The 72,089-nt window shown below is 39.8% G+C and overlaps 2 protein-coding genes across 2 annotated transcripts; both read right to left on the bottom strand.

Annotated features, from left to right (window-relative positions):
• Positions 1 to 30,071: 30,071 nt before the first annotated feature.
• UHMK1 (U2AF homology motif kinase 1) lies at positions 30,072 to 49,416 on the bottom strand. The gene is made up of 8 exons (XM_063298568.1): positions 48,915 to 49,416; positions 46,824 to 47,116; positions 45,339 to 45,530; positions 44,010 to 44,104; positions 39,937 to 40,013; positions 38,692 to 38,790; positions 33,810 to 33,898; positions 30,072 to 32,836 (listed from the first exon to the last, which is right to left on the bottom strand). Exons 1-8 carry the CDS (start codon positions 49,162 to 49,164, stop codon positions 32,690 to 32,692), a joined length of 1,242 nt encoding a protein of 413 aa, XP_063154638.1. The 5' UTR covers positions 49,165 to 49,416; the 3' UTR covers positions 30,072 to 32,689.
• Positions 49,417 to 57,741: 8,325 nt separating this feature from the next.
• On the bottom strand, positions 57,742 to 60,961 carry C3H1orf226 (chromosome 3 C1orf226 homolog). The gene is made up of 3 exons (XM_063299899.1): positions 60,810 to 60,961; positions 60,332 to 60,490; positions 57,742 to 58,228 (listed from the first exon to the last, which is right to left on the bottom strand). The coding sequence occupies exons 1-3, from the start codon at positions 60,959 to 60,961 to the stop codon at positions 57,760 to 57,762; spliced, it is 780 nt and encodes a 259-aa protein (XP_063155969.1). The 3' UTR covers positions 57,742 to 57,759.
• Positions 60,962 to 72,089: the final 11,128 nt, after the last annotated feature.

Genomic DNA, 72,089 nt, shown 5'->3' with positions numbered 1-72,089 from the left:
AATTAAAAATAAACTCAGTCTATATAAAGATAATTATACACATTAGTAACATGAAAGAGCTACCTGAATATAATTTTGTTTGCCTTCTAGCAGAAGGATAACCAGGCCTTCTTGGTGAGAAGTTCCAAAGGTGAGGAACATCCTAGGAGCTCTAAACATGCCATAAGTATTGGAAGATCAAATTGTTTCTTTTGAACTTCCTTAAGGCAAAGGAAGTTCATATCTATGCTGGAATCCTGAGTCTTCAGGGGAAGCATAACCCTATCCTCTTCATCATCAACTCCTGTTGATTTCCCTGAGCCAATTCACTACCCACTACAAACAGAATTGGGGGGTGGGGGTTGAAAAAAAGAGATAGAATTAGGTGTCAACACATTTGACATCAGTACAAATTAAATGTCATCAGACTTGTCATCAGGTGTCATCAGCATCTGCTGGCCAGTTTGACCTGGCAGGGTTGGCACAATTGAACAATGCCACTTGTCGGGACCCCAGAAGCACACCTCCTCTATAGCAGTGCCTGGCCTCTCGAATGAGGTTCCTCCTGAGAGTCAAATGGGTCCCCACCTTACTGGTATTTCGAAGGGCCATCTTCGCCCAGACTTTTGTTGAGGACAACTGATACCCCTTTTTTCCTTTTCCTTGTTCCCATCCGGGTTTGTTTCTCTGCCATTTTGTTTTGTGCTATTTTTGTATTTTTGTATTGTTTTTTGTTTTTAAATGCTTTAAACAACTGTAAACCACATAGAGACACTGGGTGTCGGGCAGCATATAAATTGAATACAGCAGCAGCAGCAGCAGCAGCAGCAGCAGCAGAAGCAGCAGCAGCAGCATATTGGTAGTAGCAGTCAATTCCTGACAAACATTTCCATCAATTTCAACTATATCTTCAACAGAATGTAGGCAAAGTGAAACCCTGATTAAATATGCCATGTTTTCCAGAAAAATATTTTCCTACCATTTTCCATCAAGGATAGTTCCGCACTGTCAATTTATCATGGAAATTCAAATCAAATTTGAATTTCTTATCCAACAATGTCCAAATATGTACAATTGCCTTAAGTGTTGGAAATATCACAACATTCCTCCTATAGTTGGAGCCAAGTGCTTGCCAGTGTTCAAGGGTGCCAGTTAATAACTTTCCAGTGGAGCCCACAAAGGAACATATTCAGTATTGTTTTCATTTGAATGTATTACTGATGTTAACAAATAGTCCCAAAGGTATAGTTTAAAACCTGGAAAACTGAATCCACTATTATCACATAAAGAGAGCCTATTTGGTGTAATGGTAGAGACCAGGAGACCGCGAGTCCTAATCCCACCTTAGGCATGAAACCAGCTGTATGACCTTGGGCCAGTCCCTCCCACTCAGTCCTAGGGTAATGATATATTATAATACCACCTCCCTCTGGTTTAAATTTTCTGAGATAAATGGGCAATGAATGAATGTAGATTGAATCCACAAGTGTGATTACAATGAAAAAATATGTTGAGGTGGGAATGAACAAAGATTGGATTGCAAAACAAACATATGAAGGAAGAATAAATGAGCTGAATGAAAGGGTAAGACCAACATACTCATAATTGGATGGAGTTGATGAGATGGAAGCAAGGATGGCTTGCAAGAAAAGAAAAGAAAAGATAATGGAGTTAGTATGAATTAGCTTTCGCTATGTTTCTTTTTCTTTTGTCCTGCCTTTAATTTCTTTTCTTGCTACTTTGTATTCTTGTTTTGTCCTTTGTGAAACACTATTAAGCCTGAAAGGGAATTGTGTGATTGACATTAATGTATGTATTCCTGTACAACTGTGGCTCCCTATACCACAATGTTGGCTGAGTTTGTAGTTGAATCAGTTTATTTCTTGCTCAGCTATGGTGTAACCCAAATTAATTTTAAAAGGTCTTTTTGCAATGTGGAAACTCTGCAGAGCTTGTTTAACTATATAGTTATAGAGAGTGGGAATTTCAATGGAAGACTTGCAGGAACTCTTTTTTGACGCTTTTCCTGGTCTGCTGGAGAGACAGCAGTCATGTTCTTAGATGTTCTCAAGGAGAACATCTTACAATCAGTAAGACTGAAGATGATCAGCTGGTCTGCTTCAAAGTGCTTTGAAGGATTCGGGATTGGAAATGGTACTATGTGGAAGTGCCTGATATAGATAAGCAGGGAAAAATGGAGAAATGGATCCCTGAATTTGGTGTGAAGCCAGGGCTCTTCAAAAGACAAACTAAAACCAGTGATCCTATCAGCACCCCTGTCAGCACCTCTTGTTCTCCTATAAATGTTTGACAAATAGGGAATACCACAGGTCACCTTCCTGGCTTCATTCGGGCTTCCATCTGAGGAGGTGAGGATTAATGAATACACTTCAAGCTGCTGTAAGCCTTACTTCTCAACCCTTCAAGCACCAATATGGAAATAAATAACTTGTATTGGTATCAACATTTGCAGGGCACTTTTTAGAATTATTAAAATATTCACAAAAATTTGCCACTCCTAATAGCTGTACTAAGCTCAGCAGCAATGCTCCTTCTGGTAGTGGGGGCTGTGTTGTGGGTTTTCTCCCCATTTCTTTAATATGTATTCTGAAAGGATACAAGAAATGGGTAACACAAGCAAGAAACAGAATTATTCCTTTTTGTTATCAAGACTGGAATAATATACTAATAATAAAACATTTTACCAATTCTCTTAAATATCATGTTCAAAGTAAATTTGATCTTCTTCCACTGAAATTCCTACTCTCCCTAAGTATACTGTAATTATATTCTGCATCCATTTAATCATACAGTCTTTGACTTCCTTGGATTTTGAGCCATACTTCACTTGCAATTTATAAATCATGCCTAAAAATGATCAATATTATGTGTGGTAAGATTTTCAAATCTGATCAGACCTGATGCACCTTAAGCCCTTCAGAGCAGATAGTACTCTCCTTCCCCTCCAGCAAATGGTTGCGCTCTATGAGGCCACTGAATCTTGGGCTTGTGGGCTATGTGGTGCTGTGGGTTATACTTTAGATTTATATGATGTCTTCTTTCATTTTTAAACCATTTTCTAGACCAGTTTGGTCTAGTGGTTAAGGCACCGGGCTAGAAACCAGGAGACTGGGAGTTCTAGTCCTGCCTTAGGCATGAAAGCTGGCTGGGTGACCTTGGGCCAGTCACTCTCTCTCAGCCCACCTCACCTCACAGGGTTGCTGTTGTGGGGAAAATAGGAGGAGGAAGGAGTATTAGGCATGCTTGCCGCCTTGAATTATTTATAAAAGCAGGATAGAAAATAAATTAAATAAATAAATAAATAAAATAACTCTTTATGCTGATTGCTGTTTTTTTGCTTAGCACACACTACTGGGCCAGCTTTGCAGCTGAGATTAGGAGAATTAAGTATATCATAGACTAGATTTGTAGATTAGACCTAAATGATGATGACTGATCTATAGGAGTTTGGAATGCAGCTAAAAGAGCAGACAGCTGCAAGGATGTGTAAAGACTGAAGAATCAGTCTTATACCTAAACTGCTTGTTTCCTGTGCCTCTCATTGCTATTCCTGAACTGCTTCAGAAATTTGAGCCTGGATTATGTGGTTTGGCAACAGGGTCAGGTTGGTGCTCAGTTTGGACTACAGACACCATTGGTCATTCCCCTGCTTTTTGCCCTCCTTATTGATGCAGGGAAGGGAATTGTTGCTGGCTAGTTCATGTGTGGGGGTCAACTGCTCACCCCCCCTGATGCTTTTCCTATGCCTTTCTAGATCTTTGCACAGAGGGATGTACCCGCCCCTTCCCTCATTCTTTCACTTGATCTTAATTCAAAGATGAGAATGGTTGATCCTCTTCTTTTTTTGTTTATTGAACTATTGTATCTACCAGGACACATGGACCACAAGAAGAAGAGATGCGTCTTTCCCTTACTATACTTCTCCATTTCCCCATTCAGCTGTCCCAATGCCTGCAAGACTCTGGTATGCCTCTGCAGTCTATCTCCCACTTCTGCTACTGACAGGAGACAGGATTCATCAGGAGTGGGGTGCTGAATAGTGTGATATAGCATCCCACTTGCATTGCAACACCTATACATTTTTTTAAATTGCAAAGCCTGGGGAAAATGGAATTATTAGAGAACTGAGGACGATATTATGGTGAAACAGAAGAGCAAAGGAAGCAGGCCACCCACTATGGGCAGAAACCAAAAGAGTGCCCACTGTGGCTTGTAAGAGTTGAATGGGACAATGAGCTTTTTGAGTGGGTGGGAAAACAAGGAACGAGGAAAGATCATTGACTTACAGGCCATTGTTGGCTCAATCAAATTATTATTATTATTATTATTAATATTATTATTATTATTATTTAGCAGCTGCTGACCAACTGAGAACATAGCAGCCCAAAAGCCCAGGATTAAATGGTCTCACAGGGTTCAACCAGCCACTGGAGGATTTAAGAGAGGTGAGGTTAGAAAACAATATTTTGAAGCACATCTGGAGAACATGGCCATGAGTTGCATTTTGGGAGCTGGATGGAGGACTCAGGAAGCACTGGATAGCCCATACTGACAGGGGGGCAAGCAGAAAATATGGATTTACTTTTAGGTAGGTTTCTGTTGAGATAGACCCTTGCTTGCTAGAGACAGACAAGAACTGACTTATCTCTGTTACACAGCAATATATATCCAAACAAATAAGACTTTTGGTAACAATATTTTAAAAGGACCACTTATTCTGTAGTTAAACCAAAATACATTATTCAACAGGGGCAATGTAGGGAAATACTATTAAACACCTAACTAAAAGATCAATAGAGAGCCAGTTTGGTGTAGTAGTTAAGGTATCAGGCTAGAAACCAGGAGACCGGAAGTTCTAGTCCTCCCTTAGGCACAAAGCCAGCTGTGTGACCTTGGGCCAATAACCCTCTCTTGGGTAATGGCAAACCATTTCTGAAAACCTTGCCAAGGAAACTGCAGGGACTTGTCCAGGCAGTATCCAAGAATCAGACATGACTGAACAGATTTTAAAAAAAAGATTAATATGTATCACTGTTATTTGCAGTTCATATTAAATCATTTTTTTATCATGGGTTTGTGCCCAAATTATGTGTGTCTTCCATTTGAATCTGCAGAATAGCTGCATGCCAGATTGAGGTTTTTTTTTTCACATATAGTTTCATAATCCTTTTGTGTGCGCTTTGGGGAATGCCTTAGAGTAGGTATGTACTAATGGATATTTCAGTGTATCCCTAGATGTTACTGTTATTGGTCCAAACACAAAAGCCAGCCATGCAGATGAAATGCTGTTTGGGCATCTTGAGAAAGCTGAAGAATAAGGATCAGGAAGGCATTTGATATAATGAAAACAATATTTTGTGAATGTTTAATGAAAAAAAAAAAGAACTGCCACATGGTTCTAGGCATTGCCATGCCTCTTTGCTGGAAAACATCTGTTCCCTTGAGAGCTGGCTGAATAGGCCCAGCCAAGCAGTTCCAGTGCTCTGGCATGACACATAAGGATCCAGATCATTTCTCTGGCAATCTGGGCTGTCACATTCTCACCCATGCTTGTGAATCCCACCTACAGTGTACACTAAGGGCAATACTCTGAGGCAAGATTGGGAAGAAAAATGCATCCAAGTGGGGAAAGTGAAGTTGACTCAAAAAGGAAGGAGAAAAGGTAGGGAAAGTATGCTGCTTTCTGAAAGTACAATAGCTCTTTGAAAGCTATTGTGGTTTATGAAGCAAGATCAGATTCAAATTCCATTGCTATCTCATTTTGTGGCAAATCAAGATCTTTGGTTCTCAGTTTCTCCGTTTAAAATGGAAAACTGGCATGGGGCACTGGCTCAACCCTTGACAGAGAGAGAAGCCTACCCTTGCAGATCTGTGGGAACATATAATTTATATAGATATGCAATGCTCTTTGTTTTATTTTCTGCTGCCAATGTGCTTCTTTGACAGTCTAGCTGTTATTATCACCATGGTATAACTTTCTAGAATTGGGGAGGAATTTCCTGCTAAAGAGGAATCAAGGTAAGACATTCCAGGCCGATGAAACTGGCACTGACCATTCAGGAAAGAAAACAAGTGAATTCTGAAAGGGAGAGAGGACTGTGGATCCCTAAAGAGCAGAGGATACAACTGTGCCCTTTAAGACAGACATAAGGTAGTTAGTGGCTGTTATTATGAGGAAGCGAAATCAGTGTATCCTGGATTAAAATAAATGGAGGAACAAATTAAGCAATACCATTGCTGATGCCTATTTTACACATCTGATTGAAGGAATGAAGATGATGGCTTCCAAAAGTAAACTGTAGATCTTTTAAAGAGGCATGATGTCATAGTAAAAGAAGACCTTAATTGCTCTAATATGTGTTGGGAAATCCTTGACACCTAATTCCATCAGAGGATGAAGAAAAGGACACGGTCAAGTATCTCTGACTTCATTCTAATCTAATCAAGTCTTTTCCCTATGACCCAATTAAAGTACCATCTGTCCACCCTTCAACCAGAAAACTAAACTGGCATAAAAGTGGCTGTCCTCACTTCCAATCACTATCCTTCTTCTATAGCTCCTGATCATACTTGCTGCCAGATAACAGTATCATGATTTCAGATTCAAGAACAAATTAAGCAAAACTTGCAGGGAGCTGAAAATGCCACAGCAGACATAGCTATGTTCTCTTTTTTCCACAGAAGAAAAAAAACGGGGCCAGAAGACAGTGACCTGGACCCCAGGTTAGAGGTATTGCACGGCTCCAGTCAAAGATTACCAAGAGGTGAGAGGTTCATTCTGCCCCTATGGATCACATGACTGTGCTGCCACCAACATGAGCAGGAAGTCTGGTGGATTGTCCGCACTCTTAAACTGCAACCTGGTTGCTATCAGCTTAAGAGGAAAATAATACTTCAACACTGATCAAATAATGTAAGCATGCCTTGTGCATGGCTGAGGATGAGATGAAGGCAACATCCTGGGGTCACGGTAGAATAAAAATGCTGTCCAGTGTTGTTGTACTGTGATAAGTTGCAAGTGTAGAAAGGCCTTTACAGGTGGTCCTTGTTTAACAACCAAGTTCAGTGACCATTCAAATTTACGACAGTGCTGAATGAGCGGTAGTTATGACCTATCCTCATACTTACATCAGTTGCAGTGTCCCCACAGTCTTGTCATTGTGATGTGGGCGCTCGGTGCCTGGGTTGCAATTATGACATCGCACCATCTCGCAGTCACATGATCACCATTTGTGACCTTCTTTGCTGGCTTCCTACAAGCAAAGTCAATGGGGAAGTCGGCAGGTTGCAAATTGTGACCATGTGATATCCTCACTTAACGACCCATGGTGATTCACTTAACAATGGCAACCAGGAATGCTGGAATTTCTGTCACTAAGCAGCGTGGTGACGTTGCACTTTATGACCACGTCACTTAGTGATGGAAATTCCAGTCCCAATTGCCATTGTTAACCAAGGACTACCTGTAATTTTGGAAGTAGATGTAGGAGAAACTTTGGGGGAAAGTGGCCACATAATGCTGGGTTTCTTGATTGAAGGGAAACTAAATCTGAACATACTCTGAAAAGACATATCTAGGACTTTTGAAAACTGGATTTTAATTAACTCAGAACAATGATAACTAGGATCTCATCTCATGAGAAGCTGGTTGAAAAAGTTCAGTATGGATGGGAGTTCCCAAAAATGAAATACTAAAAGCACAATTCTTCCAGTGATGAAAAAAAATGGAGGACAGCAAAAATAAAATAATAAAATTAAATTAAAATTAAAATATAAAATATTATAAAGTAAAACAAAACAAAATAAAATAAAATAAAACAAAAAATAATGCCAATATGGCTAGAGAAAAAGCTTGGCAAAGATATGAAAATAAAAAAAGGCTCATACAGGAAATAGAAAGGGACAAGGTACAGAAGAAGATAGCAAGCAGGCCCCTTGGAACTATAGGGCTAGTATCAGAAAAGCAAATGCTCAGAATGAGCTGAGATTAGCAAAGGACGCAAAGAAGAACAAAAGAAACTTAATTAGATATAGTCAAAAGGAAAAGAAGCGAATCAGTATACCAGCTGCTTGGTGACAAGGACAAAATGCTAACAGGTAACAAAGAAATTACAGAGCTTTTATTTTGGTTTGCTCTCCTCCAACTGAAAGCTCTGTTTTCCATCAGGAAATTGTGACAAGCAGGATAAATGGGCAGGACTGATGCTTGAAATGGATGGCTAAATGGTGAGGGAATACCTCTTTATGTTGAATGAGTTTAAATCTCCAAACTCCAGATGAATTGCATCCCAGAGTACTAAGAAGATATATAATGGCCTGGCCAAACCTTTATTGGTGAAATGCCAAATGTCTAGAGGGAAGCAAATGTTTTCCCTATCTTCAAACAGGAGGAAAAGGAGTCTAACATTGATGCCTAAGAAGATTCTTGAACTGTTCAAAAGAGCTCAATCTATAAGTACCTTGAAAACCATGTGGTAATTACCTGAACAGTCTTCCCAGGCTAAACTTTCCTCATTTTTGGATTGGGTAACTTTGTTAACAGATAGGGGGACTGCTGCGAATATAATTTATCTTGACTTCGGCACATATTGATTGTAAGTAATTAAGTGTGGGTGGGCGGCATAAAAATTAAGTGGATACCTAGCTGATCCACAATTCATACTCAAATAGTTCTCATCAATAATTCTTCCTCAGAGTGGAAAGAGGTACTCAGTAAGATGTCATAAGGATCACTTCCGAGTTCTCTATTCTTCAGTATCTAATGATTTAGATGAAAAGATGAAGGAACTGCTCTATTGAGATTTGATAAAAACAATGCAGAGTTCTTCACTTCAAAAAGTCATAGGAATAGGATGGAGGAATCCTGTCTTAATAACAGCAAGATGATTAAGAGCAAGCTTTTTTGTAGAGCTTTAAATTAAAGCCTGTTGCTAGAAGGTGATGCCAGAAAATTATGGCTTCATCAGTTGTATTATTTTATATATATGTTTTGTTTATTTTATATTTTAGCTGGAATGTTGTAAACCACTGGAGTCTTGTTGGAGTGCAGCCCTCTGTAAGAATAGTAAATAAATACATATTCAGTGATTTGAAAAATATGTTGAAATAGCAGTTGTATGAACCAACAGTGTAATGTAGCAGCAAAAAAGGCAAATGCAATTTGGGGCTGCATCAAGAGAAGTATAATTTCCAAAACATGGAAAGTAATCTTTCCATTTTTTAATCTTGATTTGATCAGAATCCACCTCAGGAATTAGTGGATTCTGACCCAATCAGCACAAAATTATTGCCAGATGTGAGCATTTCTCTTGAATAAGGATTAAAATAAGTTGGAACAGGTTCAGAGAAGAGCAACAAGCATGATCAGTCAAATGAAAAGAGATGGAAGGAAACTGGTATGTTCAACTCTGATAAAATATCAAAGGGGTGTGACGGGGATGTGATGGTTGTGTTCAAATTCCTGAAAGGATGTCAGATAGAAGACGACCAATATCTATTTCTCTCATCTATAGTCAAAGACATGGAATAATGGATTTAGGTTACAGAAAGGCAGATTCCAAGTGAATGTTAGAAACAAAACATCCTAACAGGAAGAGCCAACTGTTCTCTCTTTCATTGGATGTGCTCAGGTGGAGGCTAGACAGCCATCTGTCTGGAATGCTTTAAGTTGGATGTCTACATGGAGGAGGTGGTTGGACAATCACCTAAACAGTTCCTTCATTTCTTTAAAACTTTGATTCTAAGTAAAAGTCAGAGGAAAGAGCTTTGGGAGTATTGGAAAAGTGCATCATACAACTGGCTGATATATCAATTACTTTTCTTCTTATTATTATTCAAGAATTCATTCATACCTAGGTGGATGACCTTGAAGGGGTTTCTCATAAATCAATGTGAGATTTATGAGAGATTCGTGGCTATAGTAGAAAATCCCCACCCTGCCCCACCCATCCCATAGACACAAAGAAAGTGGTTGGCCAGATTTTACTGAACATATCCTGACGTATTTGAGTGAAAAGTAATTCATTTGTCTTTAAACACATATTGAGTTATGTCCTGCAAGACAGAGACCTTAGCAAAAGCATCATCCCTTCACCAAACTCAGCATGGCATCTCTAGAGTGTTAACTTGCAATAGCATAACACAGCACATACAGTACAATTTCTGATGAATGATGCCAAATTTCAGCCAAAAGGCATCTTATGAGTGAAGGCAATCCTTGCAGCAAGCAACATCCAGTTCATTTAGCAAGGTGACTGCTTCCCAGACTATGGTCAGTTTGAGTCATACTGCAAGGAAATAACAGTCTTCCATCTGGAGCTTACCCTGACATGACATGCGGAGATAATCAGGAATGCTCCTGAGAAATTCTTCTTGTTTTGGTTCCATAACCTGCCAAATAAGATATTTCCCTCTGTTGGGCAAAACACATATAGTTCAAGTCAAGATTAGTAACTTTCTTATATTTAATTCTTTGAAGAAAAAACCACATGAAGGTGAAAGCAAAATTCAAGTTACAGTTCCATTTTGTTTTTTGTTTTTTTGAGGCACGTGGAATTAGTAATCTTCCCTCTATTTTAAAGCAGAGCCCGTAAATTTCTGCCATGTGAAACCAATGAGGAATAGCAGATCTTACAACATTTTTAGATCAATATTTTTATTGATAATACTCATAAGTATTCTTACGGTTGTTTGAATAGATTTATTTGTGATAGGTTTATTAATAATTATGTCATATTATTTGTTCAATAGCTCATCCTGATAATATACACATTGAGGGACAGAATAATTCAAGTTTCATTTTCTTCATATATTCTGACCTTTTAAAAAAACAGACTTTTTTGTTCACTGTCCATCAGTCATATTTACTATGTAGCATACAGTCCACACACTTTTTCACTAATGACCTAGTTATTAATGCAAGCTATGGTGGGGGTTTATTTGTGTGTATGTGTGTGCCTTCAAGTCAGTGTTGACCCCTGGCAACTGCCTGAACAAGTCCCTGCAGTTTTCTTGGCAAGATTTCGGAAGTGGTTTGCCCTTGCCTGCTTCCTAGGGCTGAGAGAGAGTGACTGGCCCAAGGTCACCCAGCCGGCTTCGAACCTAAGCCAGGACCAGAACTCACAGTCTCCCAGTTTCCAGCCTGATGCCTTCACCACTACACCAAACTGGCTCTTTGAGCTACAGTATGATTATTAGATGCTTTGGTTGTCTCATCAATACAATTGATGACCCTTTGCATGAAATACATGCATTGTTATTGTGAGTTACTCATTTTATACTTACTCTGTCACTGGTCTGTCTCTCTTACTGCAAAAGAAACAGAATTTGGCAAAAGGTTTAAGAGTTTAATGTGATGGTAAATGTTTGAAAGCAACCAATATCCAAGATTGCTCCTCCCAAGTTTAGTTACATTGGAAGGTGGAAACCTCTCTTTATTGAGGCCAATGGAGGCTTCCCTGCTGACACAAACAGTTGTGTAGGGCAGGGAAAAGTAGTGGTTAAACCATCCACTTTCTGGGGTCTCAAAGCTGGTTAGGCTTCCCACAGATGTATTTACACTTTTTAAATCATGTATTGTATATTAATTGTGTTTATACAAATTAACATCTCATCTCATCTGGCTGCGAATGTACAATAGCCAAAATATGCTAAGAGAAAGCAATTCTGACTTATCCCATCCAGCACTAATTGGAGCCATTATAAAACATAAAATTCTTGGTACAGCTAACTTTCAAAGTTCTGGTTTTATTTACATATTCCAACCAACACCAATTTAGTGTAATCACCAGCTATTGTTTAGGTGTTTCTTACACAGTAAGCATTTTGTTTCTTTGTAAATGCCAAATTCCCCTAAGATTTGGTATTATTATGAATAGGCATCTCTGTGTTCTTCCACAAGCAGCATACCTGCATGAAACCATATGATAGCATTTGTAAAATTGGTACCACAATCTATATAATAAATTTTTTGTAACAGAAACAGATCTCAAACTTTAAAAGCCCCTCAAAATATCTAAACAGCTCTTTAAAAGCCCGGGGCAATATCACAGTTTTGCCTACTTGCTCTTCACAACTGGGGTGCTACCCCTGAGAAGGCCACTTTGAATCTCACTGGGGAAGCCACTGACTGGAGAAGGTCCTCAGAGCTACTCCATAAGGTTGCATATCCATAGCAAAAGTTACCAGGACAATTCCAGCAAGGATCAATAAAAACAAACTGAGATCAGAAGGATAGCTGCCCTGATGCTGATGCACCGATGCACTGATGCTTGAGAATCAATTCATCTTGACAGCAGCAAGAACTAATTTGAGGGTTTAGGATGGAACGTTTAAAGTGAGACTTGGGCTCCAGCAATGTCTCCAGCCAGCACAAATAGCTTGAGGAAACTAGGAAGAGCACATGTGGAACTAATTACTTATGTCGACTCTTTGACAAAGAACATTTCTGCAGACTTTTCATGGGGGCTTCATTTTCAGGAAGTGCCTGTAATTACTGTGCAAGTCCAAAGTGGCCTGCTTTGGGGTTGCCTGTTCCAAGAGAGAAAAAACACCCTTTTTAAAAAATCTGAACGGCTGAAAAATAAAAGGAAGCTCCACTAAAAGAATCCGAAGTTTATATGGTTATTTCCCTTAATGATTGTTTCACCAAAGAGGACTTTTTTTTCTTTCAAAGTTACATTGATTCACTCCAAACTGAACTTGCTGCAGCAAAAGTATACTTCTTGAGTTTTTACAGCCTTTCCATAGAGGGGCCCATTTCCTGCTCAGCTGAAGAAAAAAACCTGGCCTCAAGATGAAATGACTGCTTAACATTACACTAAAACATCTGGTACCATTTTATACACAGACCCATGTCTGAGAGAAGGCAATTCCAGCGGTCTCACCAGCGGCACAGTGCATACCCAAACCTCCCTGGGGTGACATCATCCCATATATGGATGCTCAGGCCCAGCCCTCCCCCCTTCTCCTGGTCCTAAATTCATTGCCAGATCCACAGTCTACTGCAAATGTGCCACGTCAAGGCTAGAAACTGTAGCCCTTCAGTGCTTTTTGAGGAGTGCGGAGAACAGACCCTGACGCAAGAAAGGAACTTTTTAACCCACAGGCGAAGGAGGATTAATGTAACCCTAACCCCAACCTGCTCCGTCGCCCCAGTGTTCAGACTACCTGTTCAGGACAATGCTGTTGTACAGTAGTCTGCACATTGGTTAGACTGGGCAAGGGAACGCAGCGGTGCCGACGCCAGAGGAGGCCTGGGAGAAGACCGGGATGGCTTCTTTCAACTCTGGGACCCAGAGCTTGACTTCACAGGTTTTGCATGCTAGGAAGTAGGGGCTCTGTCCAGGCACACGGGAAAAGGAGGACTGTTCAGTTCTGCATGGAAGACGTTCGGGTAAGGCCTCTGTACTTCGGATGAGCTTCTGACCTACCAGGAAAGAGTAAGGGAAAAAAGAGGGGACCTTCCTTACCCTGTTCTGGCAGGCAAGAATAGAGGAGCTCTCCTAGCTCATGTGCAAGAGAAACAAAGGTAGAGCTTAATCCTGCAAGGCGCATACTAAAACCCAGAGAATTATTGCCACCAATGTACTTAGAAGTACAACTGAAACAGTGCCGTTTCGAAATTTTCAATTGCTAATACTCTTTATGCATTCCTTGTAAACGATTACCCATAACTAATATTGGAAATGTATGTTTCGAGTTTTACTGATACTCTTTGGTATTTAGATATTTCAGACTTTAAAGTGGAATTTCAGAGTATTATTTCTGTTTGTATGAAAGAAAAGTTTAGCCCCGGCCACATTAAAAAGAAAAGTTGTTTACAAGAGGTCTGTACACTTCCATTCTGATCCATGGGAAATATTTAACTATAAGCAGCGAAATCTAAGTCCACTATCCCTTCTCCCTAACAGAGATGCTCACATTTCAAAGATGCTGTGAGTGTTCAAACTGTTCTATGCAAGCAGACTTCTAGATGCAGGCACACAGATCATAACTGAGTGCAAAGCAAGTATTAGCACATGGCTGAGATGGCAGGCAGAATCCATTCAGAAGTGGCGTAGTGGATCAAGCCTCCATGCATGGGATGCTCTCTGGTTTTCCACAAACAGCCAGGTTTCTGGTTAGGCTGCAGAGCTAATGCAGCCCTCCTCTGCCCTCCTCTCCCCCCTCCACTCCAGCCATATGTCCTGCACAATAGCTGTTCCACATGGAGGCAAGAAAACACCCTAAGAAAAATTGTTTAGAATGAGGGTGCCAGATTAAAAACATTTTTGTCTTTTAAAAAAATGGTCATACCCAGTTTATTATCATGCAAAACAATAACTACACGGAAGTGCTGCTGAGAAGCCTTTGGCTAACAAGATGGAATTCGTACTGACTTAGACAATGGAACTTGAGACAGAGAATTTGGTTCCTCTGAACGTCGGTGCCTTGGTGACAGCAGCTCAGTGTTAATTAAGAGGTCTAAGCTGGAGAGGATACAGGCTATGTTCTTGGGCCATGAATCTCACTGATAAAATTGGAATTTGTAAATAGATGCAAACATTTCCTTTGGTGAGTTTCCAAGCTATCTGAAGAACTGGGAAGGGGGGGGAGCATTCAGTACTGAATGAAGTCTTCAGAAAAAGTATACAGAAAATGTCTATGTTGTAATTTGATACCATCTTAACTTCATAGGCCGTTTCTCTAGACTTGCTATTTGTTACAGGGGGGGATTCCCTATTTCCATCTCATAATTTAATACATTTTAAAATTAATTCTCTATAAGGATTTTTATGTGATAATTTCAAGCAAAGTATATCTGCCATGATTAAAAATGTAGTACAGGACTTCCTAAGAACAAGTAACTTTCCTTGGTAAAACCTATATAGTTTCAAAATTCTATGCTTCATTGTGTGTAAATATTTAAAATGTCTTGTTATTCCTAACACAAGACTGTAGATGTTGTACAGCTTAACACACCCTCCTTGTGTCTCCTTCCTGGGGAAAATCCTAGCCTGCCCCCCACCCTCACCCCCAGCAGATAGAAAAGATGCTCTGCTCCAAGGCAGTTTTTCTCCTGGAGTGAAGAGCAACCGAAGAGCATTTCCAGTGCAGGCAAAGAGAATGAGCCCACTCTTCACTCATGCCACAATCCCGATCAGGCAGTTTCACAGCTGAACTTTGTACAGGAAAAACAAAATGCATTGATACAGACAAATTATTAATTGATGTGTTATCTCCTTGGACACCATTGCTTTTTTCATCAAGTTTACTACTGACTTGCCTGCCTTTAATTTTATGATTCATTGTCACTGGTTCTGATTTCTAATACTGGATATTACCTACTGTATGAAGTCTGATCTTGCACATTTTTCTGGATCTACTCCCAAAAAATCATTTATGTATTCTATATAAGTTTTTATGATAACAAATGCAATCATCTGGAGATTTTAATTTTTATTGCATGTAGTAAACAGCAAACAAGCATTAAAAACCAAAGATATATAGTATTTTTTTTAAAAAAAATCAGTGATTCAGTAGGACAACATATACATTTTAATATTTTTTAAAATCATTCGTTTGATTACTGGATTAATTTTCTGATGAGTTTCTAGATTTGAAAATTTTAATAGTTTACTGGAAAAATGCAAATGCAGTGCTTTGATTCAAGGAAAAAGAAGGTCCCTCCCCCCCAAGATAACTGCAACAATTATAAGTAAGGAAGAATGTTGTGGAATTTTCCTTGTGTGTGTGTGTCTGTGTGTAATTTTAAGCAAGTAACACTTCTATTCTAAAACTCATTGTGTGTGACAAAAACAGAAGTAAAACCACCAGGATCCACTATGTAGGAAAAGCAGTATGCAAAATCCAGTTTCCTTTCATACCTCTCGTTATCGGGAACCCCCAGAAAGTCCTTTTTCTCAAAAGTGCGGACAAAGAGGATGAACAAGCAAAAATCAGGGAGAGGGAAAAAAATCTCCCATATAAACGAGAAAGTGACTTTAGGATTCATGATAGGAGTCACAATTGTTTTGAGTTTTAAACGGATTTGAAATCATTATTTAGAGTAACAATATTTTATAGGAACTAAGAAGTACGAAGATTCAAGAACGCTTAGTGAGTGCTTTATAAACACTTGTTAGATGTGGTTTCTGAGAAATGAAATTTGTAGATGGATGGCTAGAAAATCAAGGTTTCCCCTGAGCAGTGAAAGTGCAGTTTGTAAAGATTATTTGTATAAGCAGGAAAGCAGAGCATTAGCTGCTGGAAAATTCAAACTGAAACTAAGGCTTAGGGTCCCAGCACCAGTTCATCATTTATTGCTACTGAACAATAGTCTGATGTAGGAAAAAACACCCCCCCAGCCCCTAAAAAATTATCAGCCATAATGTAGTTCTTTAAAATGAACATATTAAACAGTCTGGCTCTCTGTGTGTCTCTCTGTCTTCTATAAATGCTATTTCATCATATAGAATAAATGAGAGGAATAGGTGAAACTGTTGGAGGAAAGTTACTATTGCTTTGGAATGAAGTGGTTAGGGCACTATTTTCCTAATTAGATAATAATATATAGATCAGATAAATAATTTGGTGACCTACATAATGATCTTAAGTACACATCTAAATCAACCATAAAATTTGCTCCATTCTTTTCTTGTGTCAGAGCAATGATTCAACCTTTTCACCCAGTTCAGTATTTAGGATATTTCACTGAGTTATGTTTGCAGAACACGCAAGTACCCTTATCCTGTAGAAGTTCTACAAAAGTGAACAAAATTCAGTTTGTAAGAATTAGGAAGCATGCAAGTAATGATAAATAAGTAGCATTACTCAAAAAGATTTATGAACTACAATATTTGACATACCTAAAAAAGTTTTTCAAGCTTGCATATTACATAAATTTGAAATTTCTATTTATGTGTTAATTAGCAAATAATTTATTTACTTGAAACAAACACAAACTGAGTGCAAAAAGAATAGTTCATAGGAATTTGGTGAAGCATATTTTTCATTAAATCTATATAACTGAAACCTACATACTAATGTAGATAACTCTACTTTCCAGAAAGATGTAGAATTATCTGCAAACATAGGAAATAAAACATTAAGAAATAAGCTTTTTTAATGTAAACATGTATTTTCCAGAACAGTTCTACAAATTAAATCTAGGTGAATATGATCTACCAATGAAGTGCCTAGGTAACATCTGACCATCAGCTATCTATTTTTTAAAATGAACTGAATTGGGGCAATTTTATGATAGTATTATGCTCAGTTCAGTTCGAAGTCTTAATTATTAACAATGTTTCATAAAACATTTATGTAGTATTATCAAACCATGCTAGAACATATCAAGAGCTATATATAACAATATAATTATAAAATTATATTTAATTTTAACATAAATCTTTGTATGGAACACACACACACACACACATATCTCACAATAGGACCAAGAAATCAAATGGTGACTTCAATTTTTGTGTAACTCTGCCAGGATACAAAGAACAATTTTTAATTCTAAAATCAAATTTATTTTAAAACTTATTCTAAAACTTGGGGGGGTGTTGTTATTTCTGTTTAGTTTGTAATAAGTCTAGTGCTGAGAGCTGAAAGTGTTAACCTTTCTTTGCATGTAACATATTATGTGAGGGAAGTGGAATGTGAAATCTGTGAACTTTTAAGTTATGAAACTAATAACAATCAGACAGACAATTTAGGAAATGGTTTCTTCCGTATGCAAGACATCTTTTAGTTTCATTTTTATGTATGTAGATTTGGTAGACTTTCTCAGAATCTGCACATTTTGTATGAATGCATCTTTCCTCTTACTAGCAAGTATTTTACTGTTTTAAAGAGCAACACCCCATGATCACAGAAGGATGCACATGCTGTGCTTGAACCAAGGCTGCAGACTTCTGAAATGGATTCAAAAATTATTCTTTGGAAAGACGTTTAGGGTGCATGTTTTCTTACGGTCTCATATTGTATGCATGGCAGGAATTAAAAAAAAACAACCCTGTAAAAGACATATTCTGAATAAAGCAAACCTCTTCTCTGTTTGATAGCTCTCTAATGTGTTAAAGTTTACTTTTGTAATGTGTCATTCCCTGCAACGAAGTCCATGCTCTTAATCCCAGAGTTCCCTGTTGGAGCCGCTGGGCTGGCTGGACAGAGTTGTCATGTGTCTGCCTGTCTACACTTGCTGTGCAGAACATCCTCTCACCTGTACAGCAGGCACAGACAGGCAGTCACATGACAATCCAGCCTGAAAGACCACCAGCCAGTAACAGAGCCGCTCTGACCAGAGCATCTTCATCACATCACTTCTGGATCTCAGTACGTTGGTTCAAGCATTAAAACCATGTATACAGTTGATTACTAGTCTGTACAAAATTCTGAAGAAAGTCAGAGATGAACAGTACCTACAAAACTACAATAAAACCAACTGCTGAAATCTTTTTTTACTGTGCTTTCTATAGTCCTCTTTTCCTAGTGACTTTTTGAGCAGCTCATGCTGAAATGCAGCACCCTCTGTTTCGTGGCACCACTGCAAAAGAAGATGGATGTCACCATCTCTAGTTATGTCAAAATATGAAGCAAAGCAACAAAATTCTGTTGTTCTTTGCATTCATCAATCAGGAAACAACTTTAGAGGACACAAATTTTAAATTCATACATGCCCACCCTTTAAATAATTTAATTTAATTTAATTTAATTTAATACTTAGATATTGCCTGTAAAGCAGTGAGAATGAAATCCACTACCTTTTCAGGTTTCTCTTAGTTTGTAAAATGCATGCACACACACACAAACAGGCATGTGGGAATGCAGCCAAAAGCATGATTAAGATTTATCTAGAGGACCTAAAACCCAGGTCTTTTTCTCTAGCATTTCAGTTGTGTTAGAAGTAGAATGGCGTGCTAATTGCATGTTGATGTGATGTTCGGAAAGGATGATTTTGATGCAGATCTCTCTGATTTTATTACACAACCTACAACAATCACAAGGAAACAATATTACAGTGCATTTTTTAAGTATCTGGGGATATGTCACCAAAAGGCCTTGGTCCTGTGGGGGGGGGGGTGTGTGTGCACATGCATAAGTGCATCAGACCAGAGTATGGGGATGAAGAAATGAATAAAATGAATAAGGACCCAGAGCATCTAAAGAGCAGGAAATGCTGTGGAATATTTTGAGGGTACTGGGGAGACACATACTAACAAATTGATGCTTGTAAAACACCTATTTCGCCAGCCTGGAATATAAATCAGTATGCCTGCTTACCAGAGCAAAGGAAGTTTATAGATATAAACAGCAGATAATGAAATGCTGTTATATAATTACTCTCCCTTACCCCAAGGCAGTTAGGGTAGTTCACTTTTCCTGGCTGCTATGATAGCTACGAGGCTGGCATAACAGATCCTTGGCCCAATGTATCTATTGGGTATCCTCTGGATATAGTTTTCTCGGTGAGCAGAAAGACGGTGACTTGAAAGACAGGAAGTTAACATTAATTCCATCCTCTGAGTTAGGTCATATTCTGTGAAGATTTAATTTCTGTCCATTTGCTCTCTTTGCAAGTGGGAGTGGGATTGCTAAAATGGTCTGCCCCTGGAGGCTGAATGGAGAATTCCCATGGATTTTCCTCTTTGTAAGACTAATGCTTCTGTCACTGCCCAACCACCCAGTGGCTTCTATGTCTGGTGAGTGTGTCACCCTCTTCCGGAGGAAGCAGCATTCTCCCCAAAGCAGGGCATTCAAGCTATGGTCCTCCAAGCCTTGGCTGAAGCCATTTAAGCTTTCAAAAACTTGCCCCCAACTACAGATTTTTAACCTGACATAAGAAAAAGTATTAAATATTTGGAGAGTGATTGTATTAGTTGCATTTAATTACTTTAAATTAAATTAAATTAAAATCAAATCAAATCAAATCAAATCAAATTTTGTTCTAAATCACACTTGGGAGTACACTTCTGAGCATATCAGTCAAAAGGCTGAGTGGAGCTCTAGGCTTAAGGCTGCACTCCCCTCCCTAAAAGCATCACCTTTGTAGTTCGAGGGTGCTTTGGGCTCCCCTGTTATAACTAGAGATACAGGGTGGCATAAGAATAAGGGAGGTGCCCCTATTCAGTTCAGGCCAATGAATTACTTACTTACTTAACATTATTACTTATTTAAAGCTTTTTTAATCTCTTAAACCATAGGCTTCCAGAACGACGAAGCAGTCTCTTCACTCAGCCTCACAATCTGCCAGCTGTAATGGTTTCCAAATAGACATAGCCTTACAACAGTTACTGTATTCACACAGCCTCCTGTTTGGGTTGTCCCAATATATGTGGAGCTGCACTGGGAACCAGTCAGCTAATTGAGAATGGTGATACCTGTCATAATAGCATTTTGTTATCTGTATAGGTTGCCAATCCCAGGTCCAATTGCAAATACTCATTTTCAACTCTGAATGTTATGCAGACTAGGTCACATTACTTTCTTTCATTTTGCCAGTTGGGTCCAAAAGATCTCATCTGAAGCCCTCTTCCAAATGCCCTTGCCAGATGAGGTCTGCCGGTAACCAGTACCCTGTTTATAGTAGCAGAACCGTGGTGGAATATTCTCACTGAGAAGGTCACCTGGTGCCTCTGTTTGGCTTTGGGTTTTTGCCAGTTGATAATCTTATTCTGTCAGTTGTTTAAAGAACTGTTTTCATATCTTTAGATCAGCCTTCTCCAGATGTATTGGGCTGTATCTTCTATCTGGACATCAAGACAGCACCAGATTGTATAATATTATTTTAGTTCTTCACATTGTTTTAGGATACTTTTACTACTTTACTTATTTTGATCATTTCTTGCAAGCTTTATAATTACATACTTTTGTTGTGTCTCTACACCGCCCAGAAAACTGCATTTACTGGGAATTCTAAAAGTATAGTTAACAAACTTAGCACTTTGTGTGCAGAAGGTATACTTACACAGGGAAAACTAGATCAGTGTTTAGATGTAAATGAGACACAAAAGTTTTAATGCTCAGTAAACAATTAGGAGAATTCTAAGAATTCATATACTATCTTGGCCCCATGGAACTTAAAGATTAATCTTGTGTTAATCATTTATACTGTCCTGATTACCAGGAAACACACTGAGACAATGACTTGGTCTCTAATATTTATTAGTAGTACTTAACAAGAATCCTAACAAACTGAGGAAGCGTGGGAAAACCCAGCCATATAACCCCCAAAGGTTAAGGCGGTCCCGATCTGTGTCTCTTTGAATGGCTGAACAGTTCCTCAGTGCTACGCATGCGCTTGACAGTCTGGGTGGGAGCCCCCTGCTCGCCATCCTTACTCATGACATATACATCATAAATTTGTAAGTACAATTTTAAGCTTAAAGACTTCAACAAAGAAGACCAAGTGCCCAAGAGGGGCACGCTTTACAGTGAAGGGACTAAGCTCTGAAACCCCAAAGATCTTCCCCCCTAAAGAAATTCAGCCCCTTTCTCTTCTGCTCTCCCTATAACACCTTCTGTCCATGTATCTTTTACACCATTTCCTTCAAAACATTCTTCACGGGGCTCTTTCTCATATCCTGATAAGCATGACAGATCACAACCTCAGGCCTTTATAGGTTGTCAATCTCCGGTTCAATCAATAGTGTCGATGACACAGCCTAGGGCTGGGTTCTGATCTGCTCCTATTGGCCACATGAGGCTGTTGTGGGCCAGCCCCATCTCCTCTGATCCCGGAGCACTGTTGTCAAGGGCTGTTCTGCTTGTGACATGGGGAGAGTTCAGTTCTTTCAAAACAAGTTCTATTCCTCATACAAATGAGCAAGCCATCCCCACTTCTGTCACCTAGGTGAAGGAACTGGAAATGCAAGGTAGTATTTTAATCAAGGGCCAAAGCATAATAATAGAGAACAGGATCGCGGAAGTGAACATCTGGCCAGGTTAGATGGTGCCACCATTAATGTGAATTTTACAGAACAATGGACAGATGGAAACAGAGCAGCCTGCTGAAAACAGGGCCAGGTAGTTCTTTAGGTAGAACTAAATGCAAGAGAGATTGAACATTATTTCTGTATATAGGGCTTGTTCATGAATCACAGCAGTTACAGACGTTCTTAGGTATGGCATTTCCCTCTCCCTGTCCTTCTCCGTCTCCATCTCCATCATCTCCATCTCCATCTCCATCTCCATTTCCATCTTGGATTTCTTGTGAGTTTGCCAAAATGGTTCAGCCCTACCTGTTGAGTGAAGCCTGATGGATTCTGAGGCACTGGCTTCAAGGGGTAGCAAGAGAAGTAGGGCAAGAGGCATTTAGCTGCTGCTAGTTCTCTGATCCCATGAGTAATGGGTAAAGAGCTGTCCAACCCCCAGCAATGTCTCTTGCTGAAATGGGGGTGAAGAGGATCATCCTGTTCAGTGGGCAGACACACATCCTATGGTCTAGCCATCTCTCCAAACTTGACTCCTTAGGAGAACAATTGGTAGATGCTTTTTCCACTGGCAGGTTATGCCATGGAAATCCACCAACTGCTTTCCTTAAATTATCTCCCATTAAATCTGTGAGGACAGCACCAGTTGCTGGCCTTGTTCCTGAAGCAGAAGATACCTCAGCAATGAGCATAGTGCAAAGTATATCTACATAAATTTGGGCTACTCTACAAACTGGAGGAAAGCAGCTGTGAGGAAGAACCTATCGTTCCTTCACTTATGGAAAGTGTCCAGAAGCAATGTTCGGCCATCTCCACTTCATCTTTCTACAATCCAAACTCTCTTCACCTATTCATAGGTATTGCAGGGAGGGCAAATGACAAAATATACATCATGGTCCACAGTCCACCCTTTATTTCAATTGCATCCTTTTCATTTTGAGTTGAAATGGAGGTAGTCTGCTTGATTTTAGTGAACTGAGATACTTTGTTATATTTATTTGCTCATCAATTTCCCCCCAAATTCTGTCCATGTTACAGTAGTTTTAGTCTGACATTGTTTGCATTTTGTAAGGATGGTGTGGTTGACTTTGTCACCATGTTTATACTTTGGAACCAAGATGGCAGATTTTGACAGCAAATACTGATTGTTTAAGAATGAATCCTTTTGCAAAATCTGCTTCTTGCTTTCTCTACCCTGCACCCTGTTCTACCCACTGTGTCCTGTATCCCCTTGCCTAATGTTCCATTTCTATTGGCGCATAACCTTCATTCAACATTCTGTGACTGTTTATGTATTATCTTCCTGCCTTTGAAGGGAGACTTATATATCACTTTCCCTTGTAACCTCTGTGGCTTACACAAATGCCATTACTCTATGGCAATTTAAAAATATCTCTCTATATTTACAGTATATTTATGAACACCCATCAACAAAGACTGGTCAGAAAATTAAGCTGTTAATCATAAGTATTAATTCACATCATATCTGTATGTTGAAGAGTTCAAACAGTATGATCTACAGTTCTATTTTTGCAATAATCATCTTCTTAACAACTTGCCTTCAGTACTCCATCACAGTAATTAACTGAATGCAGACGATATTCTGTCCTTAACCATCACAGTCCCAAGAAGGGATCTGGTATTTATAGGAGCAAAATCTTCCAGGGACATACACACAGCCTCTCATATACAGATATATATGCATATATTGTATATACACAGCCTCTCTACTTCTCTAACTGCTACACTGGTATAAATAATTCCATAAGTATTAAATTACTGAATCTCATTGCAGTACAGTGGTAAAGGGGGTCAATATTGTTCTCATACTTGAGGTTAGAGTCTGAGTTAGAACACAACGTGCTTTAAAAAAAATCTAACTTCACAATTAATAACCCAATAACCCAAACAGAAAATACTTTTAAAGCATAAAATGATAAAATGAAATCTCTCTCACGTGGCAGTTGTTTTAAAGATATGATAAAGCAGGCCATGAAGCAGAAAGAAATTAAAATGCTGACAAGTTCTATGTAGGAAACAGAAAAAAATATAAATCCTGAAAAGACCCGTGCTATTCAAAGGCTCTCCTCCTGTCCCCCATTCTCTCCGTCCAGTTAGCACACGCCCTCTTCAAATCCTCAAACGCTACAAACACTCACAGCCCTCACAACTCTCACCCACTGCCCAGAGTGAGACTAGTTCTCCACCCCACTGTGCCGTTTCAGTGGGAACTTCACTTAGTTTAGGGAAGACACTTTATCTAGCAGGCATTGCAAGATGGCATATCTTTGCTCCTTGACTTAAATTAAGATTTTGATACCAAAACAAGATTTTAAAAATTGATAAAAAGAATTTTCTTTAAAACTGGAATTGATTTAACAAGTCAAGAGAACAAAAATTAGACATTGGCTTGTTAAGAACAGAGTAAGGAAGGATAAAATACAGAAAAGCAAAAAGGGCTAAAATGTTCCAATTTTGACATTTTCCCATAGATTTGTCTGAAATGTATTCAGAGAATTACCTAGCTTCCAAACTGTGTTAAAAGTTAAAACTTTTAGCTTTATAGTGGCAGAAAGTAATCTGAACCTCCATCTTGATACAGGCACTCTTATTTCCACAGTAAATTAATCAGAGACATATCCCAAAATGTGCCATGTGTAAAAAAAAATGAAATATTATTGGATGTTCACATTCTGTGAAATCCAGTTTGTTAAATCATCAATGCCATGAATTCAAACAGGGCAACAAAATGGATATTTCTTGACTACGAATTTCTCAATTTAAAGCCTTCTGGAGCATATTCCCTAATCTTGGAAGAATCCTTCTCACTGGAGCATGGAGGCAGGGCAGACCAGGCTTGCAATTTAGGAAGAGGTGCCAGCCAGCCCTCCTAGATGGGACTGGCAATGCCATGAATCTTCCTGGTCAAACTACAAATCAAGCTACATTTATGGTTTTTAACCCATTAGTACAGTAAAAGATGGAAAAGGTGACAGAAAACAGATATGGACAAGTAGAAAATCTCTTTCTCAGATGTGCAGTACTGTCAGAATCTCTGGTTGAGCTTTTTCTATTTCCAGAAGAAAACAGCTGGTTATGAATACTTGGGTGCAAACCATTCATTTCATTCTCTAAAAACACATTGAAACCTTCAGAACTGGGACAGTTTTGCTGAAGGCCAGAATGGGTTCATCCATTTCTCCCTTTGAACTGCCCTCAAAACTCCAAACCCTTCAGTAGGTCCCCAAAATGTTGGCGCCACCCAATTCAATGACATCATTGTTTCTTTACATGATACACTTAACTGGGTCAAGGGGGGACCTGCCTAAAGAATGGGAGAGGGTAAACAGTTGCTCTTGGGTTAAACTATATTGAATGAACAGGAATACCCCTACTTTGTGGGGTTCCGTAGGGTTCGGTTCCCTCCTCTCCTCTTTAACATTTACATGAAACCACTGGGCGAGATCATCCGTCACCATGGGGTGAGGTATCATCAATATGCGGATGATACTCAATTATATATCTCCATCCCAAGTGAAGTAAGTGAGGCCGTGACCACCCTCTCCAAGTGTCTGGGGGCTGTGGGAGCCTGGATGGGGAACAACAAGCTTCAGCTGAACCCTGGTAAGACAGAGTGGCTGTGGATTAATGGCCCCTTGGCTTCCAGGAATTTGTCATCTTTAGTTCTGGATGGGGTTGCACTGCCCCAGACAGATCCAGTGCATAACTTGGGGGTCCTCCTGGACTCACAACTCCTGCTCGAAGAGCAGGTGGTAGTCGTGGCCAAGAGGGCCTTTGCACAACTTTGTGTTGTGTGCCAGTTACACCCCTTCTTGGAACAAGAGGCCCTCTGAACAGTCACTCATGCCCTGGTTATCTCCCATATAGACTACTGTAATGCGCTTTACATGGGGCTATCCTTGAAGAGTATCCAGAAGCTACAGCTGGTCCAGAATGCAGCCACACGGGTTTTTAGGTGCCCCAAGGGCAGCATGCATAACACCTTTGCTGCGCGAGCTGCACTGGGTGCCAGTTTGCTTCCGGGTCCAATTCAAGGTGTTGGTTATGACCTTTAAAGCCCTACATGGCACGAGGCCAGGCTACCTGAGGTACTGTCTCATCCCCATTACATCAACCCGTCCCACCCGGGCATGCTGCGGATCCCATCTGCTAAAGAGTTCCATCTGGCAGGGTTGTGGAAGCATGCCTTCTCTGCAATAGCACCTGCCCTTTGGAACATTCTCCCCCCGGAGTTGAGGCAGATCCCCTCACTCCTGGATGTCTGTAAAAAATTAAAAACCTGGCTTTGTCAACATGCCTGGGGTGGGAAACAGAATAGTTCCTCTTGGGAATGGTTAGCTCCATAGAATTGCCCTGTTTCGCTTGCAGACAGAGAGAATACCTTAGCCATCTGGATTTTATTATAGTTTAACATATTTATATTTTATTGTTATTGATATTATTGTATATTACTTATATTATATTATGGTTAAGTGTTTTAATTGTGAACCACCCAGAGTCCCTCCTTGTGGGGGAGATGGGCAGTGATAAATTTGATAAACAAATAAATAAACAAACAAACACAAGAGTTAATACAGAGGTGGCCTCTTGTCCAGCTGCTAAAAGAAAGATAACATTCTAGAAAGGCTATGGGAAAATGGGGCTGCTCTAAGATCTCTGTCTCTGGGTTCTTTTATATTCCTTCCCCCAACCATCTTGGAGAATGGGAAGGAAAGAGTGGGTATGTTCCCCCAACTCCATTCACAATAGTGCCAGCCCAGATTGGATCATCACAGATTCTAGCAAAAAGGGTGATGGTGGAGTTGTTAAAAAAAAGCAAGGAAGTGATAGCCTCCTTTATGGCAGCTGCAAGTATGTTGAAAGTAGCTGTTTCAGTCATGTGCTACTGACATTCAGAGGTTTGTTCATCCCAGGGAAGTAGATGACTTGATCAGCCCTGTTGTGATGTGAACAGAGCCCATGTTGTCACACACTCTGTGATGCTCACGAGCAGGCTCCACTAGGCTTGGCTCTTAAGTCTCTGGACACTTAATCCCTTATTTGAGAATTGGCTTACTCAGCAAAAGACTCTCAGGCATGATTTGGGTAGATTCATTGCAGACAAAAATGAAGCATTGACACACAGATTTTGTCTACTGAAGTCAAACCCTTTATATGCTGTAGGTCTCTGTTCCAGGGTTTTCAGCTCAGAGTTCTCACTCGAGGCACAAATAATCAGGCTCAAATTATCCTACTTCAGATACGTTATGTGAAGACCCAGCTCTCTAGAGAAGTATCTAATGCTGGGAAAGGTGGAAGGAAAGAACAGCTCTAGATCCTAGTTGACATAGAATAGCTTGAGCAAAGTTATACCGAGCTTTGGTTGCATTTGTGTCGTCTCCAAAAATGAGCCAAAACTGACTGATTTGGGATGAAACTGAAGTGAGAGATGCTGAAACATTTGAATGGGATTTTGAGATTTGAATGGGAATGATAGTGATATGGTGCAGAGTGGAGTTGGACAAATAACTGCCCAGAGTCCCCTTTTCGGGAGAGATGGGCAGTGATAGAAATTTGAAATATAAATAAATAAATAAATAAATAAATAAATAAATAAATAAAAATAATTTAAAAAAATATTAGAAATGCTAGCGATCAAGAAAATATTAATGAAAGGAAGTCATAAATGTGTGAATGCTGAAAAATGGTAAGGCTGAAGGAGTAGATGGTGTAACTGGAGAAATGTTAATGTATGGGTGTGATTTGCTGAGGGAAGAGCTATGCAATTTATTTAACACAGTAACTGTATCCCTGCCTGATAATTGGAAGAATGTTGGAAAAGATAGCAAGAGTGAATGCAAAAACTACATGGGAATTAGTTTGTAAAGCACTTTTGGGAAGGTATTTGCAAGCATTCTGACTGAAATGGTGTGAAAGGTGACAGTGATGGAAATCTGGAAAGTGTGGGCCTTTACACTGGGAAGAGGATATGCAAACCAGAGTTTTGCTCTTCAACAGATAGTTGAAAACTGTTTGAATGTGGAAGAATTCATTATTTTTGTGTTGATTAGAGGAAGTGAATGTGGTAGAATTATGGATTTTTTTGTCATTATGGACTTTAAAGTCAGTTGCTGAATGCAGTAAGAGCAGTATATGTTAGAAGTGAAGCATGCATAGGACTAAGTATGCTTAGTTCAACACTGAGCAGGAAGTAAGAAAAGGATCTGAAATGATCCACCGGTTGTTTAATATATTAATAGGTAAATCCCATGGAGATTAAATCCTATGAAGAACAGTTAAAGGAACTAGGTGTGTTTAGCCTGGGAAGGCTAAAAGGAAACATGATAGCAGTCTTCAAATATTGAGGGGTTGTCACAGGGAAAAAAAGTGTAGATTTGTTCTCCATAGCTCTTGTGGGTAGGTCAAGAATCAATGGGTGGAAGCAGGAGATCCACACTTGAACAGAAGAATTTGCTGGTTGTCAGAGCCATTAAACTAGTATAATTGTGGGTGCTCTATCACTGTAGGTTTTTTTGTTTGTTTAACAAGGGCAGGATAGCCATTTGACTGAAATGGTAGAATTCCTACTCTGGGCGGGGATTGGATTAGAAGATCTCCAACTTCCCTTCCAATCCTATGATTCTATGAAATTCTTGTATTGTATATATCTATTGGATAGGAGTGAGTGTACCTTTGTATGCTGATGATGTTGTGTTGTTGGCTGAGAACTTAAATGATTTGCATCCAAGGTTTATATGATACAAGAAGCATGGACCTGAAGATTAATGCATCAAAGATCAAGGTAATCATTATATACAATATATACATATATATATATAATATATATATACACACAGTACACCATATATACTCAGATAAGCTTTTAGGTGTCAAAAGGCACCTAAAAATCAGGTTTGGCTTATCCATGGATGGGCTTATCCATGAGTATATTCAGTTATACTTTTTAAAAGTACCTGTATTTGCCATATATATTCACATATAAGCCCATCCACAGATAAGCCAACCCTTGAATTTTTAATCAAAATACCATGAAAAATGCAGGTTGGCTTATCTATGGGTGGTACATTTTTCATGGTATTTTGGATAAAAATTCAAGGGTTGGCTTATCCACAAGTATATATGTATGTATGTGTGTGTGTGTATAGTATCTATATCCTATTAAAACACTTGTGTGTGATACTTTGTAACCTTTAACTGGATGAAATGGTGCATCATAGGACAACAATTTTGGAACAAAGTTACCTCAAACAGGCTAACTTGTGTGTCCAAAATCTGGGACCCACAGATTCCATACTATGGAATAGAAATTTGGCAAATTTTATCAAACATTTTATGTCATAATATAAAATGTCATAAAACATTCCTGTGGTCAGTTCCTGATGTTTGACTGTGCTATACAGTTCAACACTGGCTCTTTTCAGTGCAGATACATCTCTCCCTGAATTTTTAAGAACTCTTCCAATGAAGGCAGTACATTAGAAGCTCTGCCATTGTTGAAAGCATTGAGGAATCTGGTAAGGAAATCTCTCTGAAACAATTAACCTTGATCAAATATAGAAAATGTGACCTGTATTAGCCGTGACCATACTATTAATTTATTAGTAGGCACAACTGGTCTGGCAGGCCTGGGTGATTTATTTATTTGATTGATCGATCGATCGATTTATATTACCGCCCCTCTCCCCCAATGCTTCCTCCTGAAAAGCAACAGCGGCCCTTCCTATAAGAAAGTGCTATTCCAAGGTCTAGATATGTCTTTGGGTTTCTGAAGAACACACTTAGATGGGCCATTATTCCTACCTTGCACATCACAAATATAAGCTGGGATACCTATGGCCTACCTAGTAGTTATGGGATGCCTAAGGGTTACCTACTAGTTGTGGGAGGTAATTCAAAGTTGGTCACTGAAAGTCATCAAAACACAATTACATAACATTTCCCGAAGCCAGCAGGCATGCTTATCACATGAAGTTCCAGCTTTCTCCTGTTTCAGTCACACAGTTTCAAGCAATATTGAGGGAGACAGTTGAAGATGTTCATCTCTGTTGAAGAAGCTACATTTCTATCTGTAAGAGCCCAGTGACATCTACTTCCTTCTCATGACAGAGTCTGGAATGATGGTACCACAGTAGCAATGCTGGAACACATTCTTTTTATTCTTTATTCAAAAATGAATTTTTGCAAGCCAAACTGCTCAACAGTGGTGCACAGAGCAGTAGATCTTAAATAATATGAACAGAACAGTTGATTACAGAACAGTTTGCAAAGGAAATGGGTAAAAACACTGAAACAATCAAATACAGTGAGACAGGCACTACTACTTTCTTTCTTAGAGCAAACAGACTGAAGTTAACCAACAACACAGTTCTGTGTGGTCTAGTGACAAGTGCAAAATTGTATACAGTATTCATCTGCAAAGTGAGTCACTATCCTGGCATACCGGTATGATTTTCATGTTTTAGTGCAGTTACAACCTTTGGCTTGAAATGGTCTCTAAACATTTAATCACTAGGCTATCAGGGCAACAGTTCTATGCTGGGTCATTGTTAAATCCAAGGCCAGGACAAACTTTGGAAGAGGAGAAATCAGATGAGGTTTGAATGAGCTGATCCAAAATAGGGAGAATTCAAAAAACATAACAAGATGTCAGAATATATAACTAATAGCCATTCATTTTTGCAGGTGTATTTTCATTTTTTTGTCACACAGAATCATAAGTTAAGGCTATGTCTCAATACAAGTCCATGATTACATTGCATTAATGTAGAATGTGAGATCTTATGAACAAATTAGTGCTTTCTGCATCTCAAACTTCTTAATTTCTTTTCTTGAAAAGGTGCAATTTTGGAATTACATTCTAGGTTTCTAGTAGGCAAACATTTCCTCTCTGTTGCACAAATTGCCAACTTCTGAACTGCAGTTAATTTTTTTTTTAATCTACTGAGGACGACAGGATGCAGAATCTTAGTATCATGGCATCATTAGAAGGGGCAGGATTCCTGCTCATTATTTTATTGACTTTTTATGTTCTTCTGTATTTTTTAAAACTTGTATAGATGCAGTAAACCGCTTAGACCCTTATACACCTATTTCCTCTAACTTCCCAGTGAAAATTGTGGGAGACTGTGTCATCACAGTCTTGCTACATTTCAGTAGCAAGTAGTAGAGGGGAGTTCTGGGGCTAGAAAAAGGAAGTTCAAAAACTTTGTGGAATATTCACTCCTATTATTTTACTTCTTGTAAAGACAAATGAGCCTCTGTTGGTGATTGCAAGAGTGACTGCAAGAAGAAATCTCTGCATCTATGAGAAAAATCCAGTTATGCATGCTTGCAAACATTATCAAAACTTGTGAGTACAAGCTTCTGAATACAAGTATTTTAAAAATAAAAAGGTAGAGGGAAGATTTACATTTTAAATGAACTGTCCCTTTTTTACTTTCATGTCCTTTCCCAAACCACTTGTGAGACACAGCGTGAGAAGTTCTAAGCAACACCCAGATACATACACACAAAACTTGGGGGCATGGGGGGGGCAGAACTAGCCATAGTGATACAAATTAGAAATGAAGCACAGCACATGTTCACTCCCACGGGCACAAGTCAAGGAAGACGGGAAAAGTATGTAACATGATAACATAAAATCAGAAGCCCTGAGATGGAAGGACCAATTGTCAAACTTTAAAAGTGCCAAGCATTTTTACCAAGGTAAGTCTTCTTTTCTATCAAAATATCTTTGAATTGGCTCAGGAAAGCAACCCCGCCCAGGAAGAATCAGTGACATGTTACATCAGTATATGAAGAATGGAATTCTATGCATCAACCTGCCTAGGTAACACTGATGAAGCTGGGAAGCGCTGTTGATATTAAAACTCCCTGTTAAGAGACTTTTAGCTGCAAGAAATTCCTGGCAACCCCTCCCAAATTATGGATATTTTCGCTATGAGTCTTCCTTCTGGTCACAAAAACTACATAGCTCTGTCTGTCATATATTTAGTGCAGGATGTACAAATCAGGTTTGCCTTTAAAATAAGGCCTTTTCCCAATAAAGTATTTTGGCAATAAGCTCTAGTATTCTGTTAACTGAAATGTGCCTTAACATAGCAGTCTAGCCTTATTCCCCATAGAAAGGGTTGTGCACATTAGAAGATGCAGCTGGGGCTATATGTGCAAGCAAGACTGTCACTGGCTCTAGCTTGCCTATGGCTTCCAAGCACAACTGAATTAAGTCCACCCATCCCCTGCTGCAAGGGGGATTGTCTTCTAATGAGAAGATAGCACTATAGCAAACGCCAGGGATTCTGCAGAGGACCTTATATGCTCGGGTCTGGTACATAAAGGCATAGACAGCTGGCTATGATTTGTAACCTTAATTCTCTCCAGCAGGAAAAGCACTGCTTTTCTCCCAGGGTTTGTAGCATGGGGGGGGGGGGGGGGCTCCAGGGATGCTGTATCAACAGCAACAAACACACCATCAATCAGTGCTTGGAGGCTCTGAGTTCACAGTTACAACTATCAGCTGAAACTCGGTTTCTGTCAGATTGAACTCTTCTTTGCTTTAATTTCAGCGCTCATTCTCTAGAGTTTTAGTTGCCACAGAAAAATAAAAAAAGAGACAGAAGCAAATTCACATGTAGTAAAAGAAAACCTTTGTGCAGCTCATAGAAAGGAAATGAAAGAGGATTCAGATAGATTCCAACTCTGGAAAACATTCTGGCAAAGTGACATAGTTTTTTATATGTGCATCTTCCAGACTAAAGCACAGTTTGGTAAAGATATCCCCGCCGATAGGCACTCAGTGGATAAAACGTAGCCACAACAAACTTGCCATTGAATCTCTTCCCAGTCAGTGCTCTTTGGGCAGCTTTGGAATCACCAGCATTGGCATACTCCACAAAAACCTGGAAAGAAACAAAGACAATGTTCATTTGTGCATAAGTTTACAGACTGAGCTCTGGCAACAGACTAGAGTAAGCTGAGAGCAAGAGAAATAGGAAGGGTGAATTGGAGACACAATAAATGATGTGGCACCAATCTATCTCTTTTCTGGTCTCACCAGTTCTCCTTCTGGAACAGATTAGCCATCTTAGTCTTTAGCAGCAATTTAACCAACAGAAGACTGAAGTGATCATGGCCCTTTTTTTCTGGTAAGATGGCACATAAAGGGTGGATGATGCAAGCCATAGCTCTTAGCTGCCATCTTGATGTTCCTATGTCTCTTAAGGTACCTTCTGCTGCTAAGTTGCGTTCAGCTACACACACTATCAAATATGTTAAATATGGTAAGATTCTAATACAAATTCATGCTGCTTTAACCTATTAAGATTAAATAAGCTATTATTGGTAATTTTTTAAAAACAGGATTCATGCCCCCAGTTATGGGAGAACTATTAATAGGTGCAGAAATTATCCCTTGCTGTGTCTCCATACAAGTTCTGGTTCTCATCTTTGTATAATTAAAATCTATTTTTTACTTGTTAGAAAAAGGATGTAGGTAGCAGCAGAGAGCAACTTTCAACACAGTGAACTTGTAATATTCTAGGAATCTGGAATTCCAGGATAAAATAAAATGGTGTATGCTGAGATGTACAAAACCCTGATGTTTAAAATCAGTGTATTCAGGAGAGTGAACAAGCCAAGGTTAACAAACATTTCTGCAGATGTTGAAGCCATCCCAAAAACCTATTGGAGGAAACAATTATGGTTATCTACACTTTTGTTTTTTTCTTTCTGGATTTTCCCTATTATGAAAAAGTACTGATAAAAGAGAGGTAAACTGTCGGCTGATAAATAAAGGATCACAGCATCAGTTGGATGCCCCACCAAAAACATACAACTAAAATATATACCTTTATCCACTCTCCAGGTACTTACATGTCCTTTTCCTGGATTTTCCTTTGGAACAAACAAGGAAACTATTTGTCCATATTTGGAACATTCTTCTCTTATGTCATCCACTACATCTGCAGAAAAAAAGACAACTGAAATTGAAAGTCAAAGAGCTGTGCCTTTTAACTGGACACTGAAATCCCATTTACAAAACAGCTATACTAAATACGTTAAACAATATTGTTGCTGATCACCACAGGAAGGGCAAAACTAATTAATACATAAAATTACCATATTTTATATAGTAATATACAAAGCTAATAAGGTGATATATGAATCAATACCAGGCTTCATGACCATTTTTTTTTCTGTTAGCCAGGATGTGATGCTGAGAATATGCCAAGAGGCTTTCCTTGTCACTGAGCAAGGACATCCTGCCATGTTCTTCTTTTTCTCAGAATGAAAGAGAAAGATCTATAGAAGTGAAGGAAAGGTGGTGTCTCTTTTTTGGATTCAGATCTTTCCCAGTAAATAACGGACACACATGGAAAAGCCAGATGTCAGGCTTGCATGTTGTATTTATATCTTGATAAGAATGCAAGAATGTATCACTAACCGCAAGATCCAAACGGATAGCACATGCACGGGGTGAACTGCATATACAGGTATATCTGAGACCCTGCAGAGTCAGAAATTCTAACAAATGGTATCTAAAGGATCTTGCTGCTGCTGTCAAAACACCTAAAGCAGCATGGTACCACAAGCTCACCCCTTTTATACAGGCATGCAACTGCACAAGCACACACAAGAGGTGAGACTTGTGTGGCAATGGTGTAATGCCACTCTCATCATTCTGCCCCATGCTGCAAATGGTGCACTACATTCTCCCAAAGGCCTGAAGGTCTGGAAAAATTTCTAAGCAAAAGCAACCTTAATACTCAGATTTTATAAACCTGGAACACAGAGGATAAAAAGCCACTCCCCCACCAGCAGCCACCTATGTCTAGGATGTTTCAGTTCTTGTTTTCCCTTCTAATTGCTGAGCATCAAGGCGAGTGATTTGATGAGACAGAGCTCCTGTCTCTCAAGAAGCCTCTGCAACTGATGGTACCTTCACACAAGAACTCTGCATCCCGTGAAAACCGGTTGTAGACCTGTAGAATTGTACAGTATTGGCTGGTTCTGAGGGGTAAAGGTAGGTAAAGGTAAAGGAAGTCAAGATCAGCTCTTGATGACCATGAGCATTGTTCTCTTGGCAAAAACATGGAGAAAAAATTTACTGCTGCCTTCTTCCAGATGTTTTTTAACATCACGGCCTAGCCTTCATAGATTTCCTGGTGATCTCCCATCCAAACACTAACCTGGTCTGACCCTGCTTCACTTTTTAGAGCTGAGTCCTTTTTTACTCTAGCATTGCTGTGGTTTATTTGAGTCAAGTCATGTTTATTTTGCTTGCTGTGGTTTTGCTGAATATATAGGCAGCCTGCTTTCCCACTGGCAGGAATTTTTGCCATCCGTGGGACTTAAGGCAACTATTACTAACTCTCTAGTCCATATCTACAGAGCAAATCAATTTATTACTTTGGGACCTGTGACTGTGTTCCTGAAAGTAATCAAACTCATTCTATCTACAGTGATCCTTGAACTTGAAAATGACCCAAAGAGTCATTTTTCACGGCAGCATTTGTGCACTTTTTGTCACCCAATATATAATTCATGGCTGACTACTTTAAAAATGCCAATTCCAAAACATATAGATAATATTTTAAAGGATTGGATACATGTCTACTAGTAATGGTTCTAACTCTCCAAGTAACCATCTGATAGACTTTTTATATATCCAATTATACGAAATGAGTCTGCTAGTCTATACAGTATGTAATAGATAAGAAATAGCTGGGTGGAGTGGTTAAAACAACGTAACAGTCAATAATGGTTCCCCTCCACCTTGTCCCCCTACCAACCTGCCAATGTTTTGAATGCTGGCGCAACTAAAATATGACATTATAGATATTTGCTGATCTGCCTCAGGCAGCAAGATCCTTTAGGCAAATTGTGTTTACGTTGCACACAAATACATTTTGTGTACTGTTTTAGCTTTGGATAGAGTGGTGTATCCAAATGTGTTGCTTATTAGCTGAAACTCACAAGCTACAACTAGAAAAACTCAAATAATATGACCTATATTTCCCTCGGTGGACATAAAAACCACTATCAATATGGTAATTTTTGGATCCTTGGATTATAAGTAACTGAAAAGTTTACCAAAATAATCAGATCGTTCAACAATTTCCCTTCAGAGAAAGGGTACAATATTTAGGACTATTTAGTTTCGGAAAAAAGATGAATAAGGGTGCGACAGAGGAATACAGAATTGTGAATAGTATGGAAAAAATTAATAAAGTGGCTCAGGGTTGTTTTACAAAATTCTTGGGGCTATTTAATGAAACTAAATAGCAGAAGATTCAAACAAAGAAAAGGAACTGTTTCTTCATTCAGGACACAGTTAAACTGTAGAATTTACTGTCATAAGAAGTGAATACAGTTACCAATTTAGACAGCTTTAACCATAATTCATGAAAGATAGCATGCCATATGTCATGCAGGTTCTATGCTGCCTTCAGTATCAGATGATATATGCAGTTACATATTGAACAATAATGGAAGAGAGTGGTTGTCCTGGTAGACTCTCCCAGAACTTTATTCAGGGCTTAATGGGTTTCCACAAAAGCATTCAACACCCAGGAAGATTAGGAATCCTGAGCTGAGTTAGTTATGGAGAAGTACATTAGGAGATGGGGTAGCCACAAAGCAGTTTAATTTCCATGTGGTTAAAAGGCTCAATGTTTTCAGAAGCGGGGAGTGTATGAGAATCCAGAATAAGATATGGCTGACGTTAACATGAAGCCATGTCCATATCCTTCTTGGTGGAAGAATTTATGTCCTAGCAATTTCCTTTGCATGCCAGCTTTTTTTTAATCTGTTCAATCATGTTTGATTCTTGGAGACTGCTTGGACAAGTCCCTGCAGTTTCCTTGGCAAGGATTTTCAGAAGTGGTTGCCATTGCCTCCTTCCTAGGGCTGTGAGAAAGTGACTGGCCCAAGGTCACCCAGCTGGCTTTGTGGCTAAGGTGGGACTAGACTTCATGGTCTCCCAGTTTCTAGCCTGGTGCCTTAACCACTACACCAAACTGGCTCTTGCATGCCAGCTACAAACTTGAAAAACACTGGGAATGTGGTTTACTTAATGCTGCTCCTCCTAACAATGTACAAATGTAACTGTTGGCACTAGTATTTCTGTTTTGTATGTTAACCCCTTGTTCCAGGGGTTCCAGGAAGATCAATTAAAGTCCTTCTAGGTAGTGGAACTTCCTTGTATTCCCATCACAAGCTTGGGACTACATCTTCTGCAGGATAAAGCAGACTCCTGGTACAAGTGAGTCATATTCCCTCAACAAGAATGTTGAATTTGATGAGTGCTCAGTCTTGTTCAGCAGATTCTTCTTTACACGCTTAAGCAAAAAACCTCACAGGAATGCCTTATCATTCTCCTGCTTGCTGACTGGCCTCTGTAAGCATTCTTCAAACCAATTTCATAACGTGATACAAATTATGTAAATTCAGATTTAATGGGCTTTGGTATAATTGACAGCCCCTCCCTGAATGGTCCATTAGTTTCACCGTATTTCTCTCCCACTAACACTTCCTTGCAACTGCTCATAACGGTATTCATAAATAATCCATATCAGCTTGGAGAAGTGTGAAGTGGAATGACAAAGGCCTTGGTCCTGGGCCCTGTGCTGTATATAGTTATTATTAAGGATCTGGACAAAAGACTTGAGGGGATAATTACCAAATCTGCAGGTGATACAAAACAGGGCTGGCTAACATTTTAAAACAGAAAGAGAAAATTCAAGTTGAATAATGTGACGTAGCTGCTAAAAAGGCAAATTCTATTTGGGATATATTAACAAGAGAACAGAGTCTAAATCATGGGAAATGATTGTCCCACTCAATTCTGCCTTGATTAGGCCCCACTTGAACTACTGTGTCCAGTTTTGGGCAGATTAATCTTAAAAGGACATTGGGAAGCAACAGTGGATCCTGCACTGAAAGAGGATTGGACTAAATGACCCCTAAGGTCACTCCCAACTCTATGACCCTTTCAACCTTAGGCAAACTGAAGCAAGTTCAGAGTAGGGCTACCAAGATGACGAAGGTGTTCAAACAAAGGCTTGATAACTATCTATCTGAAATTCTTTAAAAGATCCTACACTGACCAAAGGGCTCATGACCTCTAAGGTTCCTTCCAACTCATACACTAGCAAAGAGGTTAGAATATATACTTGACAGGTAACTTTAACAGGTAAACAGGTAACTTTAACTACAGACATAAACTTAGGAAGCTGTCCTGAAATTAATTCACCTAGCCTGTAATTATATTGCATGGACACTATCCTAGCCTTTTGGGATGCTATCATACTTGGAGATGCCAGGAGTTCTTATTTCTTTCCCTTCTGTGAGTAGTGGGAGTGAGTTACTGCAGCATCTGTCACAACTTAGGGCAGGACTGGAATTTTCAGTCATCGTTGTCAGCATTTCTGAGTGAAAATGATCTCAGAATTAGGGGTTGGAAACAAAAGCAGAGTGGAAGTGCTCTCTGGATCTAACAAATCTTTCAACAATATTGCTAGGAGATAGCTGCCTAACCCAGCCACTCTAAAGATGTATGCACATTCTCCCATGCCTTTCCCCCTGGTCTGAGGCATTTTCCTCCAGAATATTCCTATTTGGGGACAGGAAAATCTTGGAATATTCATTTTTTTCCTTATTGCTAATGCTTCTTGTTATTCTCCATTCCCACATCAGAATATTCTGCAGTCTACTTTTAAATAAGGAGCTGTTTGAAAAAGAATAGTATTCAAACCTTCAAATTCTTCTTCATTTTGAAGAGAAGTATCACTCAAAATATTTAGCAATCTTAGCACTGGAGTGGGAAGCATCACCAAATCTTCAATATGGGGAGCTGTTTAAATAGCACATAGTTAAATGACAAGATAATCATTAAAAGAAATTAGCAAGCACTGCTAGAAGTTTCAGCCTGAATCCTGAGAGTATTCTCTTATTATTGTTTTTTTGGCCATGTATTTTCATTGTAACTCTCATAGTGAAAAATCCTGCTACACTCTGAGATCAGGTACTGAGGATTAAAAAAAGAGTGAGAATTCACCAAGTCTTGAAGAGTATTTATTCCTAAGGAGCTGCACTGTAGTTTTTTTACTAGACAACCCATGACCCATTGAATCATTGTTTCAGAGACAGTTTCTTACCAGATCCTCAATGCCTTCAACAGTGGCAGAGCTTCTAATGTACTGGAAAAGTTCTTAAAAATTCAGAGAGACATTCTGAGATGTATCTGCCTTGAAAGTGGCCCATGTTGAACTGTATAGCGTAGTCAAACATCAGGAGCTGACCACAGGTAATACTTTATGACATTTTGTATTATGTCATAAAATGTTTGATAAAATTTGCCAAATTTCTATTCCATGAGAGTCATGGATCCCAGATTTTGGACACATTCTGTAAGTTAGCCCATTTGAGGTATTTTGGTTCAAAAATTGTTGCTCTACAATGCATCATTTCGCCCCAGTTAAAGGTTACAAAGTATCAAACAGACATGAGTTTTAGTAGTATATAGATACTATTGCTGCTCAATGGGCACACAACTTTCAATATATATTATGTTCTAGGCACTCAAAATTCAAACATAATAAAGTGCCAGAGTCATAGAACTGAATTGTAATTGAGGGAAAAGCAGGCAGATTCTGGAAAAAAAATCTAGAGTTGATTGTAGCGTAAAACCATCCTGTGAGGTGAAATATTGTGTATATTTTTAATACTGCCATGCATGCACACTGTGCAAAATTTGAAAATGCATATCACTTTAAAGCTGCACTTAGTGGAAATGTGTGGCAAAAATAAATGGCACAAAAATAAACCCTTAAGAATCCATTAAGGCTACCTCTTAGGTGCAAAGAAGTGTTTTTAATTGTTCATTGTTAGCCAGGTTGCCCTAAGGACAAGTGTGTTAGATGATATAACAAATAATCAAGGGTAATTCAGCAATCATTCCTAGGAGCCTTAGAAAAATGGCAAGATGGTTATGACTTACCAAAAGGAATGCTGAAGAAAGGACTACACAAGGCCTTTGCAGCAGTAGCTCTTTTTTCTTGGTCGTCATGAAGCATGCTGGACAGCAAAAACATTTTATTTTCCAATGATGTTCACAACAAAATCTCAAAATATTAAAGAATTTTTTTTTAAAAATCCAAGCTCTACACCAGGCCAGACACCAGCCTTAATGGATAGGTGATAAAAACTAAATTACTATCAATCTACCTTTACAGTTGGACATTCTCTAGAAATGGAGGCTTTTCCTATTTTGACTGAATTGTGCTGGAAATTCACAAGTGGAATAAACGTCCCTTTTGCAGGACGGCTTTTTTTGCAAGATGAACACCAGTGCTTGATAGCGTGATACCGACAGAGGTATATGTAAGTTTTCCCCAAGCCTGATAAGGTTTGTAAGGTAAGTCCATTACAGGATAGACATCCTCCATGTTTCTTGGTAGTTCTCTAGTGCCGTATGGGGAAAGGAAACAGAGGGGGGAAGGACAGTCCAGCTGAGCAAGGTTCTATGGTTGCTGCCAGCTCTACAGTGTCCTTTTAAAGATAAGGTGACCAGAATTGTACAAGTATAGTTCAGCTTAGATTTGTATAAGGGCATCTCAATATTGGCAAATTTATTTTCAGATCCTTTCCTAGTGATCCATAATATTGCATACACCTATCATTGCCACATGCTGGGTCAACATTTCAACTGATAGTTAAAACCTCAAGATTTCTTCCCCAGCCAGTTATCACCAGTTTGGATCCCATCTTTCTGTGACTTTGAGAGCTTTTCCTCTCATGAACTATTCTAGTTAAACTTGTGTGCTGAACATCATTCTGGTGGATATGATTTAAAGTTTAGGTTCTGTCACTGTCATTTTACATTGTGATTTTGCATTGGCTAAAGTCATAGCTGATCCTCCTACTTGATGTTGCAAATTTGGTAAGCATCTCTTCCATTCCATCCTCTACATAATTTATGAAGATTTTAGATAGCATTTGCCAGGGATGAAGCCCTGGGAGACCTCATTTGATACTTCCCTCCAGGATGATGCAAGAAATTTTTGAGCACCCTTTGGATGTGTTATGAAAGCAGTTGCAAATGCATTTAATGCAGGACTGAGTATCCCATATTTAACTATTTTGGCAACAAGGATAACAAGACAGACCTTGCCAAATGCTTTACAGAGATTAAGGTATATCTACATCAGTAACATTCCCTAAGTCTACCAAATTGGTCATCAAAAGATATAAAATTATTCTGGTATATCCTGCTCCTCACAAACCCATGCTGGCCCATGGTAATAGTAGCATTCGTTTCTAAATGCTCACAGACATGCTGCCTGATACTTCTTTCTAGTACCTTGCCCAGTACAAAAGTTAAATTAATTGAGCTATAATTTCCTAGGTCCTCTTTCTTTCCCCTTTCTGAATATTAGGACTATATTTGCTCCTCTCTAGTCTTACAGAGGGACGCAGTGGCGCTGCGGGTTAAACCGCTGAGCTGCTGGGCTTGCCGATTGGAAGGTCGGCGGTTCGAATCCGTGTGACGGGGTGAGCTCCCGTTGCTAGTCCCAGCTCCTGCCAACCTAGCAGTTCGAAAACATGCAAATGTGAGTAGATTAATAGGTACCGCTTCAGCGGGCAGGTAACGGCATTCCGTGTAGTCATGCTGGCCACATGACCATGGAAGTATCTACGGACAAACGCCGGCTCTTCGGCTTTGAGACGGAGATGAGCACCGCCCCCTAGAGTTGGACACGACTGGACTTAATGTCAAGGGAAACCTTTACCTTTACCTAGTCTTACAGAACCTCACTGAGCAGGTCTTGTTAATGTGTGTTAATTTCTTTATTAGTATAATTAACAAATCCTGCAGTGATGTACAGACAATGCTGACAGGATATATCTCTGTTTACTGGTCTCTGTTCTGCCACATGTTGAGGATTTTCCACTACCCTTTTCTAACCTGTGCCACTCCCATTATCATGCTAATGCACACCATTAGAGAACTGGAAACTACAGCAATGTGGCCTGAGCGGTAACATATTCAAGCACCCAATTAATCACTACCACATCAGACCTTTCCCTTGTTGTCAAATTATACCACCCAAATGTGGAACGTGTCCATTTATGAAGAGCTCTGGTTATGTGTTCCTGGACAGTTGCAAAACAAAGTGATTATATATTTCTGGAAGGACACGTATACCAGATTCTAAAGGCTGTCTTAACAAAATACGTTATTTATCAGTTTTTGAACTGGCTCTTTATTGGTGGAAAGGAAATTCTTGACAATCAATTCTGTATGGTCACGTATGCTTTAATCACCTTTCGTATGGATAACTACAATGTGCTCTACATGGGGCTGCCCTTGAAAAGTTCTCAGAAGCTTCAACTGGTGCAGAATGCAGCCATGAGGGGAGTTACCTGTGCTCCATGAGCTGTGCATGTTACACCTCTACTCCGCAAGCTACACTGGCTGCCAGTTTGCCTCTGGGTTCAATTCAAGGTGCTGGTAATAACTTATAAAGCTTTACATGGCATGGGACTGACTTACCTGAGGGACCGCCTCTCCCCAATTACATCTACCCATCCCATCAGGTCTGGCAGGAGAGGCATGTTGGGGGTCCTGTCAGCCAGGGCGTGACTTGTGCCAGGACCCAGGAAAGAGCCTTTTCTCCATAGTACCTGCCCTGTGGGACATCATCCCCCCCCGGAGATCAGATTGTCCCCGACCCTGTTGGCTCTTTGCAAGGCCCTGAAGACATGGTTTTGCCAAGGGGCATGGGGACCTGTGAGCATGGTGAAACTGATGCAGCGGCTGTACTGATTGTTTTGATGAGTGGGATTATCTCAGCTTTATGTATTTGATGATGGTTTTTATATGCTTTTATATTGTTTTTTTCTTGTTTTTAAATGGTCGTATTGTCCTTTTTGGTTGTTTTTATATTTGTTTTAATTTTTTGTAAGCCACCCAGAGTCATATATATGAGATGGGTGGCTATGTATATTTGAATAATAAATAAATAATACCAAATACTTACAATCTATTTAAAATTTTAATCCTAAAATCTTCTGTTAAAGGCCTCTGAATTGTGCTATATCAGATTTCTCATTTAACTTCTAGAAATTAAACCCAGCCATGATTTGTTAAAATGATAAAAGCAAACAATAAGCATTTCCATTATGATTAAATAGGCACCAATAGTTCAATTTTCAAAATTTTGTCCCATGAGAGTTTGATTCTTCTAAAATCAGTGTATTAGACATAAAGCCAGTTTGAGATGAAGATGCAACCCCATTTTGGCACAAAATTATCCCCTTTGTGGTAAAATGATGTTACCAGGATCTTATAACACCACCTAATTTTGATACACCCACGTTGTTTTTGTAGATGGGCAACTTCTATTTCAAGAACTAAAACTGACTGCCCTTAAAAAAGCAAAACAAACAAGCAACCTCAAGCAGTGAATCAAATAATATTTTGCTGCTCTCTTAAATCCTCTGGGAGGCAGCTGGATGGCTTGACATAACAGTTCTCTCAAGCCTGGGAACTCTTATGTCACTAGTTTTATTCCTAACCCCAGGTATATCCCCAATTGTAACTTTTAAACTAGTAGGGCATTAGCTTTTTTAAACTAAGCCATCATAAGATTTACAGAAGGCAAAGCTGAACTGCTACCGGAATGTAAACACAGTGTGTGTTATTCCTAAACTGGCCAGCTTGTACATGTTGGAGTCCACTATGGCCTTGGCAGTGTTACCAATTTAAACCATGGAACTTACTGAAGCAGTGGGAAACAGCTAGCCCACCCACCCTCTTTGAAATCGTCCTATGGAAACAATGGACCACGTTCACAGTGTTGCTATAAAATGACCTATATATAAACCAACTATGGCAGATAATGGTCCATGATATTATTCAGATTGACAATTCCAGATTGATAATTCCACAACCTTGGCCAATAACTTATTGTGTGGACATGCTGTATTTCTAGAACTGATCTAGAGCTAAGGACATAACTTTTTAGAAGAAGGGACCACTTTGTGTTCTTTCAAATAGGAGCAGCGTACCTTTTGAGGAGGTCTCTGAGGTGATAGGCTGGGATGGCAGAATTTACCACACTTTTGCTGGCAAAAATGTGATCAATAATGGCAGAATTATTTGCCTAGAAGGAGAGGGGGGAAAAAAAGAAGAGAAAAAAAAACACTCAGAAGAAACAACGATCAAACCAAACAGGGATTAATTGGGCTGCAGCAGAGCTGGTTGCTATCTACTCCCCCAGCCCTCAAAATTAGAATAATATTTAAAAATTCCTATTGTGGTAAATGATAACCAAATACACTGAGTATTTTTTCCATTCCTACAATTAGCTCATGTAATAACTGCTTGGTCTCCATTCTCTTCAGCAAATACATTGCTCTTTTCCAGTGATGAAGCCTCCAATTGAGTCACAGTCAAGTCACAAAGCACAGTATTCTGAACTCTGCTGTTTCAGAAAAATAATAGGTTTAGTTTTCTGCTTAATTTGTTATACTCAGAACAAATTAGCTAGTTGTTTGGTTGGGCTGAAGTCTCCTTTCTGTAGTAAGTGTATAACTTAGCTCTCATTAACATCTGGCACTATCTGTGCTGCAGATACCAAGTGCCAATTGATCTACCTTGAGTGATTTGATGGCCTTCTGATGTATCTTGGTCCTATGACTGGTTTAGCACAGTAATATTATTGCCTTCTTCTGAAGGAAAGCAACTGACAGACCAAATGAGAGGCTGCTGTCAACAAGCTGGAAAATTTCAAAAGCTAATTGTGTAAGAGGCCTAGGACCGAAAGCTTTATAGCAGGCAGGCAAACTTGCTATGGGCAGAGGCATACTTCTTACATTGTTGTTGTTGTTATTACTATTACCACTATTTTACTTAACAAACTGTAGGTAGGGTGGTAGTGCTCTGACATCACTAGAGGGAACAACTGAGATTTTCAAACCATTTTCCCCACCAAAACATTTTTCAGCAATGTTTTATATGCATCTTCTACCTTTCAGAGGCTTCATATACCTCTTTAGTGTCATTTCCAAATCTTGCCATGCTACCACCATGTAGGACAATTCTCAGCTGGAAAAATCTAGTCTCATATAAAGTAGTGTCTTACATTCCCAGGATGCAATTTATTCTCATTTATAGTTTTACACCCAATCTAAAATGTTGTTTTTTATTGGCTTCCACCCAGAAAACAAAAAGTTTACCACTTAATATGCCCAACAAGGCAAATTCAAGCCATATAAGGCACTGTCTTTCCTTATAAAAGAGATCTGAAAGTTCCTGAAGGTCAATTGCTACAAAAATGGAGATCTTTGGCAGAATGAATCTTCAAAAATGAACTGATTTCTCTGCAAAGTACTCACCCTCCATTCCTGAGACTGGACAATATGTTTCAGTTTCATTCCTGAGAACATCTCCAGTAATACTATTCCAAGACTCCAAAGATCCACAGCAGAAGTACATTCAGTTCCACCCTGTACTCCAGCCTTGGATAGATAGTTCTGTAGCTCAGCCTCAGGCGCTCGGTACCCATCGGTTTGGATGTATTTCACATCCTAGGAAAGATCAGCACTTTTTAGAACTATAAATTCACCCCAAAATGATATAAATGGCTGTTTTTTGGTGTTGCCAACATTTCTCAAGAACAACTTTTGAGTCTTCCAAACCAAACTCTAGCCACTGCACAGAATTTCAATGCTGTCATTGAACTATATTTTTTACATATATTATATATCATACTATGCAATAAAGAAAATTGTAGTATTTCAAGGGGACAAAGAAAGGATGGTCTGTTTATAACTGGAAAACCATCATGGCATGGAATTTCGGTGGTAATTTAGGGAAATCAAGTGGATTTCTATATGATTGATAAAAATGAACATGAAAATCTTGGTAAGGACACAGAAACTAAGACTCTCAGCGCAAAAGCTACAGGTTACTATGCTGGCTGACAGAAAATGGACTTATCAGAACCAATAATCTGTTAACTTGAAGTAAGGGATGGACTGCAAACAGGTATCTTGGGGGTGATGGTAGGTATTGCTACTTGCTGCAGCTGCTGTCACACAGCCCTTCATATCCTAGATTTTGATAATTATGATTTATAATGAAAGGCAAGAGCTAACATGTGCATCACAAATTTAATATTTAACTTCAGTCTAACAGTTTTAATACATGGGTAGAACAGTGGCTAGTGAACAAGCAAATCAGGTTTATTTTACCAGCCATGAAGTTGCTAGATGTCTTGATCAGGTCACAACCTCAGGTTTTTATTTACCAAATCCAATTAACAATAGCAAACTTGTAGATACTGATTGACAGTGATCAAGAATAACTTCAGAATATTTTGGTCCTTTAAAGCAAGCATAAACCTTAGTATCCAGCATGACCAAAACAGATGAAAGCTGCATCTTGACTGTTTCTTTTTTCATAAAGGATTCAGAATACATTTTAGTAAAAGTGTGCATGAGCACACCCCCACACAAAAAGCTTACAGAAAAAGCTGTTTTTCCTCCAAACAGCTTCAGTGTTACACACAAGGGCTTTTTCTAGAGTTGAAAAAAGTGTCTTGAGAAAGTGACTTTCATTTTCATTTCAGTCTATCAGTTTTGGCAGGCTTAAAAAAATAGAAGATTGCAGAAAGAGATGAGTATACATCCCACAAGCAATAATCTCACTTCCAACCTTTTGAAAAGTTGGAAAAAGACTGGTTTCTGGAGAAACCACAACAAATATAAAAGTATGAGGCTGCAGTTAAATTTAAGTGTCAGGGATCTCTTAAAGCACTTAGCTTCACTTTTTGCAGTAATCCTATTTCTCTGATGATTTTCTCAGGTCACCTGACCAACCTGATTCCCCTCCTTGAAGCTGAGGCCAAAATCAATGAGCTTGAAGCACTCTTCCTCTGCACTCCACAGAATGTTGCGTGGTTTCAGGTCTGCATGCACATAACCTTTATGGTGGAGGTATGTCAGGGCTTCCAGGACGTCCCGTGCACAATGCTGAGTGATCCACATAGAACAGCCATGCTGACTAGAATGCACAAGCAATTCTGACACACTGATATCCAGCAACTCTAATAAAAGGCAACACGATGGGCCTTTGGCAGAAGAACAGTTGGTGAACACACTGTATAAGGTTACTGCAAACAAAAAAAATCCAAAAATATTGGTAGGAGTTATATAATGAAGAACCACCAGTTTGAAGCAATTCTCTATTTAGTACTGAAGCAGTTCCCAAAAGAAGTTTTACTTAGAAATACAGGTTCTAGTTGTTTCAAGCACTTTTTCTAAACTTTATGACCTTAGTTAACTGTCTCTCTCAGTGCTGGAGCAATGTCCTCTGCTTAGGAATTCCCCATCTAACTTTTGACCTGAAATCTATGCTACTTCCCCAACACTGACTTTAAAAACTGATGAAATAAAAATAAGAACAAAACAAAACAATACTAATGCTTACTCTGAATGTGGCAACCTGCTTTACCTTCAGAGCTGTCTACCCTTGATTTTCACTATCCCTAGCATCATGCTGTATGACATTTGCTCCCCTTGTAAATAGCCCCAACAATATTGATCTAGCAAATCACACAATCTGCCAAATTACCAGCACATGACACATAAAGATACTACATGTCTTGCATTGAATCAGAGCTCCATAGCAATCTTCTAATTATTATTCCCACCAATAAATGCTAAATGAGAAAACTCTGGTTAGTTCTGTATTTGGGGATAGTTTAACTATCTTCAGTAGCATTGGGGAATAGTTATTTTAAATGATAGAGGATACCTTCTTTAGATCTCAGTACAGATGATTCGCTTATTCTTGATGGAAAATATATGATAATGAGAGAACAGTAACTATATACTGAAGACCAAGACGAATTGGGGGGGGGGGTTTAAGATTAAGGGACAGTGCTATTCTCAATGCTGCACAATTAGGCTGCAGCATACAGCCACATGTGCTCTCAGTTTCATGTATCTTCATTGCAACAACAGCCTCATTCTTTCATCTTAGTAGATGCTCATCAATGGAACAGTTATGTGATTACCAGAGTACCACTTTGTTGTGCACTCTTACAAATGGGGTTACAAACTTATCAAAGGACGGAGAGGAGCCCTCCACCATGTTACCATTTTAAGTTTTCCTGAGATATACCTACAACAGTCATGATTTATTCTCCATCAAAGTGGACATCTGGTCAATAGCAGCTAAATGGCTGTGAGTTCTTTATAAGCACTGCAGACATTTAGACACGCCAGTGCGCATAGTGTCCACAAATAGTTATAACACACTGAATAATCGTGGTTTATATTATAAAATGCAATCTGAAGAGACCAGCAATAGCTAAGCTGGTCTAGGAAGTGCTCTGCATCTCACTGTGCAAACAGGGCAGAAAGGGTACTTTCAGATGGAAAAATCTTAGCTGCAAATGAAAAAGCACTGTACACATAGTTTACTTTGTCAAACATACCACTGTAGGCAAAATGTCATTAAAGACAGGGCAATTACTTCATAAATGCCTCATCTGAAAGCACCCTAAACTGCCCTATTTCGGACCTCAAGGTCTTTTTGTCAGCGCTAAGGACCGAGTTGCAACGTCTCCAGGGAGAAAAGGAAGCCATTTACCCTTCACAAAAAAGCGGAGGACTTCCTTCTCTGCCACCAAAGGACAGCTCTAGAATTCAGAAGCTGATTCTGCCCAGGGCAGCCTCTGCAGTCCGCGGGGTCAGTGCACAGGTGAGCTCCATTTCTGACTCAGCGGGACCAAGTTACCCGGAAAACCCCCCACCATACTCGGCATATGTCCCGAAGCCCTTCTCCCTTTTCATGCGTTGCAAGCCCGCACAGCCATGAAGCCTGTGCCCTTCCTCCGCTCGCTCGCTCCCGCCAGTCACGGCCGGACCCAGCGCTTCTCCAGCCTCCCTCTCGCTGTTTCTCACCGATGTTGCGGTGGCCCCGCAGCTCTTCCAGCGCGGCACGCTCCTTGCTGAAGCCGTGATCGCCGCCGCCGCCGCCAAGTGCCAACAACCCGGACCCTGGTGGGAGAAACTGCTTGATGGCGGCCAGCGGGGCGCAGGGGTCGCCGAGGCAGCGCGCCTGGAAGACTGCGGCCGAGGCCCCACTGCCCAGAGGGGCCTCCACCTGCCACAGCCGGCCCAGCGCCTCTACCACCGACGACCCCGCCGCCATCCTGCGGACACCAAGAGGGGCAGAGAGAGAGGGAATCACATCCCCCGCTCGCTGCGGTCGCCGCCTCAGTGGCGACGGGCCAGGGGCCGCGGAGGAGGGCGACCCCACCGCGCACGACAGCTGGCAGCGGCCTCCGTGACGCCTTGACAGCGCGCCCGCCTTTGCATCACCGCGGCCTGGCTCCTGCCGGGAAGCAGCCGGACGGGCGCAAGCGCACCAAGAGCCTGGAAAAAGGCGGAAGTTTTGTGGAAGACTGTGGCGCTAATTGCAAGCTCTAGAGCATCGGCCAAACAGTCAAGCAAGTCGAGGTGGACGGATGGTTACAAATGTATGCACGAACTTTGGAAAGCTTCGGTGGGCGTGCGTTGTTTTAGACGAGAACCAACGGGAAGCTGGCCATCTGCCTGGTACAATGCGGCTAGGCACGAAGGGCCTTTTGTCATGTGCACCTAATAGCGGCACAGACATGCCCTGGCATTTTTATTTTTAGATGTCCCATTGATTTTGCCTTTATCCCGTCCCCAGCCTGTGAGACAGGCTTAAATCTTCTTTAGCTGGATTAATTAAGTACTGCTTTCTCCTTAAAGCTGTCAGCATTCAATGACAACTGCAAGGTGTATAACTGCTATTACGTTGTGCCAGCCATTATATGAGATCCAGTTGGGTGTCAGTACAGTAGAGGTCTACCAAGTCATCTTGTCTGCCTCCTGAAGAATCTGTATAATGACCAAGTAGCAACAGTAAGAACAGACCACGGAACAACAGACTGGTTTAAGATTGGGAAAGGAGTACGGCAGGGCTGTATACTCTCACCCTACCTATTCAACTTGTATGCAGAACACATCATGCGACAAGCTGGTCTTGAGGAATCCAAGGCTGGAGTTAAAATCACTGGAAGAAACATTAATCTCAGATATGCAGATGATACCACTTTGATGGCTGAAAGCGAAGAGGAACTGAGGAGCCTTATGATGAAGGTGAAAGAAGAAAGTGCAAAAGCTGGACTGCAGCTAAACCTCAAAAAAACCAAGATTATGGCAACCAGCTTGATTGATAACTGGCAAATAGAGGGAGAAAATGTAGAAGCAGTCAAAGACTTTGTATTTCTAGGTGCTGACTGCAGTCAGGAAATCAGAAGACGCTTAATCCTTGGGAGAAGAACAATGACAAATCTCGATAAAATAGTTAAGAGCAGAGACATCACACTGACAACAAAGGTCCGCATAGTTAAAGCAATGGTGTTCCCTGTAGTAACATATGGCTGCGAGAGCTGGACCATAAGGAAGGCTGGGAGAAGGAAGATAGATGCTTTTGAACTGTGGTGTTGGAGGAAAATTCTGAGAGTGCCTTGGACTGCAAGAAGATCAAACCAGTCCATCCTCCAGGAAATAAAGCCAGACTGCTCACTTGAGGGAATGATATTAAAGGCAAAACTGAAATACTTTGGCCACATAATGAGAAGACAGGACACCCTGGAGAAGATGCTGATGCTAGGGAGAGTGGAAGGCAAAAGGAAGAGGGGCCGACCAAGGGCAAGATGGATGGATGATATTCTAGAGGTGACGGACTCGTCCCTGGGGGAGCTGGGGGTGTTGACGACCGACAGGAAGCTCTGGCGTGGGCTGGTCCATGAAGTCACGAAGAGTCGGAAGGGGCTAAACGAATAAACAACAACAAACCGTAGAGGTCAAGGCACCAAGCTAGAAACAGGGAGACCGTGAGTTCTAGTCCCACCTTAGGCCCAAAGCCAGCTGGGTGACCTTGGGGCAGTGTCTCTCTCATGGCAAACCACTTCCAAAACCTTGCCAGGGACTTGTCCAAGTAGTCTAGTCGCCAGGCGTTCTTTTAAAAAAAGCTCTGTCTCTGACCCACCTACCCACCCACACGGAGGCAACATCAGGTGACCAATAGTGGGCGGGATGAGAGTGCTGCTTATTGGCCATTTCAGACTCATCTAGGCAGTTCCCTCCCACTCCCAGCTGCTGCTTAGCTTCTTACCCCGATTACTGCGCCAAGAGAAGGTGGACGCTGCAGAAGTCTGTCGGTAGTCTGTCAGACTTGTGCAATAGTGCAAGTACACTTGCAGTAAGTGTGTTAATTCTATGGCCTTTCGTAGCCTCATGCATGGGTAAAATAGTGAAAATTGACACATTCTCCCCACCCCACTTCCAAACAGCACGAAGGAGGAAAGGAACAAAAGGGGCAAACTATCTTACTGTTTATGGCTCAGTTCCCTTTATTATTCCTATCTGCTCTCTTAAAACATTCACCAGCTTGGTTCCAAGAGAATGGGGTTAGGAGGCAAGGCACAGACAGAAGACAGGAGATGCCCAAGTGCATCCGAAGTATCTTTTCCTGTATACCTGGATCAAAATTTCACTCATGTCTTGTTGGATCAGAGGAATAGTCTAGTGTTGCTTTTTGACTAACACTGAGTGGAAGGGAGGATTTTAATGATGGCAATGGAGCTCTGGCTGGTATCCAAGGGGGGAAAAAGGGAGATCCATTTCTGGACCAGCTCTTTAATCACAGGCTGAGCTGACAGAAACAATGACCATAGTCTGTTTTATGTTACTGCATCTTGCACAATGAAATACATAAAACAAAATAAAATCAATATTTTAATCAAGTATGTTTCTATACAGACATTTTAACATGCAATGTGCAGAGGTTAACATGTAACATACAGAATTTATTATGGTAGTTTCATAGAACCTCCTGGCAACACCATCAGTCTTTAATCTGCAAGCAACATTTCATCTCCCTTTTATCCTTTTTTCCCCCCTCTGTAGTCCTTTCAGACTAAAGAACCAAAACAGAACCTTACATCTCCAGAGGTGTGAATGTTGCTTAGCGCTATTCTGTTTTAGGGGCATTTTTCTGAGAAGCCAGCCTTCGATGGCAGCAGTAATGCTCAGTGCCATTTCCCCATTCTTTCCATCAAACAAGTTGTTATGACTGTTATTGTTCATTTATGCTGATATTCCATAAAGTCAAAATATCAAAATGCTATATACACTTGCCTTCACTGATATTTTTGCCTTTTCCTTTTAGGACAAGAGAAACATTTTCCTCTGTATGTAGAGAAGCAGATAATGTAGCTGCATATGAGCATTCTTACAAAAATATTTGCATCTTTAGCTTCAGCTGACAGATGGCCTGATATTCTCCTGTGGAATTCCCTGATACAAAGCAGAGTTCATACTTTCTTCAGTGATGGCAAGTTGTCCAGGTCCTGTGGCAGCACAACATCTCCAAACCATGACATTAACATCACTATGCTTTGTAGTTGGTATGTGTTTCTTATTGTGGAATGCAGAGTTTGGTTTTCACATAGCTCAAAAGTTGTAGTTTGGACTCACCTGTCCATAGCACAATCCTCCATAAGTCTGGAAGCATTCAAGTGGTTTTTGGCAAACCTGAGATGAGCATGTATTTTTATTAGCGAGCAGAGACTTTTGCTTAGATACTCTCCCATGAATTCCATTTTTGCCCAATGCTTTTCTGGGGATAGACTCATTAATACTGATTTTAGTCCAGGTAGGAGAATCCTGGATATTGTTCTGGAATTCTTTGTGACCTGCAAGATGATTTTATATTGTTCTCTTGGGAGTGACTTTGAGAGCATAGTCACTCTCATCCTATTCAGTCTCCTATCAAGAGTAATAAGAGTATTTTATGTTTTCTTCTTTTTAAATAGAATTTGTTTTTCTCTGGTGATATTGGTCTGTTTGCCATGGAGAGCAGAAAGGACTCAGTCATGTATTGCAGTCATGTGCTGCAAAGGGTTGACACCAGAGCTTTATCCAACAGAGCCAGGAGGCTGCACTATTGAAATTATTTCATTTTTTGCATTTTTACCTTTTAAGTACCAGATTACTATGAGAATGATGATGATAACCAAATATTGAAAGACCAACAGAGTTTTTCTGATGGGGTGGACATTGGGTGAGATACTCCGTGGAAGACAGATGGCAGCAGTGGGAACTATCAAGCTATTCCCTTGAAGCAGGAGGCAAGGCCAGGTGTGAAAACTCAGAGGACTTTTGGGAAGAATGGTTTGAGACTTTCAGCCTTCCACACCACAGCAAGCTTGTCACCAAGTGCTTGATTACAGGTTACTGCTCTTAAGTGATATTACAATCCAGAAAGATTGGGAAAGTGGGCAAGAGAGGTTTTCCTAGGAAATCAGATCTAGAAGCCACTGCTTAAACATTTATTGTGAGGGAATTAAGACATTCTTTCAGATATTCTGATTCCTAGCTGTAGTTCATTATGAACAACAACACTGATAAGATGCAATAAAGGTTTTTATTGTGCAATCTGAATAATTAGACAAAACCTGCACATATTTGTTTACTAATTTAGATTATAGAACTAAAAAGGTTTAAGTTATTATTTTTAAAAACTATGAGTTTAGCTGCTACTTCTATTGCAGATTCTCCTTCATTAAAACAGTGAATTTGTCTTAAGTTTCTATGTATCAACATGCATGTCCTGCAGGATCAGACCAAAGGACTATATCTTCCAGCATCTCTTCACACAATGGCCAACCAGAGAAATCTCCCCAGAAAGTTGCCAAGCAGGACATGAGTGCAATAGCACCATCACCACAGCTCCCCTTGTTCCCCAGCAATTGCCACTGAGAGGCACATCAACATACTGGAGGCAATACATTGTCACAATGATTACTGGCATATTCTAAAAAATTAAGTAAATTTTCTAGAGAAGTATACAATATGTGTCTAAAACGGGTTTCAGTTTCAATATTAGACATCTGAAAATGCACATACTTCAGTAGATAGTCTTCTCAAGAAATTTAAACTGCAGCCCTGGCACACTTATTTTTATATACCACAGCATTCTGAGTAAACATGCAATGGACAGTGCTATATGATCTCCTCTTGACTTCTTAAACTGTGACTAAAACATTCATATGAAGCCCTTACAGTAATCCAGCAATTTATATGTATACATTGATTGATTGATTGTTGGCAGGGCTTATAGACTGCTCCAGGCACAATAGACTCTGAGCTGTACACAATTCCCGCTTCGTAAATTGGGATAAAAGCAAAAGAACAGTATATAGCCATACAACATAATGAATAAAATAATCTAGGAATAAAACACAGTCAGCAAAACAGTAATTTCCAATTACTTGAGGCAACAATCATTCAACCCCCTTGGCCTATTTAAATAAGTAGGTCTTAGTAGACTTCCTGAATGCCAAGAGAATTGAAAGTCCAGAAAATGCTGTTCCATAGAAGGAAGGCAGCAATAGAGAAGTCATGCTTCTGTGGCCCCTCCAGGTGGCATTCCTTGAGCAAGGGGACATGGAGAAAGCCTCACCTACTTGATCTTGTCAGGCAGGCAGATGTTATTGGGAGAAGGCAGACTCCCAGATACCCAGGCCCTGAACCAGGAAGGGCATTAAAAGTGACAACCAGCACCTTGAATTACACCCATAAGCCAAGTGATAACCAGTGCAGCAGCAGTTATATGGGTATAATATAACTATATAATATATGAGAAGTGCCTGTGACTACTTGGGCTGCCACATCAGTTGTAGTTTCCAAATGCCCCAAGAAAAGCACAACAGTCAGGAGGTGACTAAGACCTGAATGATTGCCAGCAAGGTCTCTCATTCTGAGAGGGGTCATAATTGGTGCACCCATCTGCCACTTGCCCCTTGAGCAGGAGCTATGATTCCAGGAAGATTCCCAAATTATGAGCTAATTCAGTTCATGGGAATGCTACCCCATCCAGAATTAAAGTTGGAATCTCTTTGGAATTGGAGGGTAGTGCGTTTACAAATGCAGGGCCAATCCATCTTGCTAGGATAAGCTTCAACCCATTCCTCCTCATCCAGACTTGACAGCCTCCAAGTATCTGGACAGCATTTCAACAGGATCTCCTGTTTGGCCCAAGGTTGAGAGGTAAATCAAGTATCATCAGCATACTGATATTTAAACCCGTGAGAGCAGATGACCTTGTTCAGGGGCTGATTAGAGTTGACAGGGAGCTGGATGGCTGGCTCATAACACACTCCTATGTGGACTCAAACCACCTTGATTTCAGTGGGATTTTAGTTCTGTATAGGAATTGGCTCTCCCCCACACCTTCCAATAAAGGCTCTGTGCTATTAATAACTGTAGTAATAATTCAAGAACCACCATTTCTTCAATAAGGTAGCAGCAACACTGGAAAAAGCTTCATCTGCTGAATCTCTGCCTGGATAGAACTTAAGAGCACAGAACAGAGGAAAAACTAATTTCCTTTCAAAAATTCTCATAATTATTCTTCACAATCTTTGCTGAGGATATATTCTTCAAACAACTGATGTCCCTATTTGACATTTAGTGGTATTTTATTTCAGTAGTTGATATGTGACAATAATCATGCATATTAGTTAATGTTTGAGTGCACTGAGAACTAAAATGCAGTGCAGCGTCAGGGTGAGTTTCTAGTTCCTTTCTTTCAGGCAACACTTTCCACCTTAGTGGAACTATCAAGGAACCTCTACTAGCAGCAGATGATTTGGCCTTATCTTGGGATATAAGCCCAGTTCACATGGAGCCACTGTTAAATTCAGTATGATCCACCATAAACATAAAGTGTGTCTCTCAACATTCTTTTGTGGCTAAACCATGGAAAGGAAGGTCAGTGCAGTAGCTGGCAGTCTTTCATGGAAGCTTATCTGTACACATAGAAAGAGACCAGATGCTTCCAAAGAATCCAGTGACCTGCCAGACATTTGAAAACCAGTTGGTATAAACCCTCATACAATAAGCTGATATTGAATAAATGACACAATGTATAGCATTGATTAAATAATATGCAATCAAAAGGAATACTTGACAATAACACAGTTGAAATAGATTTCACACTTGAAACATACTGAAATCAAAAAATGCCATAGAAATCTCAACTTTTAAAATTTTCGCTTTGGATGATCAAACAAGGAAATTCACTGACTTTCAGACATTCGTGCATATTTGTTTCAATTTGATAAAGAATCTCTGTCAGAAAAACAATGATAGGAATTGCAAAGTGAACATGCAAAAATATATGGGAATTTGCTTGACAAAAAGCCAGATTCCCAGCTGACTCTAATATTCAAAATAATATGAGCACTTGTGTTGCTTTTTAAATTTGGAAATATTCCTATATGAGGTTGATACCATTTAACCGACATGTTCAAGTAGTACTATTAGATATTCATGCCATCAACCTATAGGTGTATATAGAAGGAATGTATTGGAAAGGGCCATTGGCAATCTCTCCCCACCCTATTTCAATTTTGCAGATAAATTTAGAATTGAGCAGGAGAGAAGGTATCTACCAGATGAACAGGCAGCCGAGAGCAGATTAATTTCAGTATAGTGTGGTCAGTTCGTCAACCTTCTTCTTTGGTTTCAATCACCCGCTGTTGAGCATACATAACAAGTGATACAGATAGGAAGGCTTGAACTAATGGTTATATGATGGACTGGAAGGAAGGGACCACTAGCAAAGATTGTCCTTCCTGCCAGATACATGAGTGGCAGGCAAAGGGAGGCACTCAAGCATCATTCTGCTCTCGAGTTTCTCCACATTGGATCAGGTCTAGGTTTTCTGCTGTGCTTTTTGAGAAAGGCAAACAAGATTATGATCCCTGGGCACCTGAATGGACAGAACTCCAGGTGGAGTTCTGGATGGAATTATCTCATCACATTTATGGAAGTCAAACCCAGCCCAGACAGAGAAGGGAGGCATTGATCTAAGTAACAAAAGGCCCATATTTAGTTTCTTCCCTGCCTCTGAGGGAGGTGACTGTACACAGATTTTGTTCTTGTTGTTGTCTTTTTCATCTTCAGGAATTAAAAGGTTTGTTAATTAAGCTGTTTTATATATAGTAGGAGCCCAAAACCGCTCCATTCATGGCAACCAGAACAATGGCTAAGGGAAGGACAATACATTCAGCAGTTTATTCCAGGGCAACTGAAGAGAACACAGCATTGTTTTTGGACCAGAATGCATTCTCCCCCACCCACCCCCCTCCAGCAAATATTGCTTTGACTCTGAATTGCACTTTGAGTTAACAACTCCTTTGAAACTTTGAAACAAGAAACATCTGTAGTTATCATAATCCAGCATGGAGAGTCTCACATGAAGTACTGCTGCAGTTTTTGTTCTGCTCGTGCATTACTGTTGCAAGGCAATTTCATTTTGGAATCATTTTCATCCCTCAGGTATCTGAAAGTGCATTTCAAGGATATATCAAGAATGCTCTAATTGGGTTGCAGCTTCACCACTACAAATTCTCACTTTCAGGTTGTGCAGATTGAGGCTGCCCAGGCAGTCTACACCAGGGACTAAAGCAGAGAGAGCATGCGGAGTGCATTCCTATGGCTAGCTGAATGCAAGAAATGTCTTGGAAAAGACCCACTTTTTCCTCAAGATGCTTCCTGCCGCCACTTCCTGAGAATAGAAAGCTGCTTTCAGGGAATTGTGGGGTCAATTCCAGCACCTGGCTCAGGAAGTTTTCATAAAGAAACTGCTACGATGACCATTTTGGCTATAAAAAAGAGGCACAGCTGCAGATGAAAGACAGTTTTACTCAAAAGACAACAAGTCTGGGCTATGACCTTCACTTTCCAAGGTCAGTGCCTTTGCTTCTGAAGGGTCCATACAGCTTTGGTGTTCAGGAAGGCTTTTGCTAGCACTTAAACTGAGTCTGAGAGCCACATTTTCTGGGTGAGTGGAAGAAGATATACTGTGAGTTGCACTTTGTTTGGGCTCCACGTTCTCCTTATGAATGAGATCAGGCACATCCAATGCCCTGTTACAGCTGGTTCCAACTTCCACCTGGGTCAATGAATTAACCTCTCTAAAAGCTGCCTCTGTCTTGGTGGGTGGGCACTGAAGTTCCCGGCCTTCCTCAGGAAGTGAGGTTTCTGTGGCCTCCATCTGTGGTTGGGAAGCAATCAGCATATCTTGAGTGGTTTTCAGAGCTCTTGGAGTGCGCTTTTTGGTACTCAGCGGGGGTGGATTAAGCCGTGGAATGGCACTCGTTGGTGTCTGCCTAAAAGTTCAGGAAAGGATGGTTAAGAGAAGCATTTTATTTCATCTTTACTAAGTCCTTAAAAAAATCTCCTTGTCTTGGAATTAATCTCATCTTACAGGTTTTGATTATTAATTTATTTATTTACCACATTTCTTCACTGACCATCTCATGTTGCGATGACTCTGGGCAGTTTACAAGTATAAAAGAATAAAAGATTCATTATAAAATATAAATATACATATTTATATTGGCCCCCGCCCTCTGGAATATCTTGCCCCCGGAGGTGAGGCAGGCCCCCTCACTCCTGACCTTCTGGAAGGCCCTGAAGATCTGGTTCTGCTGTCTCGCCTGTGGCAGGAAAGTGAATAACCATTCTTGGGGGTGGCTCGCACCCTAGAGTCTCTCCCACCAGCCTGGATTTTATATCTTTCTTGGATTCTATTTATTTACTGTATTTTATAATAACTGTTTTTATGAGATTTTAATGTTTATATTTCGTGCTTGATTTTATTGTAAACTGCCCAGAGTCCCTCTTTTGGGGGAGATGGGTGGTGGCTAAATTTGATTAATAAATAAATAATATATATATATATATATATATATATATATATATATATATATATGAATATAAATATAAATATAAATATAAATTATAAAGTATCAAATACAGAGTATAAAATCCAAGATGATCTTAGTAAAATTTTCTGGGGCCACATCAAGGTACCAGCCACCCCCATGATTGACTATCCCCCCTCTCGCCCCAAGCGAGGTGGCATAGCCAGGTCTTAATTCCCTTTCTGAAGGCCGGGAGACTGGAGCCTGTCTCACCTCTGGGGACCAATTATTCCAAAGGGTGGGGGCTACGTCAGAGAAGGCCCTCCTCCTGGACCCTGCCAATCGGCAATACCTCATGGACAGGGTCCATAGCATTCCCTCTCTGTCTGACCGGGTGGGACAGGTCGATGTAATGGGGTTGAGGTGGTCCCTCAGGTAGCTTGGACCCATGCCATGTACAGCTTTAAAGGTGATAACCAACACCTTGAATTGGACCCGGAAGCAAACTGGCACCCAATGCAGCTTGCAGAGCAAAGGTGTTATATGTGCCCTTTTTGGGCCTCCTGAAACTGCCCACGCAGCTGCAGTCTGAACCAGCTGTAGCTTCTGGATACTCTTCAAGGGTAGCCCCATTTAGAGTGCATTGCAGTGGTCTATGTGGGAGATGAGTAGGGCATGAGTGACTGCTTGGAGAGCCTCCTGATCCAGGAAGGGGCATAGCTGGGGCATAATACGAAGCTGTGCAAAGGCTCCCCTAGCCACGACTGCCACCTGCTGTTCAAGGTGAGTCCAGGAGAACCTGTAGGTTCCTCATTGGATCTGTTTAAGGCAGTGCAACCCCATCCAGAACCAAAGATGGTAATTTCCTGGATACTGAGGAGCCCCCAACCCACAGCCACTCTGTCTTACCAGGGTTCAGCTTTATCAGCAGCTTTTTCCCAAGAAACTTTACTAGCACTGCTAAAAGCTCTTCTTGGCAATCAAGAAACAGTCAGTTCTTTGACTGACAACTGGAACATGTTACCTTCAGGAAGTAGCAATTATTTTACCTAACAAGAAAGAGCAAACTGCAGACATGGTTTCTAAAGAAGGCATCTTTTTCATGCCTCTAGAGAAAGTATCTTCCAAAAGTTCCATACAGTAGTCCTAGTGCCTGTTTACTTGGAAAGACCCAACAACATCCCCTTTTCCAAATTCCTTCCATCAAAACCCACCTGTGATGTCCTTCACGTCTCAGTCCCAGCCACCACCATCAAAGCAATTTATGTTTGACTGCTTCCTTACTGGGCTGCCTGACAGCCTGAAGCTTCAACTGTTTGCACCTTCTGCCTGTGCACATACATCTCTTTCCTCTTCTGACTGCGGCTTGCTTCACCCTCTCTATGAAGTGCACATGCCCCCCAAAGAATGCATGCACTAAAACCAAGGAGACGAATGCTTTTTCTTGCTCTTTCAATTTCACTCACACTGCCTCCCCAGAACCAATCAAAGAATAATTAGAATGAAACTTGGTTTAGGTGCAAGAGGGTTTTTTGGGGGGGAGTGGGGTAAGTACTATATACATACTGGACAATGGCTAAGCTGAAGTAGAACAGAGGGCAGGGCTTCTGTTTATTTGCTGGTGAAATATTCTGAATCAGGGCCCCAGACTCTTCATTGCAAGCTGTTGCTGCCCAGGAAAATGAAGCAGAAAAATGTGGGTTTAAAGATCGTGAATATTTTGTCAGTCAGAATTCCCCCTCTGCTTTGCACTTGTGATCGTAAAGATACTTATCTTTCGTGACCTCTGGCTTGGCCTATAGCACCATCTCCTTTTAATTTTTAACCTCATCTTGAAGGAGTAAGATATTCACTGAACCTCTTAACTAACCCCTCTACTCTTCTTCCTCCCCTAGCAAATGTAAGACTATGGTTGGATTGGTCAGTGGCAAAGAAACAGGAAGAAACCTCTGATTTTCTATTTTGCTTCTGCTGATATTGGCCAGATCTGGGAAAGATGCAAGAATAACCACCATACCACCACCAACCTGACAGAGCCACTTACCCATTTGCCTGGTCCTGACCATCCAGCAATGTGCCTTGTCCACATGAGAGGGCTGCCCCTGCACGCTCATTGACTTCTGTTACCCCAAAGATGCTGTGGTTGGTGGGCTCTTTCCTGCGCAGGAAATCGCTGACTTTTGCACCAACGGTCATGCCGAGGTTTTTGAGGTGTTGGCTGCCAGTTTTCCACTCTGGCTGAACTCGCGGATTTGTACCAGTGGAGGACCGGAAGGCAGATTTGGCAACAGGCAACTTTGGTGCCAGGGTAGTGTTTGAATTCTCAAACATACTTTGGTCAACTACAAAAGAAAGAAAATGCCTCTATGAATAGGAGATGTGCCAGGCAGAGGACGCTAGCCTCATTTAGTTAGATACCATCCAAGAGAATGACAGAACCAACAATGGAATTCAGGTTGGTACCTGTTTCAAAGTGTGGAAAATGTGGTAGAATTTCAGCAATCTCAACTTTCATTTTTTTCCTGTTCATTTGCTGTGCTAAATTAAAAGTAACTTTCATATTTACAAAGGAAAGTTGGACCTCATGCAAGGCATGAGGTGCCAGTGACTATTTTTTTACTTCTTGCTCCTCCCCTAGTATTTCCATTTGTTTTCCTGCCCAGTGCTATTTGCAAAACCAAACTTCAGTGATGATTCTTAAACTTGGGATTCCAACATGATGCTGATCCAATTTATCCTAAAACAAGAGAGAAAAGACACCCCCCTGAGTGAGAACCTGGTGGAGGCAAGGATAGAATTGTGTTTCCTACATCTGGTCCTCTATTCTCAATTCTCCCATCTGTCTTTCTTTCCTCTCACTTTAGGAATTTTCCGCCATGTAGAAATAAGTAAGCAAATTAACATGAAACTCATAATAAACTAATTGAACACCATTAGTGGTCATATTTTAATTTACAATCAATACATCTTCAGGGACAGCTTTGAGGTAATGAAGGGATTTAAGATTTGCCTGTCAAATGGTCTGAACTGAAGAGAGATGGATGACCATATCTAAGGGAATAAAGAAAAGCAGGCTTGATTTTTCCAATGGTGCACTGAAACACCAGTCTTTGTACTGACTGGAAAAGCACAAAGCTGAGAATTCAATATAGAAACTCTTGTGTTTCAGTTATTCAAAAACAGAAATTAGGAGAAGCAAAAATCTCCATTCAAATTTCCAAACTCTGCCTGAGTTCCATGTCTGAAATCTGGTATAGAATTCTAGTTTTAATGAAACCAATATAATAGTTATTCCTATAGTGAACAAAGATTCCACTATGTGATCTAATTATACACTATTTCATTGATCAATGTGGATGCTAAGATTGTAACATCTGCTCTGGCCCACAGATTACAAAATTTTCCTCCAACTACTGCACACACAGCTCAGGCTGGTTTATGCAAAGCCATCAAGTTTCTGGCAATATCAGTATGTTATCAATGTTTTTACTTTAATTCAAAATAGGAAAGACCCAGCAGTTCTTTGAAAACTTTAGATATGGTCTGTTGGAAGTTTTTGAGAGATACTTTGACCTATTCTGCATTTACCCAAACTTTTATAGTTTGGATTGATATGATCTATTAATGGTGTCTCCTCTCTTTGATTAAATTTGTGTTGAGATTCTTGCCCAGGATATCCTTTTTCTTAAAAAACATGGCTTTAAAATACCTTGCCTGCATAACTAGACTTCTGAAAACTTTAATGGAAGTACAGATAGTCCTCGGTTACTGACCACTTGTTCAGTGACAGTTCAAAGTTACAACAGCACTGAAAAAGGAGATTTATGACTGCTCCTCAAAGTTGTGGCCATCTCAGCATCCCTGTGATCACATGATCACAATTCCAACATGCATTTACAACGTTGCAGCATTCCACAGTCATGTGATCACCATTTGTGACCTTTACAGCCAGTTTCCGACAAGCAAAGTCAGTGGGGAATCTGGCAGGAGGTCGCAAGTCATGTTCATGTGACATTGCACTTAACAACTGTGGGTGATTTGCTAACAAGCGCAGCTGGAACTGCCATTGTAAAGTTGGGAGAGGTCATGTGATGTTTCACTTTAGGACTGTGTCAAGTAGCAACAGAGTTGCCATTTCCAATTGTGGTCAGTGAGGACTACCTGTACAGAAGGGAGGGACAAAGCATAATATTCTACTATATTCAGGTTACATGTTATGTTTTATAGACAGATGAGTAATCTGTATTCTTAATCTCATTTCCAATATAAGAGAATATCTGTAGCTCAGGGTTGAACTGTGGAGTTCTTGGTTGTTTGCTGGCAGACATTTCACTACCCAACTAAGTAACGTCATCAGTGTGAGTGACTGGTTTGCTGCCTGTTTATATACAGTAGCTTGCCCTGCCAGTTTTGGTGGGGGTGTGGTTTGCTCCTTGGTAGTGCCTTGATCAGAGTATTGTTTTCTTCCTGATTGTTTGTCTGGTGTTGGCCCCTGCTTATCTGAATGTTGGCTGCTGGAGAGGATGTGCTCTGGTCTTGTTGCTTCCTTCCTAGGTTTTTTATTGTCTCTTTTGAATGATGTGTTTTATCTCTATGTACCTACTGATGGCTGATTTGTCGGAGTGCCAAGCTTCCAGGGAGTCCTTAGCATTTTTGGATTTAGCTTGATCTAGGATGCTAATAGTTTCCCAGTTCGTTCTCATTTCATTAGGGGCCATCTGGTCTATGTCCCCACTTCTGGCCATAATAAACCACACTGCACTTCTCAAGGTATATCTTCATTAATAACCAAAAGTCAAACACCAATTTGTCACTTTTCAGTTTGCTCACTGTCACCTCTCACATCCTTTCAATCAGAATTCTGTTTGCTTACTATCTTTCCCTTTGTATAATGGTTTTCTTCCAACAACAACAACAATAATGCAATGGCATTCTTCCAGTTGTTGGAAGTCAGAAGGCTACACTAATTGATGGAATATCTACAGAAATACGGCATGCAACAGAAGAAGAATCAGTAAAGGTTCTAACAAAACTATACCAGCAAATCTAAAGAATGACACATTGGAAAAAAACTGGTAGAGGTCAGTCATATACCAATAACAAAGAAAGGAGAGTTAAAAGAATATAGAAACCATCACACAATATCCTTAACTTCACATTCTAGCAAATGCTAGGATCATCCAATGCAGATTAGGGCCCTATATGGAAAGGGAAATGCCAGATGATCAAACTGGTTTTAGAAACCAAGAAACAAGAGATGTTATTGCTGATGCATGATGGATAATTGAGAAAGCCAAAGAATACCAAAAAGAAGTCATTGTTGACAGCTGTGGAACGTCCTTAGAAAAATGGGAATCCCAGAACATCTTGTTTATCCTAATGCAGAATCTATACATAGAATAGAAGCAAAAGTCTGAACAAAACATGGAGAAACAGACTGGTTCCAGGTCAGCAAGTAAGTGACACATGGCTCTACACTCTACATTGTCTACATTCTGAATACGTATTGAGGGAAGGTGGATTGGAAGAAGACAAGCATTGTTTTAAAACTGGAGGAAGAAATATCAATAACCTGTCCTATACTGATGACATACTCTGATAGCTGAAAATGCAAATGATCTGGAAGCTCTAGTAATGAAAGTCAAGAAGCACAATGAAAAAAAAAATGGAACTAAAATTTTAGCAACCAGCCTTAGAATTGACAAAGTTATTGGTGAATAGCTTGTGTCTTTTAGGATTGACTGTCAATAGGAAAGGAACCAGCACTCAAGAAATATACTGCAGACTAGCACTTGGTAGGGTAGCAATGAAGGACTTAGAAGAGATAGTCAGATACCATGATGTGTTTATACCCACAAAGAGCAGAATCGTGCAGGCAATAGTTTTCCCTGTGAAATTCCATGGAAGTGAAAATTAGACTTTGAAGAAGCAGGATAGAAGAGTACTGATACTTTTTAATTTTGGTGTTGGAGACGACTCTTGAGAATATCATGGATTGCCAAGAAAACAAACAAATGTATCATAAAAGATGTCACTCCAGACTTCTCATTCAAGGCACAAATGACCAGGCTCAAATTATCTTATTTTGGACACATTATCTGAAGATCTAACTCCCCTGGGAAGTTCATATGCTGGGTTCTACTCTTGACACTACCAAGAATGGTCTATCCCATATTCAGAAGCTCTCATTACCCTTGAAGCTTTCATTAATTCTTTTAAGCTTTCATCATAAACAATCATGTTTTAGATTTATATTAATTCCTTTGTCATGTGTACATATGAGTAAACTAATTCAAATTGCACCCCCTACCAAAAAAAACAACAACCCATCAGAGCTTTTTCTAAACATTCACTAGTCACCAAACTGATTCACTCTTGGATCTTCAAGTGGCCCAGTTACCTTTTCTGCATTCTCTCATCTCACTTCCACCCATTCATTCATGTCTCCTAACAGAATTCTTTTCCCTTGGGTTTCATTTAGAATACTGCAAATTTTTCCCAGTTTCAGTTTCTGGTTCTTCAGTTATCACCATTCACTGAAGCATAATAAGCAATTATCACCAGCCTATGGATTCCTTCTTTCATATGTATGCACAGCAACCTAGATTACACCAATTCATACCCTCTATCATACATTTAAGGACTTTCATTCATTAATAAACCTACTTCTTTATTTCACCAAATGTATTCATCAACTCTGCTCCATAAGATCAGGCCACTTTAATTCAGATCTTCCCCTTTCTTGCCTTTTTACAAACACACAACCTTCCTCCTCCTTTCTGCTTTTTCTTCTGATTCCAAGTCACAATCTTTCATATGCTGTAACCATCGCAGATGGATTTTGTTCAATCTAGGCTTTTGGATAACACTTTTAGTAAAATAGGAGAGGTATAGATTAGGTCACCAGCCTTAGTCATACTCCTGTCACCCCCAACATTCCCTGCTAAGGATAAGGACACCGTGAATCAGTTTTGTCTCATTTTAGCCAATATGCCAGAAGCACAACCAAAGCTGTTTTACCCAAAACATGCTCAGCACTGCTTTGCAAGCTAACATACTGTTGCCTGCATCCCACCAACTAGGTAGTATTTGCATTTTTATGACATGGAGATTCATGAGTGATCCATAATCCGCTGTTGATCAAAAGAACTGCAGTAGCATCTAATCTATTTTCAAAAAGGAGACATCTTATCACAAAGTTTGCTGAAATCAAGTTATACCATATCTGCAGTATTCCTGCCAGGTAAATGATTATTAATAAGAGATAGTAGTAATTGGTTATGGTTTATTCAGAGAAATTACTGACTTGTAGAAATTGCTAGTAATTCCTAGATGTTCACAGACTACTGAATAAACTTTAGATTCTTCACAATAGTGATATCAGGCAGATTGATTTATGATTTTCTGAATCTTCCCCTTCTTAGAAATAAAAATGGGCACATTTGTCCTTGTCCAGGCTTCTGACATCTTATTTACCTCAACAGTTCTCAAAGATTATTGACTTCCTGTGGGGACATGGCTGACTGAACAGCTGTGTCAGCAAGCTCCACGGATAGAACTGACAGCAGCGGGGGGGGGGGGGTTCTGGGGCTTGGGCAAGTTTTTTCCCGAAGCCCAGAGTGTTTTCACGGACAAAGAAAACGCTTGGAATCATCCCATCTGTCCTCTGGAACAGAGACTTGCAGCCTGAGAATTGCAAACAGCATTTGCGCTGATCGGCTAAGAGCTGCCAGGAAGCTGGGACATCATTTCCAGGCTGCGCTGGAGCCTTAAGGGACACTAGGTCGAGCCACCCCATTTCTAAATCACCCAATCTATATTTTTTTAAGTAATGTACCCTACAGCAAGGAGAAACGATTTCTCTTGGTGCTTGTTATTTCTGGGATTAATTTTCAAAAATCTTTTTAAGCTTTGCCTTGTTTTCCCATTTGGATATTGAGGGGGATTGAAAATAAATAATTGTCTCCATGCTATTATTTTTTTATTGAATTTGAAGGATTTAACATTTTCCTACACGTTGAATCTGCTGTTTCAAATCTTCAGTTTTCTGTTCATTTTCTCTGAGAGCTGCTTGTTAGCATACTTTCTCCTGTGTCAACAACTTTTGGAGATCTTCTATTAACTCATTAACTCCTATGTTTGCCAGTCAAGTACCTAGGGGATGCCATAATCTGCTCCTTGAAACATGGAGGATTTCAAGGAGACTTTCTCAGATTTCTGTTGTGAGCTTTGCTGTGAGTTTAAACAGATCTTTAAACAGATCTTTCATGATACCTGTCAAGCTATTCTGCAAGCTATTCAGGACATTGCAGAAAATATCAGCTTTAAAATGTTTCATCTGGCTGAGGAGGTTGTGGAAGAAGTCGATTCTAATGAAGATGTTTCTACCAACAGCGAAATTGAAGCTTTTGTGCCAGATGACCAGATTTTGGTATTGAAGGCGTTAAAAGAGCAGACTGAATTGCAAATCACAAATGCAGTTGTTTTTTGGATGGAATGTTATGGGAAAGAAGAGGCTTTGTTCTGTGGGAGTTTTTTTTTCTTTTACTGAGAAGTTTGAGTTTCCAAGGGGGGCAGTTAGGCTGTTTGATTTCTGTATGAAAAACGCCATGTATGTAATATGGAGATATGTAAAAGTTTTGGTTTATTTTCAGCTGGGGTAGAGAATTAAGAATGTTTATTTGGACTGATATTAAGGCTTGTACGATTTCATTTTTCTTTAATGATTTGGATTAAGATTTACTGGATTGCTTTTCGATTTGTTTGATTTTTAAGATTTATAAGATATAATAATATTTGCTTGGTTTTAGGTTTAATAGGGTTAAGATTGTTATAGTATTATTATTAAACAATTTAAATGTTTTTATAATTTGATTTTTATTACAGTGGACAGAAATATATAGAATGCTGGTAGGAAGGAGAAAATTAAATAAATGTTTGTGGGGGGGGGAGTTGATTTGGAGGTTTATATTTCTTTTTCTTTTAATATAAGGGGAAGGAGCAATTGTGTTTAGTGATTTTTATAATGTGCTAATAGAATGATTTATAGAAATAATATGATCTTGGTTTGATACAGAGTAAGAGATTGATTATGGAAATTGCTATATATTCTTGTTGAAAGTCGGAAGTCACCTCTTTATGTAATCTTCAAAATCTTTTTTCTTGTGTTTCACACTTTTAGGTTTTTTTCTTTTTGTAGTTTTTTTTGCTTTTTTGTAGTTTTTATCTTTGTTTCAAACTTAATAAAATTCTTATTAAAAAAACAGTTCTCAAAGAACAGCTTTGAAATAATATACACTAGTCTTTTCAGTATCCTGACATGTAATTTGGTCCCAGAGACCAGAACTGTTTGAAACAACGTGCTCTTGAAAAATCTCCTTGATTATTCTAAGCTACAATTTTTTCATATGATGTATTCTATTTTTCTAGGTTAAACACAACTTTCCTTGTGGAAGTACACTGCAGAAAAGTGGGAGTTAAGTAGTTCCATTTCTCCCATCATCTATATAATTTCACCTTCTTTCTTAAGCAATGGGTATACTCTTTCCTTAACCTTCTTACTCAAAGAAAGCTCTTTGTTTGTAATGACTCTCAAGAGTCACAGCTCATTCTGGGCTTCAGCCTCCTTTATATTATTCAGGCTTCTCTTTTGTTCTCCTTAGTTATATTTTGTTTCAATCTCCAATGCTTATTCCTTTCAAACCTCAGTGTATCAAATAGCTCCAGGTGCAGTCCTACCAGTTATTTGGATATCTCCTTCTTATTGTTATTTTAACACAAATTGTTTGTATTAACAATTTCATTTTTCAGGCCCATTTTTTAACCTTTTTCCCCTCCAGAATTTCTACTATGGGAATGGACCCTACCTACTTTTCTCTGCATTTTTAAAAAATCAGCTTGATTGCAACTTCAAAGTACATGGCAGATTAGATTGAGATTGAGTTTTCATAGTGTACACCATTACAAACATGCTTACATTCCCCACTACTAATTTCTTCTTGTGAGTCAAAATTAACTACAGGACAGTAGGTATCCTTGTTTATTTATTGCATGTATATGTCTATGTGTCTGTGTGTGTGAACATCAGAGCTCTCTGTCCAGAAGAATGCAGTGCTAGGAACAGCTAAGATACTGTGCAGAACCTTTAAACTCCCAGGTTTCTGGTAGAGGACTTGAGGTTGAGGAAGACACATACCACTCATAGGGTAAGAAGGGAATTTTTAAAAATGATTCTATCAAATCCCTTCACTTCCTCAAACCATTCTGCCCAAAGTGGAGAATTTTTATTACTTCTTCTAGATTCTGAATGATAAAAATGCCAAGGACAAGCTGAAGCACTGTTGGATGTTCTATTTTTGCAGAATTAAACTTCCAGCAGATCTCAGAATAGTTGAAGTTCCTTGTTATTATTAAAGCTCGCTTCTCTGAAAGTCTTATCATCTTTATTAGGAAAGAATCATCCATGTCTTCCAGTTGGCTGACTGATCTGCAAAATGCTGCAACACCAAGGTTCATGTGTATTCCCGAAAACCCGATTTTGCTTCTCCCTCTTTCTATCCTTATACAGATGCATTCAAACAGGCTTCTGTTCTCAAAATCTTGGATTTCTGAGCATGGATAGAGATAGAGATAGAGAGATGATAGAGATACAGAAAAAGAGACAGATCTCACTAGCATTCGTCTAAGCCTGATCCTACTGATGTTTCTTCCAAACTTGCTTTTACTGAAAGCATTGTTCATGTTATCCTCAGGCACAAAGACAAACTTGGCAGATACCGTGCAGGTCACTGGAATAGCTCCCTCTAGATTTATCTGCTATCATTTTATACTTCCCTTCTACCTTCCCGCTAGAGTTTTATGCACAGTTTTCCCTAACTACTTCCATTAGTTGCTCCCCAGCAAGAGACTTTGCACACAGCCACCTGCTTGGATTACTTGCTATACCCCCAATCACAAACTACAGTGGTTTATAACAAAAGCTGAGTCAGGTGGCCCAGTTGCCAAATGGTAACCTTGAGATAAAACACACACCCCTTCTCCTGTACAAGCTGAGCCAAATCACTGGCAGCTTACATCGTAGGCCCTACGTAGAATGGATTGGAAGAGTGCCCAAACTGCAAAGAATAAACAAAACTGCAAGCCCAGAAGTGGGCTGAGAGTACCTCTCAGGAACCTAAAGGAAAGGGAAAAGCTCAGACCAGAGACAGTATTCCCACAAATACTTCTCCAGATCAGTTAAGCTCTTAAGGTTGCATTTGTACAGCATGGTATCCTTGTTTTGTTTTGTAGCTTACAATGTTTCATTAACTTAGCCCATTTGGTTAGTTTATGGCTTAATTTATTGTGTGAACATAGCCAGAGCTTAGAAAAGAAGAAAAGAAAAATTGAAGGAGAGAAAAACCAGCCCAACTCAGTAGAATAATTAAGAGTATACACTTAATTTTCCCTTTAAAAAAGCCCTAATGTCTAGTCACAAATATGAGGACAGAACTTACAAACCCTGCAACTTGCCTGCTAAGAGCAGACCCAGGCAAAACTTCCTCACTTTTCTTCCATGCACACATTCGCTTTCAGAAAACAAAGAACCCACAAGCTCTGACCCTCCTCCCACAGCCCAGCAGACTGAGTCAGGAGCCAAAATTCTCTTCTCAGCAGATAAATGTTGCATTCAACGCCCCTGGAAGAGACAGCATAGCACATTTCCCAGCACAGAGCACAGGAAACAAGAGACAGATGTCTGAAAGGGAGTGAAGGTGCATTTGTGACTTTGTTTAGGCTAGCAACTTCTTTGATTTCTTCTCTGTTTCACACAAATTTTGAAAGGAGTTACTACATAAGAGAGGTGAGAGGAAAGCAGTTAAACCACACATTACGCTTCCTGCTGTTTTCAAGAGTGGAAATGCAAAACATAGTGACCTTCACTTATGTACCACATAGGTACCAATTGGCATTTAAACAAGCTTGGTAATTCATGGGTTTCAGTTAAGATTAAACACTCTGAGCAATGTACCCAGCTTTACTGCCAACTATGTTTTTTGGATCTTTGCAGAATTTCAAAAGACCCACTTTAGGTGGCAAACCTATTGGCAGTGAACATATTTTGCCGCAGGAAAATAGAAACTAAAGAAAGTGTGGACAATGTATGTCTGATGATGCATTTGAAAAAACCTTATACCAAGTTCTACTTCGGGACTTGGCTCAATCAAGACATTTAAGTCATGAGTGTACTTGTCCACTCCTTTTCAGGCCTGGTGTAGGAAGCACCAATTCAAAGTAACTATGCTCATTTGGGGGCATTTTATATTCTGCCTAGCTTGTCTGTTTACTGAGAGCTGATCCTGTAAGGATCCCTGCTTCTGAAAGTTTTTTGCAACTGCTATGGAAGAGGGCTTCTGTGCTGACGTGGGCTTAGGCTTCTCTGAATGTTTAAGCATTCAGTAAAACTGAAATTCCATGTGTGATCATGGAAGATTGTTTAAATACACTGTAAAATGGAAGGCTACAGATAACTTCAGTATTTGAATATATTAACTATATTAACTACATTTTCATGTATCTTCAGATTCTGAACTACAAGTATGTAGCAATAATTTTACAATATTCCTATTCTGAAATTATCTGAAAATATGAAGAATACCCTGTAACCATTGAAAAGTAGCATATAGTAACAGCTCTAAAACAATTATTTTGGTCTTTCTGCTTGATCCCTTATTTCTCATCCGTTTAATTGTATTTTGCATGTTTAACTTCTTTTTGGGAACCATGAAAGGATTACTTGCTTTGAAAATATGAGAGCTCACTGCAGCTTATGAGAAATATACCAATTGTACAAATGAATTTTCAGAGTAATTTTTCTTCCTGTGCGATTTCTCCAGTAAGCTGTAAGGAAAAATCTCAAGACTTAAGCATTTGGAAGAATGGAGCAAATGATTAATTAAAAGTGATGTCTTACAAAAGTAAAATGAAGCATCACTCTTCTTTCCTGCATGTTTAAGTAAGATCTTTTATGAGCAGAAGGACATTCAGTCTGTGTCTAAGCACACGAGACACTTGTCTTCCATTATACAGGAATAGCTGCTGTGTGGCCACCAAAGAGCTTTAGAAACTCTTGCATGCCTTGTATTTCCATTCCATAAAAATTGCTTTGTCCATCCACAATAAGCACATCATCTGCTTTTGGTACAGTCCTTTGGCAGCAGGATGCTCCTCATTCAGTTCTGATGAGCTGCAAACACTAGAATAACGACAACACCAAATTGCCATGAGTGGTAAAAATCCAAACAGATTATAAGAAGCTCTGAAAAGCACTACCCTAAAGAAGGTA

The sequence above is a fragment of the Candoia aspera genome, chromosome 3, assembly GCF_035149785.1.
Source record: "Candoia aspera isolate rCanAsp1 chromosome 3, rCanAsp1.hap2, whole genome shotgun sequence".
NCBI classification, from domain to species: domain Eukaryota; kingdom Metazoa; phylum Chordata; class Lepidosauria; order Squamata; family Boidae; genus Candoia; species Candoia aspera.
The sequence above is the reverse complement of the archived record's forward strand: the minus strand, read 5'-3'. Positions and strand labels throughout refer to the sequence as shown.

Coding starts and splice junctions, on each gene's coding strand:
- UHMK1 (XM_063298568.1), bottom strand. CDS start 49,164: ATGGCGGCGGGGTCGTCGGTGGTAGAGGCGCTGGGCCGGCTGTGGCAG. Junction 45,531..46,823: donor GCTTCAAGGAGGGGAATCAG/GTTGGTCAGGTG, acceptor GATCTTTCCTAG/GATGTGAAATACATCCAAAC. Junction 44,105..45,338: donor TCCAGTCTCAGGAATGGAGG/GTGAGTACTTTG, acceptor CTCTCCTTCTAG/GCAAATAATTCTGCCATTAT.
- C3H1orf226 (XM_063299899.1), bottom strand. CDS start 60,961: ATGACCGTTGGTGCAAAAGTCAGCGATTTCCTGCGCAGGAAAGAGCCC. Junction 60,491..60,809: donor GGTCAGGACCAGGCAAATGG/GTAAGTGGCTCT, acceptor GGAATTCTGACT/GACAAAATATTCACGATCTT. Junction 58,229..60,331: donor TTCAGCTTAGCCATTGTCCA/GTATGTATATAG, acceptor CTGAACTTTTAG/GCAGACACCAACGAGTGCCA.